Raw genomic sequence first — 72089 nt, 5'->3', positions numbered from 1 at the left:
CTTAGTGCAATAAGGATGGATAGAAAAGAGCACAAGTCCAAATCTCTCCCTCAGCTTATTTCTCAGCCGTGTTTCCCAGCTCCTTACCACCTTTGACTGGTGCTTTCCCACTCCCCCTCCCCGCATCATTTCCATTAACTCCAACACAACTGCCTTCTGACTGGACCTCCTCCCAGTTCTCACAGTAATGTTTCAGCCCTATCTTATTCCACATCATGTGGTTGGTGACATCAAGGTTTGTGGGGGAAAAGCTAGCAAACCACGTATTTGCTCCCATGTCAGCTGTAAGAACATTTGAAATGTAGATTTTGGATTTTCCTGTAAGAAAGTATTAAGATAATGTAAAGAAAATGATCAAAGAAATGATTGACTTCATTGGTTATGTTGTTTTGCTTTTCTGGAGATTTGTTTGACACAGTTCTTTTCTTTTCTGACAAATCATTCTGAGGGGAAACAGAAAATGAAGATTATGCTTTGAATCATAGGATTTTTAAAGAGTTGTACGTTGTATATTTCAGTCCAGGTACCAGAGTAGAAATGCATTTAAGAAAAGCTGGTTGTCTGAACTGCTCCTCAAGACGACAAGAGAAGGTTATACCATGACCAACACCTGCTCTTATTATTACAAAATATCATTCATCTACCCCATTCTTCCCTTTGGGTCCATAAATTCTAGCAGTGTTTCCTTAGAAACCAAGAGGGAAAATAATCAACCTTCCTGTGCCTTTAATTTCTAACCGTGGCTTGTGACTGGTTAGAGCAACTGGCAGCATCCAGCCTGGTCAACACATTTCTGTATGGAACTTTCCAGTGCTCTGCAATACTAGGCCACAGGAAATCCAGGCAAATAATATAGATGGAATTTTATTCTTATTTGGACATCATAATAGAATTTAAACTCCCACAGATGACTAAAATTAAATTCATCCACTTAACTCAGTATAACATAAATAATGGTGTCTTAAAATTCTTTATTTTACTCAATATTTGGATGTTTCTTAGAAGTCACAGAGCATGCTGGTGAAATAATTATTACAGAAATGCTCCTAAATCAAGTGAAAAAAAGAGACAGCGAGAGAGAGAGAGCAAGAGATGTCTAAGGCTCCTATTTGTCAATGCTCTTACTGTAAACTATTTTTGAAAGATATTTTGGAAGATAAATCTCTTGAGGGCAGGCCAGATATTATGCTCTTTCATTGCCTTAGAAGATCTGGGAGACTGAGTAATCAAAATGAGGAAAGAACAAGAAGAGTCTTCAACACTTTAAATATCACAAAGAAGTTACCAGGTAGAAGGGGACAAGTGCAGTGAGTGATTTTCCTGAAAAACTGACAGTGTCTTGACAATGGCAATGAAAGCTTGATGACCCTTAACATTTCATGGAAAAAGGAGTCAGTAAAACAACGTGAAGATGTTAAAGGGAGAATATAAGAAACACAGAAGAAAGATGACAAGGTGACAAGTTAAACATAATCCACAGAATAAGAAACCTCCTCCACATTACACCTACAAACGCCTGCCCTTTTGTTAATATATAAAAGAGAGCCTCTCACTGTAACTCCTTCACTTCCTCAGTGGGGGTAAACAAGATGACTAGGCAGTGTGAGGGTGACTGATGAGAGAGAGTTTGCTGGGCAACAAACTGCATGTGAATCCACCAAACTGTGTTTTACCTTAATCAGTCTTTTATTTGTTACCCCCAAGTCCTAGTATTCAAGTCTTTCAACTGTACCTCATTTCTCCTGTATCACTCCACTCACAAAATCGCAAAGACATTAGTAGATTAAAGTAGACATATTCACTGAATAAGCCATGTGTGTGTTGGGGAAGAATGGTAGGGGGACCACTTTGACCTGAAAACTTCTAATTTAAGCCAACTTTCAAAGAGAGAAGAGAATAATCAGCTACTTGTGATATTTTTTGATTATATATGAGATCTTATTCAAATTTTCAATCTACAGTCACAGGTCTCTGATGACATTTAATGTCTGTGACCTGGCACCAGTGGAGGACCCACCATGCTCTCAAAGAGTCCACCCATTTGCCTTGGTGTTAAATTCCACCATAAAAGGGAGAGCCTTTTACTTTAAGCTTTTCTTTCTATCTAGTAATAAAAAAATAGCATTAGAGTGAATAATACAATGGGATACAAAAAACAATATATAAATAAGTTATTCATATCAATTTTTCTAATGGAAGAATTGCTATAGTTAATGAATGAGGATCAAAGGAAGGAAAATTCTTCAATGAAGAGTTGAAAGAAAGAGATGAAGAGTTTGGCGGGGAGGCAACAATTATCTTCTTAACAAATACCATTTATATAATATTTTTTCCCCATCTGGACATCAGAGGATTGAGTTAATGATTCCCTCAGTTGCTGGCACATTATCATCACTGGTCAAAGCAAGACTCCTCTTTTATTTTTTATTTTTTTCCATTTTATTCCTATTGCCCATTCTCATTCCACCTCCCTACAGGTAGCCATTATAATGTATTAATTCGTACCTTTTGGTTTGTACATGTTCTTGCAAAATGCATATGTTTTTGTCTACATTTAATTTATGTTTTATAATTCTATTTACTTGAAAATTTTCTTTTACTCAGGACCATATATTTAAGATTCATCCATGTACTCTGTGTACATTTAGTCCCTTGCTTCTAACTACCATACAATGTGTACATTTTCCCTATGATACATTTACTTAATGACAAATAACTTCCTCTATGCATTCTCTCAGTGATGTGCACCCAGATTACCTCTAGTTACCTCACTCCAAAGGATGCTGAAGTCAATGTCCATGTATATGACCCTTAAGGAGCTGTGTAAGAATCACTTTGGACCCTATAATTCTACTCCAGGAGTAGAATTGCTGATGATAAGGCTAGAATATATTTAAAACACTCTAGTTTGGGTGTTGGTGGCCACTTTTTCTTATATGTAAAGCTCGTACTGTCATTACCATCTCCATTTAACAGGTGATGGAAAGATCAGACTTTGAGCTGCCTACCGTTACTCAGTGAGTAAAGAGTGAAACTTTCTCTTCTGACTACAAGGTTCTTCTCCATTCTTAGCATCATGTCACATTGTCTCCACAAGCTTGTCCTATCCTGAAACTGGAAAGTGGGTTAGATTTGTTGTATTATATTTACTGTGGGCCATCTAACCATTCCCTCCTTTGTGATTATAGTGTAATCAAATGCAAGGTTAGTGAAGGGGGATATTCAAGTTCCCTGTTGGCTGAAGGCAACTCTAGCTGATCTCATTTAACTGTTTCCTGGTGTACTAGAAATAGAACCTCTGTATTAAAATCAGGCAAAATCAAATGCATACAACTTGCTAATGAAGGTCTTAAGGTGAATTTCTAGGAAAATGATTGACTCCTGAAGATCTGTCAAGAAAAGGGTAACAATGCTTTTAATTGGTACCCCTCATATGTGAAACATATGGAAAGCCTGATGCCATGGGCTTGTGAGGAGGGAGACCAGGTTTAAATCTGCTGGGAAAAGAAAATAGAGTAAAACCATCTTATGATAGAGTCCTCGAAAATATTTTATAAATACTTAACGATAATAATCTGAGTGTTAGAACAATTATATTTTGTAACTGACTTTTAGTCATTTTGTATGTATTGTTTTAATGTTATTCCACACAAAGCTACTACATTCTTCTGATACTGTCACATGGCAACCCCAGTGACCACACTGCAATACCTCTCTTATCAATGCAAGGTTCTCAGTCCCCAAGAGAGCCTGATACAGCCATTCCAGACATTCTTACACGGACATTTCTATCTTTTACAGGGGCTTTGAACTTCATGCTAAATCAAAGAATCCTCTTGGGAGGAAGAATGCATCCTGGAATTCACCATACAGACTTACTTCAGGAGCAATGATTGAATCTCAACTTGGGGAGAGGGAGGAGGAGGCTTCTCTTAGAGTTTCCTGGGATGCAGGAGTGTGTGTGTTTGGGGAGTGGAAGAGGTTTTAAAAACTGTAATTCTTTACCTGAGATTTTGATCCCCTACCCAATGGTTTTTATCCAACCATCCACCATCTAACCCTATGATTTTTAGGAAAATTTCCTCTATGACTTTTTGGACAATAGCAATGTCACCAGTCACTTGAGCAGACGTCTTTTACAGAAACTGTAAAAGCATTAGGAAACTGGGTTTAGGGATAGGCCAGATTAGAATTTCTGAAAAAAATTCTCTTAAGTTCCCTCAATTTCCATGGCATTTTTATCTTTCAAAAAGTAGCACAGTGTATTAGTCCACTGGAAAAGCAGTGAACTAATTTTAGGCCAAAGGCCTGGGTTGTAATTATGCTTTCTGCTGTAAACAACCTCATGTACTTGGGCACATGATGGCTCTTCTGGGCTTTAGTTGGATTAGACAAGTGCCAAGATCTTGTCCAGTTCAAAAGTTGTTAAGCTATTAAACCTAGAGGAAAAAGCAAACTACAATAGGAAGTTAGAATATTATGCCTCAGATTTCCCTCATTTTAAAATTTTTTGGATCAAGTACATAAAATAATGTTAATTTCATCTTGACACTTCTTTCCGTGATTTAATATTCTCCAAAACAAAACTATTGATACATATGGAGGCTCTATGCTAAGAAGTAGGTTAGGCCATAGGAATATGTCTCTGGTCGCTTTTGTTCAATAGCCTAGGAAGAAAAGGGGATTTCCTTGGGGAGGACTCTTTGGAGAACAGTGGTTTTTATACTTTAGCAGCATCACAATCACACAGATTGCTGGGCTCCACCCCCAGTGTTGCTGATTCAGTATCTGGGGCAAGTTCTGAAAATTTTATTTCTAATAAGTTTTCAGGTGATGCTGTTGCTGCTGGTCTGGGGACCACACTTGGGACCACACTGTTATAGAACATCATTTGCCCAGTGTTGAGGCAGTGTTCTGAATCTCTCCATGTCAATCTCATCCCCAGGTTACACTATGTGACGGGCAGATTTCAAGATGATACTGTGACCTTCTGGTTCACATTCCAGAAGACTGTTTTCCAGTAATAATCACCACACACACACATACACACACACACACACACACCAGCAACACGGAAAATGGAGAATAGGGCAAATTCACATACGGTCACTCAATTTCCCCATTCTTCCTCTCTTCATGATCCAAAACTGTAGACAGTCTGGTTTACATAATTGGCCAAAAATTATTTTAAAAGATTGGTGTATTTTGGATGGTGTCTCATCAGTTTACCAAAGAATCCAATAGAAGCAGATCACAAATCACAGTTCACATATGCTCTCCCTTTCTCTCTGGAGTAGCTGATATTTATTGAGTATTTTCTGTTTACCATGAAATGTGTTGTTAACTCTATTTGCATGATCTTATGTAACCCTTGAGACAATCCTATTAGATGGGAGTTATTTTCAATACTATTTTATAGATGGGGAAACCTTTGCCTAGAGAGGCAAAGTAACTTCCCTTGGGTTGTTCAGAAAGAAAAAGTGGTGGAACCAGGATTTGCAGTACCATCCTGCCTCCAAATATATAATCCTGGAAAACCACGAAACACTCTCTTTACTGTTTACATTCTGTAAAGTGGGCCTTCCTCCCAAGGATAATGTCAAAATGAATAAGATAACAGACTTGTTAAGGGCCACAGAGGAAGAATATATTATGCCTACAAGATATTATTTTTGAAATATTTTAGATGTTACTCTTTTTTTCTACAATAAATCAAATGCTACATTCTGTAAATTTATCATCTCTTTTACTTTCTTCGTATGTCTGATCTTTAAAGAATGATTTTTATGTCCTTTTCCTCAAAATAGTCATGCATTCCTTTTCCTTGCTGATATTCAATGAAACTACTCAAAATTATCTTATTTGTAATGTATAACCAACCCTAAAGGCAGATGTTCTGATGTCACCAGAGATTAGTGGAAAGAGCTCACTCAGGATTTGAGTTCCAGCCCCAGCCAAGCTGCTGCTCCCTGTGATTCCGGTGGTCACTGTTTGCTGCATTTACATCGGATGGGGTTGGGCTTCATCAGAGGGACTCAAATTTTTCTCCACCACAGTATAGGATGGATGATTTTCGTTTTCACAAATCCAGATTTGGGTGAAACTCATGAATATTTTGCAAGGATGCAAGACAAATAAGATTGCAGCCTTGGGACCTCCCTGGTGGTGCAATGGTTAAGAATCCGCCTGTCAATGCAGGGGACACGGGTTCGATCCCTGGTCCGGGAAGATCCCACATGCCGCGGAGCAACTAGGCCCATGCGCCGCAACTACTGAGCCCATGCGCTGCAACTACTGAAGCCCAAGTGCCTAGAGCCCGTGCTCTGCAACAAGAGAAGCCACCTCAATGAGAAGCCCACACACCGCAACGAGGAGTAACCCCCGCTCGCTGCAACTAGAGAAAGCCCGCATGCAGCAACTGAGACGGAGACCCAACTGCAGCCAAAATAAATAAATAAATAAATAACTTAAAAAAAAAAAAAAGATTGCAGTCTTTTTTTTTCCTAACTGCAACAACTATAATAATTAACAAAATGTCTGTTTTCTTACTCACCATGTAGCAGATAAGATAGACTGTGGGTTATGAGCAATTCACAGGAAACTTGCTGTTTAACTCCACCTCTTTACTCCCAATCAGGAAAGCATTTCAGAATGCAAGTGAGTAAGCCTGATGACCGTCATAGGAATTATCTGCAATCTAATCTATTTTTTAAAAATAAATACTTTCCAAAGAGCAGCTCTTACACCTGATCACTGCTCTGTGGTTGAGAACCACAGGACTAGATGATTTTCAGATCTCTTCCAACACAAACATCTCATTTATGGTCTTGAAACTTTTGTCCAATAGACCTTCACAGTGGTCTTTCTGGATTGACTGCTTTGAAGATAAGTTACACAGCACAATTACTTCTAAGTTTTGTCCAGTTTGCTAATCTGAAAAGAAAGGGTGTTATAGCAATTCCCTGAAAAAATTTAAGAACATCCCTGAGAAGAGAATAAAATTGCCAAATCCATTGCTGCTCCTGCAGAATCCTGAGAGGCATGGAAAATGTCAGGTTTGCCAGTGTCATCTGGCTTAAGAAGATTATTGTCATCTGAGGCAAACATGGCCTCCGTCCCGATTTGGAGGAAATAACAGAGCCCATAGATTCTTAAGTGCCTGAATCCTTCAAGTGGGAAATCTTTTAGGTCAAAGCTGTCTACTTTCATTTTTACATTCAGCATTTCTCCCTGTATATTTATTTCCCTCTGGGCTTCTTAAAAGCTTACCTAGAACATTTATAGAAAATATTTTTAATCTCCATAAGAACATTGAAATTTTTGCTATAATTTCATTTTTAAAGATTTTAATCACGTAGTATTTACCTTATTTATCCTGGCACAAAGTCTTCAAAAACAGGATATTCTCCTTAAGTCCTATTTTAGCTAATGTGGCAAATCACAGGCAAGCTTTTCTAATTTTTTATATGGCAGTCTTGGAATTTCCACAGCTTATGTTCTGAGCCAACAAAAATATACAGAGGGAATTTTTGAATTCAGTTGATTTACTTCACAACATTACTTCTTACAAATATATTTGCTTATCAGGGCAGTGAATTTTAAGCGTGATTTGGAAATGGAAAGTTTGTTCTGTGACATCAGAAGCAAAAAGGATAAAAATAGTTTGCATCTGACAATATCACATCCCAGGAAAAGGTGATGCCTAAGTTATCCATAAGGATTCCTTGTACAGCCACTGCTACAGGAAGACCAAAAAAGGTCTGCAGTTGAGCTGAACTGAGGTTGTTTCAAAAGTAGGCACTGTGCTAGTGCAGAAAGGGCACTAAACATGGAATCAGAAGACTTCACTTCTAGTCCTAGTTTTCCTATTACCTAGCTGTGTGTTTTTGAGGAGATCAGTTAACCTCTCTGACACTCAGTTTCTTCCTCATTTAATGGAGACAAAAATACTCAACCTGAATACTTAGAATTGTTAAGTGGCTCACTTGAGATAAAACATATTAAAGAATTAACAAAATTATAAAGCACTTTAGGAATGTGAGACATCTTTATAAAATCTTTCTATAATTCAATTAACCTTCGAACATATGATGTTTAAATTGGATGAGATGGCAAGATTAATTGGGGTATTTCAGCTCATCAGGATATGGTGTTTCTTTCATTAGTACTTGTTTATACCCTCAGAAGTCTATCTATTTATTTGGAGCAGGGTTAGCAAATGTTAATGATTCTGCTACAGGATTTTGTTTGTTTCGATTTATTTATTTATTTATTTATTTATTTATTTTTATTGTGGTATACTTGACTTACAATATTAAATTAGTTTTAGGTGTAGAACATAGTGATTCAAAATTTTTATAGATTATACGCCTTGGAAAGTTACTGTAAAATATTGGCTATATTCCCTGTGCTGTACAATATATCCTTGTAGCTTACATATTTTATTTATTTATTTATTTACTTATTACATTTTTATTTTATATTGGAGTATAGTTGATTAACAATGTTGTGTTAGTTTTAGGTGTACAGCAAAGCGCTTTGGTTATACATATACTGTATCTATTCTTTTTCAAATTCTTTTCCCATTTTAGTTATTACAGAGTACTGAGCACAGTTCCCTGTGCTATACAGTAGGTCCTTGTTGGTTACTTATTTTAAATATAGCAGTGTGTGCATGTCAATCCCAAACTCCCAATCTATCCCTTTCCCCCACCCTCCCCCCTGGTAACCATAAGTTTGTTCTTTAAGTCTGCGAGTCTGTTTCTGTTTTGTAAATAAGTTCATTTGTATCATTTCTTTTTAGATTCTGCATATAAGTGATATCATATGATATTTGTCTTTCTCTGTCTGACTTACTTCACTGAGTATGATAATCTCCAGGTCCATCCATGTTGCTATAAATGGCATTATTTCATTCTTTTCAATGGCTGAGTAGTATTCCATTGTATATACGTACCACATCTTCTTTACTCATTCATCTGTTGATGGACATTTAAGTTGCTTCCATGTCCTGGCTATTGTAAACATCGCTGCAATGAACATTGGGGTGCATGTATCCTTTCAAACCATGTTTTTCTCCAGAAATATGCTCAGGAGTGGGATTGCTGGATTATATGGTAGTTCTATTTTTAGGTTTTTAAGGAACCTCCATACTGCTTTCCATAGTGGCTGTACCAATTTTTTGATTCTGCTATAGGATTTAAAGGAAGACTATTGAGTTATTCCTGTAAAGACCTCCTTCTTCCATTCTGCTCTTCTTCCAAAGTTCGGTGAGCTCTTAGAAGGACCAACCCTCCCCTGCTTATCTTAGTCTTACCACTACAAATTGCCTATGAAACCAAATCCAGAAGATGGTGATAATTAGGTCTGATCTCTGACCTTCCTCTAAGAGATCATCAGGATGAATCCCATCTCTCCTTATGTCCTTCTTAAAAAGTCTAAGCTTCTGAACTCATTATCAATAACTCTCTGTACATTCCTTATTCTGTACCAATTCGAGGTCTTCCAAGAGCTTCATTGTGCTCTCTAGAATTTAAGATTAGTTATCTGCAAAATCTCTGATAATCTCTGCCATCATTAAGCCTTTCCTTCTCTTTTTCTGCCAAGAGAAGACTGGCTTGGTTTGATAACACTCTTTCCACTGGAGTCCTAGCAGATGGTAACCCCCACATGCCACTGGGCCTGAGTTTAGATTAAGGATTTTTCTTCTTCTCATTGCCAATTCCCAAACATTACTCCTCTCCACTACTTCCCAAAGCCCATCTTCTTTAACCTCCTGATAACTTCTGGTGACCCTTCTTCATTCATTAATTATTTGGACACCTGGTTCAGTCTCTTCCTCTCCACCACTCCTATCTTTATTTTTAATAAGTTGAATACCTTCATAGAACTGGCCTCTGAATTCTTTGACTTCTTTGCTTATAATAATCATTGCTTCTACAGAACCTAGTCATTCCATCTCATAGTCATTCTCTAAAACTTGTCATCACCCAAAATATTCCTAATCGTAATTTTGATATCAAGATTCCCATTTTCTGACCACTACCTCATTTTTTTTTCAATTCACTTACTGTTCTACAGTCCGAATTTAACAGTTCTTTGATTCTTATTGTTACCATATACCATGTTCCAGATTCACCTTCACCTCCTATGCCCCTATTTTCCTCTACTGTCCTTACCTGGCAAACTCCCAACTTTGGTTAATCCAATATTACACCATACAGAATCTGCACTGCTGAAGCTAAACCTGGCTGCATGGCAAAATCGGTGATTCTTTTAGGTATGTGATTTCTTAAGATATTCATTTCACACCATATTCTATATCGAAGGCCACTAACAACTTTTTTTTTTTTAATAGACAAAAGGGGAAATGGGAGGAGAGATTTCTGAAAGAAACTGACCATTCTCTTATTCAAACACTTTGTACTTCCATCTGGGGTTTGCTTTGTTTCCCTGTCTTTTCTAATTTACCTTCCCTCTGCTAGTTTATTTCTCTTCATATTTCTTTGCTTAGTTCTACTAGAATGTAAACTCCATAAAAGCAAGCAGGGATATTATCTGCTTTGTCACCACTGTATTCCTGAGCACCCAGAACAGTGCTTAGCACATAGGAGGCACTCATAAATATTCATTTTGTCACCAGCCTTAGCTGTGGAGGGGAAATAGACATGTTCATGTCCAGGGGCCCAAATAGAAACATTGGGACATACAGAGTAGATACAAGAGCCCAGAGCCTCACCCAACAGCAGGGAGTCTGTTTAAGGCATAAAAAAGCAATAGCATGTTTTTTTAAAAAGACATGCAATTGGATTTCCATGAGGTTTCTGCAAAGAAATATCTGCCTTTCAAGAGGACCTGTGCTGGTTTGCTTAGAGTCATAACACCTGGACAAGCAGATATTTGGCCAATTTATCTATAGTTCTTTTGCTACTCATTTTTAACCCAGAAATCATAATGACAAAAGGGAAGAACTTTGCAAACCATCTATCCTGCCCCCTTCTGTTTTGCAGATGAAAAAACTTGGACCCTGGAAGTAAAGACTCAAGCCCTAGATTACACTTTTATTTATAGAGGCAAAACCCAGGTGTCCTTACTCCTGACTACTTCTTTTTTCTTCATGGTATCCTACAAATGTCAAAATGTCTTCCTAAACTGTTCAGTGCAATGCTGAGCTACAATTCTTAAGATGGGTCTAGGTTACAAAAAAAACTTATGTGTTGTTTATGAATATTGGAACTTTAATTTAGCACATAAATTTAAACAATTATCATGTTTGAAGGGAGATTTCCAAAGGTATTGTGCTTTGGGGGGAAAATGTCTATGATCTAGTCAAATGGCAGAAAAAATTTTTTTATTCTTTTCTATACAAAATTCTGGTCATTGTAAATCATAAGATCATTCCCAAATTAAATAAGCAATTTATTAATAGAGCTAACACATTTTGGTTTAGAGTGATTTTCTCCCATGGCATTTGCTTTTTTTTTCTTTCTCATGTATTTATTTGTCTTTATCTACCACAAGCTTATGAAATGTCCTCTCCAAGTAGGCCCTCACAATGTAAACAGATGTTTCGTAATCATTTTGGAACAGAAGAGGACCTGAATATTTTCATCTCCTCAGTTCCTTAGTGTTGCTCATGTTGCAAATGAAAAATACAGTGGGAATCATTTGGGGCTGGGAAGTTGGTGGGACTGTCTTATGGGGCTGGTTTCCAAGGAAATCCCACTTAAGGCTGACTGGAGGCAACTCCAAGAATGGATAGGAAGTGTGTTTTGGTGCTCAGGGGCTCTACTAATTTTTCTTCTAAGCTCCAACAAGAGGCAAAGAGAATTCCTCTTTTGGCATTAGAGTCTTAGGTCCCTAAGAGTGAATCTGAGGGGGTAAAGTGTGGGTGAAATGGGTGAAGGGGAATCAAAAGGTACAAACTTCCAATTATGAGTCAAGGGTGAAAACTCTAAAACTCTAATTTTAAACCCTAATTTAAAAAGATACATGCACCCCAGCATTCACAGCAGCACTATTTACAATAGCTAAGACATGGAAGCAAACTAAACGTCCACTGACAGATGAATGGATAAAGAAGATGTGGTACATATATACAATGGAATTCTACTCAGCCATAAAAAAAGACCAAAATAATGCCATTTGCAGAAACATGGATGGACCTAGAGATCACCATACTAAGTGAAGTCAGTCAGACAGAGAAAGACAAATATCATATATCACTTAACATGCGGAATCTAAAATAATGATACAAATGAACTTATTTACAAAACAGAAATAAACTCACAGACATAGAAAACAAACTTATGGTTACCAAACAGGAAGCTGGGGGAGGGATAAATTAGGAATTTGGAATTAACATATACACACTACTATACATAAAACAGATAAACAACAGGACCCAATATATAGCACAGGGAACTATATTCAGTATCTTGTAATAACCTACAATGAAAAAGAATCTGAAAATAATTTTATATATATATATATATATATATATATATATATATATATATATATATATATACATATATTAGGAAACTGTGACTGCCATTGCTAATTGCCTAATTATCATCCATTCTCTTTTCTTATACACAGAATCCTGGTTTATTTGGGGCAACAATGTATTCAGTTAAAATATTCAATCTCCCTTGGGAGTGACACATATACACTACTGATACTATGTATAAAGTAGATAACTAATGAGAACCTACTGTATAGCACAGGAAACTCTACTTAATGAACTGTGGTGACCTAAATGGGAAGGAAATCCAATAAAGAGGGCATATATGTATATGTATAGCCGATTCATTTTGCTGTACATTAGAAACTAACACAACATTGTAAAGCAACGGTACTCCAATAAAAAATAATTTTTAAAAAATAAAGGGGTTGGTTTTGCACTTGCAAATAAGCTAATTTACTTACTTTTGGGGTTAAGTATTATATTTTTGAATCATCATTTCTTGTTTCTGGCTTTGAATTTCTTTCATTTATTTAAAATATATGTATTAAATCTCAAAGAAGCAGCAAAAAAAAAAAAGTAAAAAAGAAAAAGATGAAAAAAAATTTCACTCTTCCACCTTTTCTATGAAATATAAGTGGAAGTCATTCCTTGGGACTTCTTGGAAAACTCTTTAAAACAGGATAATCTCCAATGGCTTTGTTTGTTTGCCCTTTGTTTTCTCTGGTTTTCTTGCCTGAAATACAGATGTAATGTTTGGAGAAGAAGCAGCCGTTCTATGATCATGAGGGTTAGTGACACGCTATAGATGACAAACCCAGAAACTAGACTCAATCTTGTTTCTCAATGTTTTTCTCAAGTAGCTGAAACAGCCTTGAACTGCATACCCTTAGATCTCACATTTGTTAAGTCACTGTGAAAGATTTCTATTACACAGGGCCTAATGCAGTTACAGACAAGATTTCTTTAACCTATCCAGAGCAATTCTCAAAGTGGGGAGGAATTGACATTGTAGAATCTACCAAGGGGTCTTTCACATTCCCTTCTCCATTCTGATATGCCCTCCAGAAAAGGAATTGCTCCTCCTCTCACCTTGGTGAGAATAGCTGCCATTAAAAGCCACTGTTACTACCAGGAATGTCACTTGCCTCAGATGTGTTAGAAAAAGATAGGAACTTTAGCTCCAGGGAAGCCCATAACAAATTCACTACTTGGAAGTCTTAAAGAGTTGGAGTTGCTACCAATGTGGTTGGTATTAAACCGGCTGAAAGAAGTATGCCTGAAACTTCTGAGAGTCCATCCAGAGGAGCATCAGAAGATGCTTAGAATTTTGAAATGGACAATGAGGGGATTGGTGAAGTTAGGCTAGAAAGGATGGATAACACTGCCCACAATAAAAAAATCTTAACTTTGAAGGACACCTTAATGGTCATCCAGCTGGATATCTCATATAAAGCAAAACTTGACGTCTACCACATTTTTAGGAGGTGTCACCCAACCTTGCTTGACAACTTGCAGTGAGTAGGAGTTGGTGAATTCCTAAGGGAACCCATTCCATCATTTAAAAGATTTAATAACTAGAATGTCCTTCTTCACAGTGAAGTTAATAGTGTTGTATCTTAATATTAATACATGCCATTTACACAGCACTTTGCTATTTTTTTATTTTACATTTTTTAACCCATATCCTGAATATGATCATTTCAACATGTAATCGGTATTTTAAAAACTATCCATAAGGTAAATAATATTTGCATTTCTCTTCTTTTTTTTCTTTTTTTGTTAGTTTCTGGTGTACAGAAAGATGATTAAGTTATGTGTGTGTATATATATATATATATATATACACACACATAACTGAATCACTTTTCTATTTCTTTTTCAGATTGTTTTCCATTATAGTTTATTATAAGATATTGAATATAGTTCCCTGTGCTATACAGTAGTACTTTGTTGTTTATCTATTATATATATAGTAGTATGTGTATGTTAATCTCCAGCTCCTAATTTATCCCTCCCTCCCTTTCCCCTTTGGTAACCATAAGTTTGTTTTCCTGTTTTTTGTTTTGTTTAATTAATTTATTTATTTTTTATATAGCAGGTTCTTATTAGTTATCTATTTTATACATATTAGTGTATACATGTCAATCCCAATCGCCCAATTCATCCCCCCCCCCCACTTTCCCCCCTTTGTGTCCATACGTTTGTTCTCTACATCTGTGTCTCTATTTCTGCCTTGCAAACCAGTTCATCTATACCATTTTTCTAGATTCCACATATATGCGTTAATATACGATACGTGTTTTCCTCTTTCTAACTTCACTCTGTATGACAGTCTCTAGGTCCATCCACGTCTCTACATATGACCTAATTTCATTCCTTTTTATGGCTGAGTAATATTCCATTATATATATGTACCACATCTTCTTTATCCATTCGTCTGTTGATGGGCATTTAGGTTGCTTCCATGACCTGGCTATTGTAAATAGTGCTGCAATGAATATTGGGGGCATGTGTCTTTTTGAATTATGGTTTTCTCAGGGTATATGCCCAGTAGTGGGATTGCTGGGTCATATGGTAATTCTATTTTTAGTTTTTTAAGGAACCTCCATACTGTTCTCCATAGTGGCTGTATCAATTTACATTCCTACCAACAGTGCAAGAGTGTTCCCTTTTCTCCACACCCTCTCCAGCATTTGTTGTTTGTAGATTTTCTGATGATGCCCCTTCTAACTAGTGTGAGGTGATACCTCATTGTAGTTTTCATTTGCATTTCTCTAATAATTAGTGATGTTAAGCAGCTTTTCATGTGCCTCTTGGCCATCTGTATGTATGTCTTCTTTGGAAAGATGTCTATTTAGGTCTTCTGCCCATTTTTTGATTGGGTTGTTTGTTTTTTTAATATTGAGCTACGTGACCTGTTTATATATTTTGGAGATTAATCCTTTGTCTGCTGATACATTTGCAAATATTTTCTCCCATTCTGAGGGTTGTCTTTTCATTTTGGTTATAGTTTCCTTTGCTGTGCAAAAGCTTTGAAGTTTCATTAGGTCCCATTTGTTTATTTTTGTTTTTATTTCCATTACTCTAGGAGGTGGGTCAAAAAAGATCTTGCTGTGGTTTATGTCAAAGAGTGTTCTTCCTATGTTTTCCTTGAAGAGTTTTTTATTGTCGGGTATTACATTTAGGTCTTTAATGCATTTTGAGTTTATTTTTGTGTATGGTGTTAGGGAGTGTTCTAATTTCATTCTTTTACATGTAGCTGTCCAGTTTTCCCAGCACCACTTATTGAAGAGGCTGTCTTTCCCCCATTATATATCCTTGCCTCCTTTGTCATGTTTAGTTGACCATAGGTGCATGGGTTTATCTCTGGGGTTTCTATCCTGTTCCATTGATCTATATTCTGTTTCTGTACCAGTACCATATTGTCTTGATTACTGTAGCTTTGTAGTATAATCTGAAGTCAAGGAGTCTGATTCCTCCAGCTCCATTTTTCCCCTCAAGACTGCTTTGGCTATTTGGGGTCTTTTGTGTCTCCATACAAATTTTAAGATTTTTTTGTTCTAGTTCTGTAAAAAGTTCCATTGGTAATTTGATATGGATTGCATTGGATCTGTAGATTGCTTTGGGTAGTATAGTCATTTTCACAATATTGTTTCTTCCAAGCCAAGAACATGGTATATCTCTCCAACTGTTTGGGTCATCTTTGGTTTCTTGTATCAGCGTCTTACAGTTTTCTGAGTACAGGTCTTTCACCTCCTTAGGTAGGTTTATTCCTAGGTATTTTATTCTTTTTGTTGCAATGGTGAATGGGATTGTTTCCTTAATTTCTCTTTCTGATCTTTCATTGTTAGTGTATGGGAATGCAAGAGATTTCTGTGCATTAATTTTGTATCCTGCAACTTTACCAAATTTATTGGTTAGCTCTGGTAGTTTTTTGGTGGCATCTTTAGGATTTTCGATGTATAGTATCATGTCATCTGCAAACAGTGACAGTTTTACTTCTTCTTTTCCAGTTTGTATTCCTGTTATTTTTTTTTTCTTCTCTGATTGCCATGGCTAGGACTTCCAAAACTATGTTGAATAATAGTGGCAAGAGTGGACATCTTTGTCTTGTTCCTGATCTTAGAGGAAATGCTTTCTGTTTTTCACCATTGAGAAAGTTATTTGCTGTGGCTTTGTCATATATGGCGTTAATTTTGTTGAGGTAGTTTCCCTCTATGCCCACTTTCTGAGAGTTTTTATCCTAAATGGGTGTTGAATTTTGTCAAAACATTTTACTGTGTCTATTGAGATGATCATATGGTTTTTATTCCTTAATTTGTTAATATGGTGTGTCACATTGATTGATTTGTGTATATTGAAGAATCCTTGCATCCCTGGGATAAATCCCACTTAATCATGGTGTATTATCCTTTTAATGCGTTGTTGGATTCTGTTTGCTAGTATTTTGTTGAGGATTTTTGTATCTATATTCATCAGTGATATTGGTCTGTAATTTTCTTTTTTATAGTATCTCTGTCTGGTTTTGGTATCAGGGTGATGGTGGCCTCATAGAATGAATTTGGGAGTGTTCCTTCCTCTGCAATTTTTTGGAAGAGTTTGAGAAGGATGGGTGTTAGCTCTTCTCTAAATGTTTGATAGAATTCACCTGTGAAGCCATCTGGTCCTGGGCTTTTGTTTGTTGGAAGATTTTTAATCACAGTTTCACTTTCATTACTTGTGATTGGTCTGTTTATATTTTCTATTTCTTCCTGGTTCAGTGTTGGAAGGTTATACCTTTCTAAGAATTTGTCCATTTCTTCCAGATTGTCCATTTTATTGGCATAGAGTTGCTTGTAGTAGTCTCCTAGGATGCTTTGTATTTCTACAGTGTCTGTTGTAACTTCTCCTTTTTCATTCCTAATTTCATTGATATGAGTCCTCTCCCTCTTTTTCTTGATGAGTCTGGCTAATGGTTTATCAATTTTGTTTATCTTCTCAAAGAACCAGCTTTTAGTTTTATTGATCTTTGCTATTGTTTTCTTTGTTTCTATTTCATTTATTTCTGCTCTGATCTTTATGATTTCTTTCCTTCTGCTAACTTTGGGTTTTGTTTGTTCTTCTTTCTCTAGTTCCTTTAAGTGTAAAGTAGATTGTTTACTTGAGAGTTTTCTTGTTTCTTGAGGTAGGATTGTATTGCTATAAACTTCCCTCTCAGAACGGCTTTTGCTGCATCTAAGGTTTTGGATCATCATGTTTTTGTTGTAATTTTCCTCTAGTTATTTTTTGATTTCCTCAGTGTTTTCCTGGTTATTTAGTAACGTATTGTTTAGCCTCCATGTGTTTGTGTTTTTTACATTTTCCCCCCCTGTAATTGATTTCTAATCTCATAGCATTTTGGTCGGAAAAGATGTTTGATGTGATTTCAATTTTCTTAAATTTAGCGAGGCTTGATTTGTGACCTAAGATGTGATCTATCCTGGAGAATGTTCCGTGTTCACTTGAGAAGAAAGTGTAATCTGCTGTTTTTGGATGGAATGTCCTATATATATCAATTAAATCTATCTGGTCTATTGTGTCATTTAAAGCTTGTGTTTCCTTATTAATTTTCTGTCTGTATGATCTGTCCATTGGTGTAAGTGAGGTGTTAAAGTCCCCCACTATTATTGTATTACTGTTGATTTCCTCTTTTATAGCTGTTAACAATTGCCTTATTTATTGAGGTGCTCCTATGTTGGGTGCATATATATTTATAATTGTTAGATCTTCCTGGATTGATTCCTTTATCATTATGTAGTGTCCTTCCTTGTCTCTTGTAACATTCTTTATTTTAATGTCTATTTTATCTGATATGAGTATTGTTACTTCAGCTGTCTTTTGATTTCCATTTGCATGGAATATCTTTTTCCATCCCCTCGCTTTCAGTCTGTATGTGTCCCTAGGTCTGAAATGGGTCTCTTGTACACAGCATATATATGGGTCTTGTTTTTGTATCCATTCATTGAGCTTGTGTCTTTTGGTTGGAGCATTTAATCCATTCATGTTTAAGATAATTATTGATATGTATGTTCCTATTAGCATTTTCTTAATCGTTTTGGGTTTGTTTTTGTAGGTCCTTTTCTTGTCTTGTGTTTCCCACTTAGAGAAGTTCCATTAGCATTTGTTGTAGAGCTGGTTTGGTGGTGCTGAATTCTCTTAGCTTTTGCTTGTATTTAGCTGTTGATTTCTCTGTTGAATCTGAATGAGATCCTTGCTGGGTAGAGTAATCTTGGTTGTAGGTTCTTCCCTTTCATCACTTTAAATATATAGTGCCATCCCTTCTGGCTTGTAGAATTTCTGCTGAGAAATCAGCTCTTAACCTTATGGGAGTTCCCTTGTATGTTATTTGTCGTTTTTCCCTTGTTGCTTTCAATAATTTTTCTTTTTCTTTAATATTTGTCAGTTTGATTACTATGTGTCTTGGCGTGTTTCTCCTTGGGTTTATCCTGCCCGGGACTCTCTGCACTTACTGGACTTGGGTGGCTCTTTCCTTTCCCATGTTAGGGAAGTTTTTGACTATAATCTCTTCAAATATTTTCTCAGGTCCTTTCTCTCTCTCTCCTCCTGGGACTCCTCTAATGCGAATGCTATTGTGTTTAATGTTGTCTCAGAGGTCTCTTAGGCTGTCTTCATTTCTTTTCATTCTCTTTTCTTTACTTTGTTCCAAGTCTGTGAATTCCACCATCCTGTCTTCCAGGTAACTTATCTTTTCTTCTGCCTCAGTTATTCTGTTATTGATTCCTTCTAGTGTATTTTTTCATTTCAGTTATTGTATTGTTCATCTCTGTTTGTTTGTTCTTTAATTCTTCTAGGTGTTTGTTCTTTAATTCTTCTAGGTCTTTTTAAAACTTTTCTTGCGTCTTCTTGATCTTTGCCTCCATTCTTTTTCTGAGGTCCTGGATCATCTTCACTATCATTATTGTGAATTCTTTTTCTGAAAGGTTGCCTATCTCCACTTCATTTGGTTGTTTTTCTGGGGTTTTATCTTGTTTCTTCATCTGGTACATAGTCCTCTGCCTTTTCATTTTGTCTATCTTTCTGTGAATGTGGTTTTCATTCCCCAGGCTGCAGAATTGTAGTTCTTTTTGCTTCTGCTGTCTGCCCTCTGGTGGATGAGGCTATCTAAGAGGCTTGTGCAAGCTTCCTGATGGGAGGGACTGGTGGTGGGTAGAGCTGGGTGTTGCTCTGGTGGGCAGAGCTCAGTAAATCTTTAATCTGATTGTCTGCTGATGGGTGGGGCTGTGTTCCCTCCCTGTTGGTTGTTTGGCCTGATGCAACTCAGCACTGGAGCCTACCTGGCTCCTTGGTGGGGCTAATGGCGGACTCTGGGAGGCCTCATGCCAAGGAATACTTCCCCGAACTTCTGCTGCCAGTGTTTTTGTCCCCTTGGTGAGCCACAGCCACCCTCCACCTCTGCAGGAGACCTTCCAACACTAGCTGGTAGGTCTGGTTCAGTCTCATATAGGGTCACTGCTCCTTCTCCTGGGTCCTGATGCACACACTACTTTGTGTGTGCCCTCCAAGAGTGGAGATTCTGTTTCCCCCAGTCCTGTAGAATTCTTGCAATCAACTCCCTCTAGCCTTCAAAGTCTGATTCTCTAGGAATTCCTCCTCCTTTTGTTGCCAGACCCCCAGGTTGGGAAGCCTTACGTGGGGCTCAGAACCTTCACTCCAGTGGGTGGACTCTGTGGTATGTGTTCTCCAGCTTGTGAGTCACCTGCCCAGCAGTTATGGGATTTGATTTTATTGTGATTGAGCCCCTCCTACCATCTCATTGTGGCTTCTCCTTTGTCTTTGGATGTGGGGTATGCTTTTTGGTGAGTTCCAGTGTCTTCCTGTCGATGATTGTTCAGCAGTTAGTTGTGGTTCCAGTTCTCTTGCAAGAGGAAGTGAGCGCACGTCCTTCTACTCCACCATCTTGAACCAATGAGCACTTTGTTATTTTTATTTAAAGAGATTTCAGATGATCACTTTTGATTTGATAGTCATAAAAATCATGTGAATCACTTGAAATGATACTATTATCCCTATTTGAGCATGTGTAAACAAGTGTAGAGAGGTTACCTATACTTGCGCAAAGTTGTGCAATTCCTAGGTGGAATAGTGGATTTGAATTCAGGACTAATGGGATCTGAGTCAAGCTCTCTTTCGAATTGTTATTTATTCATTCAGTATTGATTTACTGAACCCCTATTATCTACTGGTCACTATGTTAAGTGCTGAGGCTCTAGTGGTGAACAGGACACACATACTCCTGGCCTTCCTACAGCTAAAAATCTAGTAACTACCTACCAATAAGCCCTACATTTAGCCTCTGATATAACACAGAGCAGCAGGTATATTCCTTCCTTCACACATCAGTCATTATTTATCAAATGACTTCATAGGTGTCTCTTATCCAAACTAAACATCCTATTCTTTCAACAGCTCCTACCAGGCCAGGGATTTTAAAGCCATCTACCAGGCTTATCACTTTCTTCTGGACACCCTCTATTTTGTCAGTCTCTCTCATTAAGGACTAGAACCTTGAATCAGACACCTCTGCTCCCAATATGGTCTTGGAGACTATGGCCTCAGGTGATGAGAAGGTTGAATGCTATGAGTGCACCTTGAGCTTATCAACATCTATGTTGGTTTCTCATGACAATGTTGCCTTGTGTTCACTTTGTGATTCACTAAAACCATTAGAGCGTCTTCCTATGGACTACCATCAAGTCAAAACTCTTCCATATTTTACTCAAGACTTTGATGTTTTATATTTCAATGCTGGACTTTAATGCATTCCCATTAAATTTCACTTCATTATCTGGATCATTATTACATCTTTTGAGATCATCCTTATCTTGATTCTGTCATCTCTAAGGTTAACTGTCTTTCTCAATCTTGCATTATGAATAAATTAGGTAATCATCTCTCCTATGTTACTGATAAAAATGTTGAACTGAACAATTTCAAAGAAAAAACACAGTAACACTCTATCCAGATAGGTTAGTCCCAATCTGTTAACCTTATACTTGAAATTCTATTCACTCGTTCATTCCACAAATTTTAAGAATATTTTATTCTGGGCTAGATGCTATGATGGAAAATGAAAACCCCTGAGTTTGTAAGTTAGGAATGATTGACATGTTAACAGGTAAATGCAGCATGACAAGTGCTTCACTGCTAGTATGCTCTAGTGAAGAGGTCACAGAAGAGAATGCAGTCAACTCAACCTGGGAGGAGCTGGTAGGACCTCAAATGGCATCCAACTCAAGTATGTCATGAGGGACTTCTGCCGAAACCACTATGAACTAATTCAATAGATTAGATATTTCTCCAATGTTCCAAGCTTGGAATCATATCCAAGCTTGAAACTGAAGTTATTTGCTATGACTTGTTCTCAGTGATCCCAATTTGGATCCTATGGTTCACTTGTGTTTTTACACCCCAGAGAAGTACAATAAAACTCCATAATTCCCTTTTGATTTCTTCTGAGTTAAGCAGTCAACATATATGGTTCTGATAATCTTCTTCCATGACATGAACATTGTAAAAGGCCTCTAGATTACTTGTTCATCAGCTAATTTTGCCTGAAGTCCCTTTTCTGATCCTTAGCTATTTGGCAGATGAAGTCACACTTATATACCATCACAGCCAGTAGCTTCTTCGACTTTTTTTCTCTCCTTATCCTTGAGTGGGAGCCTCATCAGCATCCAAGAGGAGGTCCAGAACCTCTCCAGCTGTGTAGGAACAGTTATCAGTTCCAAACCTCAGTTATGGCCTTCCTCAGTCACATAGCACAGGGCTGTTTATTGTACACATCCCTGGGAGTCCGTGAGCTTTGGTTTGTTTTTTTTTTTTTTTTTTGTAGAATCCAACATTTTTCTCCTGCAGTATTTACATATTATTGTTAGCATTTTGGAAGTTTCTCTTCCAAATTTTAATTTATAAAATATTTATGATTGCACTTTTTTGGTACCCACCAAGTGTAAAACCATTAGATATTGGGAAGGCAGAGGTAGATATAATGCTGAACAAGAACTGGTCTGGGACCATGATACGAACTGATGATCCAGTGCGGGAGGAAGACCTGCACAAGTCTAATACAAGGAAGTGGCTATTCCGGTTTCTTTTTGATGGGCAAGCATTTTGCAAAGACTTAAGTATGTGTGTGCAAGGCAAAAACAGTCATTTAAAAATACCTTTTAAAGAGTAATTTCACTGGCGAGGAAAAAGAGCATAAAATTGTGGTCATCACCTCCCATAAAAGATAAATTATTTTTCATGTTTTAACTGTGTTTGTGGTTAAGTCTCACAGTCTAAGAGATTTACCACTTCAGATGAATTCCATACATTTACATTTAAGTCTGCAAAAGACTTCCCAATTATCCAGCAACTGAACCAAAGAATTGGTAACTTTTCTAAAACAGAAGAGGAAAATTCTTTCTCTTGTTCTGGTAGTGTCCCTTTATTCTCTACTCAAGAAAATCATTTCAGAAGCTGGATGTTTGTTGTCAAAAAAAACTATGTTGTGAATAAAAAGTATAAAACTAAGAAACTATGCTGTCTCTCTTTTAAAAAAATAACTCATCAAAAGAAAGGATCTTTTCCTTTTTTTTGCAAGAGGAAATTTAGTCCCTGTTTTAGAATTGCAAATATATCTTCCTAATGGAGAAAAATCAGTTCACATGACAGTGCTTGTTTAGCCACTTCAAAAACTAGAGTGTAATTTACTATTTTTCTCTCTCTCTTTTCCCCATTGGAGTCAGAAAGCCTTATTCTGCCACAAGCATTACTTTATATATTTCATGCAAAGATATCCTTTTGGAATGAAAAATCAGGAAAAGTTTTAATTTTATAGCCTTGGAAGTGTTTTCTTTTTCTAGGGCAGAGATAGTAGTTTCAGTACTGAGAGCAACGGAAGGGGTTAATACTGGACTTGGCTGGGTGTCAGTTAAACTTTTTTTCTGGCTCTGCTCCGGGTTTCCCCTTGAAGGGATTTCCCTCCGCCTCTGTGTCTCTGCAACAAGACTCTTTATAAAGAGCAGACTTTCTATTTCATTCCTCACTGAACCTCACTGGCTTTAGGAGCTCAAGACTTCCCAGGCACTTTCAGTGGGGACAGAAAGAAGGGTTTTGGAACCATTATTTTCTCATAACAACAGCAACTTAAAATGCCTAGGAAGATGGTTGTGATCTTTGGAGCCTCAAATATACTTTGGATGGTGTTTGCAGTTTGTAAGTTCTTCTCCTTGATTTGTTCCAAATGCTAGCATTCCATTTTAGCCCTGATTTTGGCTTCAGTCAGTTTTGTTATGGTCGTAAAGAAAGGCACTAGGATTTTTAAAGAGTGGGAAAACTTAATTTAACCTAACTTTTAATGTGCTATTGAGTATTGTTAGACACCATTATATTGTCATAGTTAGAGCCGCAAAGTTGATGTTTTTTGGATACCTTTTTCCAATGTCAATTGAGTAATTGGATTCTATCTCTAGGAAGGTCTGTCTCTTTGGTTTCCTGCACTTGATAATGAGAGCAAACTTAGCTAGTGACAAAACAACTCTGATAAATGGGCATCAAGGTCAGAGTGAGAGTTCTCCTAAGCAAAGATGATTTCAACACCTTCTTTTGAAAGTGACTCCAATGTTGCCTTGCATTAGTTGGAAGCAGTTTAGGAAAGAGATCAGCCAGATTGTATTTTGGGTGTTATACTAGAACAGAGAAGAAGGACTAGAATACTCAACAAACCAGTGTTTGTTTTTTCCTTTTTGCCTTCACAGCTCAAGCTTTTAAAATCGACATCTTCCCTGAATCCAAAATTATTGCTCAGATTGGTGACTCCATCTCACTGACTTGTAGCACAACAGGCTGCGAGTCACCATCGTTCTCCTGGAGAACTCAGATAGACAGTCCACTGAATGGGAAGGTGAGAAATGAGGGGACCAAATCCACGCTGACCATGGATCCTGTTAGTCTGGGGAATGAACACTATTACCTGTGCACAGTGATTTGTGAGTCTCAGAAACTGGAAAAAGGAATCCCAGTGGAGATCTACTGTGAGTACTTAAAAGAATATTTGATTTTCTCTCCATTTTGCTTTAAAATAAGTTTTTAAAAGAAAAGAAAGAAAAAAGTATATTCATGTCCAGATTCTTGGCTAGAGGACCTAGTGTACTGAGAAAGCTAGAGACAGCTGAACCTAGCACTAGACCAGAGGCCTAGATCCTAGCTTCTATTTCCAACTCTGCCACAAACATGGTGACCATGGGTTAGACTCAACTTCTCTGGGCTTCTGTTTTCTTAACCATAAAGTGAAGATCTCTAAGGTTCTGTTTATTTTATTTAAAAAAATTTCTATTCAATTATATGCTTATATGTTTACTTGTCCATGTGTCTAAATGATTTATGAATTCCATACTTCAGGGGTTTCCCATTTATTTATTCTTATGCAGTTTGGTGCTTAAAATTAATTTAAAGATTAAGAAGGTGATCTATAATTTAGTAATGGGCTTCTGTACAAAATTTTCCCCTTTAGCTAGAAGAAAAATATCTGCAAACATTTCACTCATTTGACTTTGGCAGAGATAAATTTAAGATGTTTTGTTTTTGTTTTTGTTTGGTGCCATTAAGTCTTAATGCCCAATCGCTCAACCTCAAAGATATTTGTATAATGAACTAGATTTGCCTTGTGAATGTGAATGAATACCCCTCGTTTACCAGCCTACCAAAATGTATCCCAATCCATTCTCAATCCAGCAAAGAAAGTTAGCAAAAGGAGTGAAACAATAACCTGAAATAAATCACTTGCATTCTGGTTACTGCTCTTTCCAAAATACTGGAATCCTTGATAGTCATCTCTTCAGGAAGACCTCATTTCATTATCTTTTCTACTTACATTGCTTCTCTTCTGCTGTAGTGGAGCCAACTTTGTCCAGTAACCTTAACTGATTCTTCAAGAAGCCAGTATGTTGCTAGTGCTTCCCAAGAAACCATGCCTGGCCGGCTGCTTTCAATTATGCTGGTTGTACATGCAGAGTTTATGTCTGTGCAGCCTCCTGAGCTCCTTGAAAGGCCCCCTTATGTAAATAGAGGGGAAAGTAGTGAGTTCTTGTATTACCTGACAGCAAACTATGTGGATTATAAGTGCATTTCTTTCAGAATATGAGGGACAGGACTATTGGTGGAAAAATGAAAAATACTGTTTCTTCACATAGCAAAACATTTCCAGTTCCTTTGCCTTTCCTCTCAAGTACCAAATAGTTGAAGATTTAAAAAGAGAAATGAAGGCCCTTCTGGCTTTAATTATCTTGGCTGAAGTTTTCTGTTTTTTTTTCAAGAATGTCTGTCTTTCATTATGTTTAACAGTCCTGTCTCCATTCCACATTTGATTGTAATATTCTTTAGAGTTGGAAACTTTGTATTCTTATTTCACAGTCTTGAATCGAGCCAATGTGTTACCATCCTGGCGGTTTGCAATGAAAAGTAGCCTTGCAAGGAAAGCAATAGCTGACTGAACTAGTGTGTCCCTTGACACTAAAAAGTTCAAGTGGAGTATTAGTTAGACTTTGAGTTAGGCATTTTGGGAGGCAAATATGCCTTCCAGAATTTAAAGACTGCACAGGTGTACCTTTCTGGTGGATGAATGCCTGTCAGAGGCACCATTTTTCAGAAGCCAATTATTTAGAGTTGTTCTTTTCATTTCTTAGCATATCTTGCCCAATAACTATTCTTTGCAATGACATTCTAAGCCTCAGGTTCCTTATCCATAAAATGAAATATATCTGCCCTCACTAAAATAAGAGAATGTGATATAACATAAAAAAAATCTTCAATAGCAGTATAGAATAATAAAAATCCTGAGTTTAAATCCCAGGTTTACCATTACTAGCTGTGTGACCTTAGGAAAGTTATGCACATGTGCTAAGTTTATGTTTTCATATCTGTGAATTGTGGTATCTATTTCTTAGGGTTGTTGTGAGGATAAAATAAAGTCATTGGTGTTAAATGAATAGCACAGTGATGGGCACACATAAGTATTCAATAAACATGAATTTCTTCTCCCTCCTTTTACTCTGATAACATGCAACACTTAGTACATGCAGCGTCAGAACTGAACTCTCTAACAGGAGATTCCAGTTCTTGAACCTACCCCAAACCATGAAAGGCTATTTAAACAATTAATTCTGCTGTATTAAGACTGTATTCGCAAACATATTAGATTTAGTTTACATTGATTTAAATCAGTAAGGGACCTTATACAACATGAACAAAAAGTCCATTTGCATGTATTTGTTTGAATGTTGCAGCTTTCCCTAAGGACCCAGAGATTCATTTGAGTGGCCCCCTGGAGGTTGGGAAGCCAGTCACAGTCACGTGTTTGGTCCCTGATGTTTACCCATTTGAAAGGCTGGAGATAGAATTACTGAAGGGCAACCGTTCCGTGAAGACACAGAACTTTCTGGAGGTTTCAGAAATGAAGTCCCAGGAAACGAAGAGTTTGGAAGTAACCTTCACTCCTATTGATGAGGATATTGGGAAAGCTCTTGTTTGTCAAGCTACATTACACATTAATGAAATTGATTCTCAACCCCAAGTAAGGGAGACTACAAAAAAACTGCAAGTCTACAGTAAGTACTTGTGTAAAGTCTATGGGAATTTAGTCTTGGATCTATACAGCAGTAAACTTAGCAGCTAAAGTCAAGAAGAAACGTGTTTGTAGTTTTTACACCATTTTGATTCATTGAGAGCATAATTTTTGTCAATAGCATGATTTAATAAAAAGCGCACCAAATTTGTGTTGAGAAGAGTTGAGCTTAAGTTCTGGCTCCACTAACTGTGTGAATTTGGGCCACTTAATTTCGCAGTCTATCAAAGAGGACTACTAATACCACCTGACTGGGTAGTAGGAAATAGGCTCAAGTGATAAAATGTTTTTTTAATCATGTTTCATAAACTCTTATACCATGCCTTGAAATATCAAGATATAGAGATTTTACAAGGTGGGCACTTATTCTGTGTGTGAGTGAATATATGTATGCTCACCTGGACACATATGTGTGGGGCGAGAGAGAGGAGATGAGGTTTGATTGTCTCCATGCTCCCTGAGACGGCTGGGGGAGCTGAGACAGTCTTGAAATCCCAAAATTGGTAGGAGTGGACTCACTGTGCTTTGTTCTAGACTAAAATGCTCTGGTCTGCTTTGACACCATACTTAAAAGAAGTATTGCCTTCTATAACATGTTTAGCTGAAAGAGAATGAGATGGAAAGGTTTTATCAATGTTTTGAGAAGAATAGTCAAAATAGATATTTTTCCTAGAGAATATAAAACTTGGAAACGAGAGCTATAACTAAGTATTTGAAAGACAGTCATGTAGAAGTGGGATTTGATATATTCTTTAGCAGTAGAGGACTGAACTATGACCAGTGTATAAAAGTTAGTTACAAAGAGGAAGAGTTCAGCTCAATAAAGGGAAAATGTTCTAATAATTAGAGCTGTCCAAAATCAAATGGACTGTATTTACTATAAGGCAGTGGATTTCCTTGCACCATAAGTGTTGAAGCTGACTTGAATGAACCTTTGGCAAGGAAGCTGAGCCGGAACTTCTACCTTACCTGGGAGATTGAACCACATTATTCTAAGGGTTTTCTAAATTTCTGACTATCTATGGCCATCTGAAAACACCAAACATCAAAAAAAGTAACTCCATCAAATTAGTCAGAAACTGGATTGACTAATTTTTATGACTCAGCAATTCTTTTTTTAAATTAATTAATTAATTTTTAAATTTTTGGCTGTGTTGGGTCTCCGTTTCTGTGCGAGGGCTTTCTCTAGTTGCGGCGAGCGGGGGCCACTCTTCATCGCGGTGCGCGGACCTCTCACTATCACGGCCTCTCTTGTTGCGGAGCACAGGCTCCAGACATGCAGGCTCAGTAGTTGTGGCTCACGGCCCTAGTTGCTCCGCGGCATGTGGGATCTTCCCAGACCAGGGCTCGAACCCATGTCCCCTGCATTGGCAGGCAGATTCTCAACCACTGCGCCACCAGGGAAGCCCAACTCAACAATTCTTTACACTAGTTTGGCAGAGAAAGTTTGTCAAATTTGTGAAAGCATGTAAATAAAGTGTATGAGAGAAATACAGTAGCCCTATTGGATCAAGATGATGCTTAGCAATGACTACTATTGTGCCCTGCCTTCTCAGTCTCACCCAAGGACACAGTTATATCTGTGAGTCCCTCCACAAGCCTGCAAGAAGGTGACTCCGTGACGATGACATGTACCAGTGAAGGTCTACCAGCTCCACAGATTTTCTGGAGCAAGAAATTAGACAATGGGAATCTACAGCTCCTTTCTGAGAATGCAACTCTCACTTTAATTGCTATGAGGATGGAAGATTCTGGAATTTATGTGTGTGAAGGAGTTAATCTGGTTGGGAAAGACAGAAAAGAGGTGAAATTAATTGTTCAAGGTAAGCAGAATGTGAAAAAAAGGACTGGTAAAGCGGCCATCATTCGGATTTAAGCAATAGTGAAATAGCTTCAATGCCAAAATTACTTTGTTAACTTTTATTGATGATCCATCTGATCGTCATGTGCTTTAATACAATTATATATTCATCTTACTCATGCTTCTTGGAAATCTTTCCTGCCAGAACTTCCATGGCCCTGCTTTTCTGGTTCCTTTCCATTTCTCATCATTCTTTCACTGCCTCATCCCTTGGCTTTCTCTCTTCCTTCTGCCCCTTGAATATTAGTATTCTCAGATTCCCACATCTGGTCCTCCTCCCTTCTAACTCTGGACTCCCAAGATTTGAACTATGTATTATATGCTGTTTACTCTGAAATTCATGTTCCTATTCCATATCACCAAAACCTGTCAGTTCTACCTCAGTATGATCCCTAGAATCTGACCTCTTTTCTTCAACCCTCTTGTCATTGCCTTAGTTTATCATCTCTCACTTGGACTCTTGAAAGATGTTCTTATCAATAAATAACATCCGCTGACCACCAGCTATATTCCAGGTACTTTACATATGTTTCCTCTAATCTTCAAGAAATAACTAATGAGTACGTATTTTATATCCATTTTACAGATGAGAGAATAGTGCCTCCCAGAGATTAATAATGACCCTTATTGCTTGTACATCTAATATTTGCCAGGAATTCTCTTTCCACTTTATAAATGTTATGTCTTTTTTCTTTACCACAACCTTATGAGGCGAATAAAAACACAGGCACAGAATAATTGACAATTTGCCTAGAGTCACATAGCTCATTAGTGGCATTTAACAGAGACCCATTTAAACCCCAAACTCCATGGTTTTTCAACTATAGCTAATTGTCTTTAAATGGTCACCCTGCTATCATTCTGTCCCCCAACATAATCCTATGCACTGCTACCAGAGTTATCTACCTTAAACAAGAAAGGTGCACATTTTATATGACTTCAACCAAACCCTAATTGCATATAAATTAAAATTCACATTTCTTAAAATAGTCACATAAAACTCTTCACAATCTAGTCAGAAACAACTAGCAGGGACGGCACTGGCAGCCAAAGAGCTTTTCTGGATATCTGAGACTTAGGAGTTTGCCCTGGCATCTCAGTTTTCAGCCCCTGAGTCAATAGTAAAGTATTTTTATATTGTATCAAACAAATTTAAGAGGTGGCCTGCATGCCACTTTAATGCTTAGATTTTGACTTCACTTTCAGTGTGATTCTGTGTGACTTTCAATGGTACAGCTTTATTCTGTTGATACAGAAGCTCTAAGTGCTGGTCTGTTACGGGTATTGCTTCTAATCAGAGGACATATTTGTATAGCTTTTTTTCAGTACTTTTCTTAGATTTTGTTTTATCTCCACATGAGGATGATTGGATTTAGTTGTTCAAGCAATTGAAAAGCTGGGATCTTGAATCAGACCCACCTGGCTTCAAGTCCTAATTTTGCCACTTGTAAGCTGGGTGAGGTTATTTATCATTTTTCCTCCAGAAGAAAGAGGAGGAGGAAGAAGAGGAGGAGAGGGAGACAATTAATAGTACCAGTTCATGAAGTTGTGAGGATTAAATAAGATAATATATGTAAAGTGGTTTACACAATGCTTGACACACTGGAACCTCTTATATTTTTGAGCTGTTGTTCCACCGTTACAGGGATTTGATAAACTACATTTGAGTGGAGAATGAATTTTTTTGGTTGAAAAGATGCCAATCTCTGTCTTGACAATTTTTTATCCTTATTCATTCTGTTGAATGAATGAATCAACAGCGTCTTGTGCATTTGTTCTTAAAAGATGTGGTTTCATTTCTGAAGGTCCCAAGGTGGAAAGGAGTAATTTATTCCTGGCATAGATGTTAGCTGAAAAGCGGCCAGGAAAAAAAAAGACCATATATTGAGCTGTGGTGAAAGAAGAAAAGAATCTTATCGTCTTTTCGTCTTGTTCTTTTATCCCCCAGAGAAAATGTTTACTGTACAGATCTCTCCTGGATCCCAGATTGCTGCTCAGATTGGCGACTCAGTTGTGTTGACCTGTGATGTCATGGGTTGCGAGTCCCCATCTTTCTCTTGGAGAACCCAGATAGACAGCCCTCTGAACGGGAAGGTGAGGAGCGAGGGGTCCAAGTCCACGTTGACCCTGAGCCCTGTGAGATTTGAGAACGAACATTTTTATCTGTGCACCGTGACATGTGGGCATAAGAAACTGGAAAAGGGAATCCATGTGGAGCTCTACTGTAAGTGGTTTTCAGAATTGTTTACTGTTTTGTTGTTGTTGTTCCCAGTTCCACTGGAAGAAACAGAATGCGAATCTGTGATACATGACAAGATCCTTGTGTTTAGAAGGGGAATTTAGCATTGTGAATGGTTCCTAAATCTCTGAACCAGAATTTTTGATGTAATTTAATTGGCCTAAATCTTAAGTAGATATTACATATGAACCCAGCATCCGCAATGCTTAGGTTGTGTCTTGTCGATACTCTCTCATCATGGACTTGAACACACTGCATGCTCCCTGCTTCCCATGCCCCTCTGGGTGTATGTGGGGTGTACAGAGGTGGTTGTGTGCAAGGAGTGGAGTCAGTATCCACTCAGGTAACAGGGTGGGATGACTGCTGCTCAATTATTTGAATTGGGGGTGAGGCCCAAGCATACTGTTTTGAAGGCACATTTGAAAGCCGATTGGCATGATGGGAGAAATGAGGCAATGGGGAGCAAGAGAAAGCCAGGGAGTTAGATTGGTCACTGGGGATGGTCAGTGGCAGATAAAAAGTAGAACCAGGAGACTGCACTAGATTTGAATATTGATTTACACCCCATACGTACACTACAGTTTTTCTTGCTGTTCTTGTCACCTTAACAAAAATCCTTTACAGCCTCAAATCTCTATGAATTGACATTGCTGGGGTTCCTCGGTTTATAATGAACGAGGGAGAAAATATGCAAAGTGATCCTAAAGTTACACTTTTGAGAAGGTTATTCTGCCTTGTTTTGATTCAGTGGAATTCAAGAGAACAATTGTAGAGATTTTCCTCCAGAAATCCTGCGCAAACTTGTGTTACCCCTCAGGAGTTTGTTCAGCATGAGTTAGAGTATGTCCTTAAAGGGATTTGAATCTCTCAGAGGAAGGGTAAATTTATTGCGTTATCATATTACCAAGAGTCCAGGACCTGCTGATGTAGGCACATTCCCAGCAGTGAAGCCTTCCCATCGTACAGAAACATTAGAGAATGTATCACTTTAACAACATTTTGCTTAAGGAGAAAAAAAGTTTAGCATGGCTCTTGCTCTTGATAACCACTCTGATCTCACTTCTATTGATTTGCATAAGATGTGTTATAAATGTTATTCAGAATCTAAATCTCATAGTTTTTTCTTAACTACAAGTATGATCCAAGGAACATTTAAGACTTTCTGCCTAAACTTGGCCGTTGCAAATGAAAATGTCTAAACTGAGAAGTGCCCTTGGGTCTTATTTGAGATGAGAGGCTGAGTGGCTCTGTGAAACCAAGCCTGGGCTCTGAGCTCAAGGAAACAGAGATTCTGATCTCAGCTCAGTAAGTTACTGGATATGATGCCAAATGGCAGACTCTTAGCCTCTATGTTTCCCTAGCTGTAAAATATATTCTATATAAGTTTGTCTAGCTGTAAAATAAGGTAATACCCATTAGATTATGCCGTTTTGAAGACTGAGATAATGAATGTTAAGGGACTAGCACATAGTAAATATCCAATACATCCTGGAAAATATTTAAGATGTTTAAAATATATAGTTACTAAATAGGATGGTGGAAGCTGCCATGTCCATTGAAAAGACCAGTCCATAGCTGTCAGCAAGATTGCATCACTAGAGAAGAATAAGAAGTATATTTATTACCTGATGATTTGATGTGTTAGGTATTTTTTGTTTCCAGCGTTATTTATATTTAATGTCATAAATATTTATACTTAATGTTGTTATTTATATATTAGTGATCATCCTATCCCAGGTGAATTAAAATCTGCATTTTGAGACTTTTGCATTTAATAGAGACTAGTTCTGTTTTTCCTTGACTGTCACATATAAACATCATTTTTGCTTGACATTTGCAGCCTTCCTTAGAGATCCAGAAATTGAGATGAGTGGTCTGTTAGTGAGTGGAAACCCAGTCACTGTAAGCTGTAAGGTTCCTGATGTGTATCCTTTTGACCGGCTGGAAATTGAATTACTTAAAGGGGAGAGTATTATGAAGAATAAAATCTTTTTGGAAGATGTAAGTAAGAAATCCCTAGAGACCAAGAGTTTGGAAATGACCTTCATCCCCACCACTGAAGATACTGGAAAAGTTCTTGTTTGTCTGGCTAAGTTACCTATTGATGAAATGGAATTTGAACCCAAACAAAGGCAGAGTACACAGATGCTATATGTTAATGGTAAGTACATGCATGATGTACCCACAATTTAATATGAATTTTTTTAAATCATGGTTGCCAGGCAAGAATTAACATGAGGTTGATAGTTAAAACCATTGTGGAAAAAAATAATTGAAAAGGAACAACAAAATAATGATTATTATAACAAACCACCCCCAGTGCTTAAAACAACTGTTTATTGGCTTATGATTCTAAGCTGGCAATTTGGGAAGAGGTCAGATGGGCAGTTTGTTCAATGTGGTACTAGATGAACTCATTCATGCCTTGTCAGTCAGTTGGCAGGTCAGTGGGGGATGGTCCTAGGTGGCCTCACTCACATGTCTGGGCCTTCTCTGGTGTTTCTTGGCCTTTCTTTCTCCATGTGGTGTCTCTCAAGGAAGGTAGCCTAGGTTTAGTCACCAGAGTGCAGTACTTCAAGAGGGTGATCATGAAAGGGGCCTCTTGGGGCCTGGGCTTGGAAGTCCTACTGTGTTACTTCTTCCAGGATATATTGGTCAAGGTTAGTGACAAGGACAGCCTAGATTCAAGAGGTAGAAAAATAGAGTCCACCTTTTCACAGGTGATTCACATAGTTCATGGTCATGTTTAATGTACCATAAATGTCAATATATACTATCATTGATCATCCATTCTTTGATAGTAAGAGAGTTTCTATAGAATTTATTTCCATTGGAAAATATCCAGGATATGTCCATATTCTACTCTCTATCGTTCTGTATCTGCTAAAGTAAATGGGGACAGAAACCTCTTTTGGAAAGTTATCAAGATTTATAAATTGTTCTAATCCGTGAATCCATAGCCCAGTTTCGCAACATTATCAAAACTCTTTGGAACTCGGCGTATAAAGAGTCAAGCTAACAAGTGTCCCTACTTTTTCAGTTGCTCCCGGGGATACAACCATCTTGGTCAGCCCCTCCTCCATCCTGGAGGAAGGTAGATCTGTGAATATGACATGCTCTAGCGATGGCCTTCCAGCTCCGAAAATCCTGTGGAGCAGGCTGCTAAGTAATGGGGATCTACAGCCTCTTTCTGAGAACACCACTCTTACCTTAACGTCTACAAAAATGGAAGATTCTGGTATTTATGTCTGTGAAGGCATTAACCAGGTTGGAATAAGCAGAAAAGAAGTCGAATTAATTATCCAAGGTGAGCTAAGTGATTCAATGAGTTATGATTGCTTGTCTTATTTTGGTTGTGTTACTGGTTTTGAACAAAGTCCTTTTTGAAACAAACAAAATTTTTACTAAAACAGAATGCATTGAGCGTTTTGAAGAGCTCATGGTGTTTCCTCTGCATGGAAAGCTCCTGGAATAGCACTTCCGCATGAGCCATTCCAAGTCACTTATCCTAAAATTCTTTCAACTGCAGGTGGAATCCAGGAACTGTGCCAAGAGTTCCAGTTACACTTACAAGGCGTTGATTATGGCATTGAAATAAGGATAGGAAGATGTATATATGTATTTTGAAATTACTTAGGACTAAAGCTACCTTATCTAGCTGGATTAAACTCTGAGTGGTAATCTCACAAGATGCCTGCTAGTATGTGCTTAGAAGCCTAAGAAGGCACTTAAACATTTTATAAACTCTGAGATTGAGTAGCAGTGACCATGCCCTCTGGTTTATCAGTTTAATGGCATAGAATCACTAGGGTGGATGAAGTTAGCAGATCCAGACCCATTCTTGCCAGGATGGAGAGGCAAGACTGAGAACAAAACAATCCCTAGTTGACAGGATGAAGCTGTAGGCAGTTTTGGGCAAAATCATGAAGTGATTTGGATTTCCCTCATACCTTCCCTTTGGGGGTTCAAGGTTCTCTTCTTCACTAGAGCTGTCAGTTCCTCTCTTACCCCTTGGTATTGTTTCCACTAAGACATTAGTGACTTTCTTGTTACATCATTACAATAATAATTTGTATTTTAAAGGAAGAACCTTGGCAGGGCAATGCACTACCTTAAAGAAAGCCCTTAGGATGTAGCTCTGGTTGGGGAAAGAGTATCAAATCAAGTCACAAAACAGATGAACTTAATGGGAATCTCACTTATAAAATGGTGATGTGGTACCTCCCTCCACGGGTTGCGTATTAACAGAGATGTTGTACGTCAAGTACTTAGCCCAGGATAATTGGTGTTGTTAAGGATTGTAAGCACAGCTTAATTTCTTGATCTGGGATTGTCCAGCTCAGAACTCAGAAGCCTGTAAAGGCCTTTATACTTAAAGAAATATTTGCACAGCAGTGTGACCAAAAAAAAAGTTCTTTTTCACATTTAAAATCTACAGCTGTTTTTAAAACACTTATTCGTTGGCTAGGCTGGGTAAAAAATTATATTAAGGGACATGAAAGAAGCATAAGAGTTGTCTTCTTTTATTAAAAATGTGATCATTTACAACAATCCAGTAAATGCTTGACTTCTTTAATTATCCCTCTAAATATTTACTGCAAACAGTAAGCACAAATACCATCTTGACAGCTATTGTTACTGTCATTAAATTAATATGGGATTGGTTTATATTTCATTCAGTCAGAGGTATCTTTAAATTCTTTCCACAGTTGCTCCAAAAGATATACGACTTACAGCTTTTCCTTCTGAGAGTGTCAAGGAAGGAGACACTGTCATTATCTCCTGTACATGTGGAAATGTTCCCCAAACTTTGATAATCCTGAAGAAAAAAGCAGAGTCAGGCTACATAGTGCTGAAGTCTACAGATGGTGCATATACCATCCACAGGGCCCAGCTGGAGGATGCGGGAGTATACGAATGTGAATCTAAAAATGAAGTTGGCTTGCAATTAAGAAGCCTAACACTTGATGTTAAAGGTTTGTTTTTTGGGTTTTTTTAATTATTTTTTATAATCGGTCAGAGGCTTGGTGAATTGTAACGAATTTCAAGGATTAGGTGAATGAGTGGGCAAAATGGAACTGAATTCCATGATGATTATGGTTATTTCTTAGTGTTTCCTAAAATAATCACGCACAGCTGCTCTGTCCTATGGAGTTCAGCCAGGAAGTTGACATTAATCAATCATTGGTCAGTGTAGAATTCCCGTTTGCTTTTTTAAACGTTGACAATTCATCATTGGTCTCTGAGGTCCTGCATTTCCAAAGTGTTTAAATGTATTTTCAAAACCTTTCCCTGGGGGTTATAAGGAAACTAGAGAAGTAGAATTGGCACGTGGAAAAAGAAAGGTTCTATCCAGACCCTTTTCCTTCCTACCAGAAGAGAGTGCCACTCTCTGAACACGCAGTAACTACATATTTTCTGGATTGACTCTCTTCAGGATAATAATTGAGTATGGTGATCTTAATGCTGGACAACATAAAGGAAACTCTAGACTACAGAACTGTCTCCTTAGAAAATCCAAGCTCCTTGTCCATTTTACCCTATTCTGATGGAGAGAGGGAGGGAGGGGGCAGTGGCCCCAGCAGAGAAACTTCAGAAACCTCTTAACCTCCTAACTCCTCCTGTGAACACACAGTAGGATCTGTTGATCTTATCAGTGGAAGCAGAATAAGTCAGCCTTTACTACTCTGTCTCCCACTCCTTGAGTGCTAATGAGCTCCCACTGTGTGTTGGAAGCCAAAATTGAAGTGAACATTCTTGAAATCAAATGCCAATTCTTAAGAGCCTCTGGCACTGGGCTCTCAGAGTTAGCAACTACTCATCAGTGTAAAGAAAATTTAAATGTGGGTCAGAAAATGCGTAAAAATTTTACTCATCTGACCAAATCTCTCAAGATTACAAGACCTTACCGTATGTTTTCTTGTCTTCATGGTACCTCCTCAGAACACAACAATATCAATACATCCATGTAGAAATGTTAAAGAAGGGGAAAATATCACGATTACATGTAAAACTTTTAGTCATCCACCTGCAGTGATTATCCTGAAAAGAGTTGATCTGGCCAATGAAGTTACTATGTGTTCAAAGAATGGAACATTTACCTTGTATCATGTTACTCAACGTGACACAAGGGTGTACGTAATCAGTGCTTCCAATGAGGTTGGGGATGTTTCTGGATGGATTGAGAGCTTGGTTATGAGTAGGTTGAAATTCATTTATTCCTATTTAATCCTCAATGCCTCCAGAACACCTTTAATTAAGCCTAGTCCCAGGAACTTGGACTCCTAACATTTTTATATTTCTTTTTGTAGTTAACGATTCTCTTTTAAAGACATACCAAAGCTTCTTCTCTAGTTTTTATCTCTCATACATTGCTCTCTTTTCTAATTACTTTATTAAGTTAGTAACTTACATATTTGCCATTTTCACTCATTATTTAAATGAACCAATTAAAGCACATTAGGCACTCAACTAGAACCCCCAAACTAAATATGGTTTAAAATGACTACAAATGAATGGAAACAAAAATTTGACATTTTTCCTGGGAATTTTCAACTAGTCATCTTTTGTAGTTAGCTGAGTTTTAAAATTAATTTTGGTTTGTTTTTTTTTTTTTTACAAATACATCTGCTTGAATGTATTCCAGTGATAGAAATGGTTGGGAGTCTTTAGGATTTTCAGTGTTGATACAGCTAATAGAAAATTGTATTTGAAGGTTGCCCTGGTAACCAACTCAGCAGCGAATTTGTATTTTACTGCAGATATCTGAGGGGAAAACCAAAGGCAAAAGATAGTATTTATTAAATTGAAAAGAAAACAATAGGAGCAGAGATACCATTGCTCAGCAGGTTATCAATATTGATGCCTAACCATAATTATGATAATGGAAATTCTATTAAAATATTACCCTTGTACTCTGACTAGCTCTACTCTAGCGAGGGAAAGTAGAAAAATAAGGCAATTTTCATTATGTTTATGGTGAAGTGTTTTTGACCTCAATATTAAAAAAAAATGGACTTCCCGTCATCTGACTCCAGTGATTCTTTTAAAATTTTATTTATTTATTTATTTATGGCTGCGATGGGTCTTCGTTTCTGCACGAGGGCTTTCTCCAGTTGCGGCAAGAGGGGACCACTCTTCATCGCGGTGCGCGGGCCTCTCACTATCGCCGCCTCTCTTGTTGCGGAGCACGGGCTTCAGACGCGCAGGCTCAGTAGTTGTGGCTCACGGGCCTAGTTGCTTCGCGGCATGTGGGATCTTCCCAGACCAGGGCTCGAACACATGTCCCCTGCATTGGCAGGCAGATTGTCAACCACTGCGCCATCAGGGAAGCCCCACTCCATTGATTCTTTTCTTCTTGGTTGATCTCCAGTGATCAGAAACTCCTAGAAGTAAAGCAATGATTATCAAGGTCAAATCACTCATTTCTTCCAGGACTGAGACAATATATACGTAACTTGAAGAAACAATATTTGTGAGGTCATACAGTGCTGTGCAAACATAAATATAAATAGAGATGAAACTTCAGTAAATACCATGCTATCTTCTATAGATGTTCTTATAAGGTTAAGATATTAAATAGTATTGTAGCTGTCAGATGATTTTTGTAAGTAGAAACAGTACTAATTTTAAAGTTTTTGTATACTATTACCTTATGTACCCAATTTACAACAAAATGACAAAATGACAGGATGTAGAAAGAAAAAAATATATTACTATTCAAAAGATATTTATTGGGTGCAAGCTACTCCAAGCAAGGAGCCAGGTACTGGCTATTCAGTGGTGGATCAAAAAGAAACTAGATACATGTGCTTACGTAATTCACAGTCTGAAGGAGGAAGCCAAAATTAATAGATAATCAAACAAACAAATGTTTAACTATAAGCTGTGATTAGAGCTATGGAGGGAAAGTGTAGTGGGTTATAAAACTATATTAGGAAAAAACGTATATTAGGGTTTCTTATTTAGGCTGGAGGAGATGCAGGTCAGAGAATGTCTCTCTGAGTAAGTCACATTTAAGCTAAAACATAATGCTATCCAAAAAACTTCATATTATCAAGAAATGATATAAATGCTGAAGAGGAATAATGTATATTAAGATGCCCTACTTCAGAAATACAAAATATAAAGTTTTCTATATATCTCTAAAAAAGCCATCGATAAGAATTCTTTCCCTTACTATCTTATATGTGGTGTTTGACTATAATGGTTACACTCTAGGTGTTACAAGGCTTTTCTTGGAGAACTGTTTAGTTATTTTAATTCATAATGATCAGAGTCCTAGTTCTTTAGTATATGTTTCTATTTCCCAAAGCAAACCCTCTTCTCCTATTCTTGCTCTTCTAAATGAGCCCTAAAAAGTTGCGCCCTTCCTTCCATTCTGCTACTGAACCTGAATCTATTTGAATCCAAGTTTGTGGAAATCAACAACTGTCATCTTTAGACTCATCATGACCATAGCAACTGCTAAATGATTATTTGAATAATTCAAAGAAATATGCTGCATTTTGGGTCCTGTTGGTTCTTATCACTACTTTGATTCACTTCTCTTTAGAGAACGAGTTGTACTGTTAAAATAAAACATGTAACTATTATTATTAAACAATTTCTTTTTATACTAGACATTAATTACATCCATTTTGTTATTTTCCAGGAAGAGAAAGTAACAAGCACTATTTTTCTCCTGAACTTCTCGTGCTCTATTGTGCATCCTCCTTAATAATACCTGCCATTGGAATGATTATTTACTTTGCTAGAAAAGCCAACATGAAAGGGTCATACAGTCTTGTAGAAGCACAGAAATCAAAAGTGTAGCTAATGTTTGAAATGTTCAATCAGAGACACTATTTATCAGTTCAAATCCTCAGTACTGCTCATCATTCCACAAGGAAAACAACAAGCTAGGAGTCCAGACTTCCTTGAATGTAGTGAACTCTTGGAAAGAAATGGCTGCCTATGCCCTTTGTTGTGAACAAGAAGCCAAAGGAAAATTTCTGCCTAAAAAATAGGCACTACCTTTGAGATGTGACGACTGGAGTAGTTTCTTGATGTGTATATGCAATAACATGATTTGTATATATGTAAAATAAAACTATGCCATAACAAGATTGCTTGGAATATCAGCACACTATAGTCACATTTCTATAATTATTAAAATGTTGCTTGAATTGACTGTTATAACTTAATGCATCTTAACATTGATTGGCAGCTGAACTATGTCATCTTTTTAATATTTTATTTCCTTTAACAAAATTTTATTCCTATAAAGTTCATAGACAACAGTTCCATGTTTTGTAAAGACGTTAGGGTTTTATATTGTTATAGGCAAACGATAAACCAAGAGGGCACTGGGTTGACTTTCAGGTACTAAACACTTCAACCTATGGTATAATGGTTGATTGGATTTCTCTGGATGGTACTGATATGGTACGGAGACGTTTTATGATGTTGTTTGTTCATCAGACTCTTGTGTAACTTTCCCAATGTGGTCTAAAGATGCAACTTCTTTTGATTTTCTTTTGTAAATGTTTAGGTTTTTTTGTATAGTAAAGTGATAATTTCTGGAATTGAAAGAGTTGTGTGTTTATTTATTATAAATTGCCTCCTTTATTCATGTTGCAGCTCTTTGTGAAATGTCAAGTTCCAAGACCAAAGAGTTCAAACCCATAGAAATAATAAGCAGATACTTGAAGTATGGTCCTCAGATTACTTTTATCAGAATCATCATGGGAACTTGACAAACATTCACATTTCTTGGGGCCATCCTAACCTATTGAACTGAAATATCTGGTTTTGTGACCTTGGAATCTGCAATTAAAAATTTGTTTTTATATAGTATACACAGAAAGAGTGAATGCAGATGAACATGCACATATTAAAGGGCAGCAAGTGAACACCTGTATGTACCACTAAGGCCAAGAGATAGAGCATTACTATTCTTCAGAGCCTCTTAGATGCTTCTCACTGATTGCAGCTCTCTTACTGAGGCATAAGCGACATCTTGAATTATACATTAACCATTCCCTTTCTTTGGAGATTTTATACCTATATAGGAAACCCTACGTAGAACATTATTTTGTTTGCCAGCTTTTGAATTTTACATAAAAATAATCAAACGGTATATTTGTCTATGACTTTATTCACACAAAATTATGTTTTTGAATAATTCATCCATATTGTATTTAGCTTTGTATATTCATTATGAGATTTTGCTACAGCTTATTTATACATTCTACTGTTGATGGATATTTGGGCTGTTTCCATTTTTACAATACTGATCAAAGCATCTATAAACACTGTTTTACATGTTCCTGACTAACATGTGTAAGAGTTAACAGGGTGCAATAATTCCTATAAAGTGTATACATTCTAATGAAATTGCTGGGTTGTAGGAAATGTACACTTTCAGGTTTATAAGGAAAGCCAAACTATTTTCTGAAGTGATTGAAATAATTTATACTCCCACCAGCAGTGAATAAGAGTTCACATTACTAAATGGTTTACCAAAATTTGGCATTGTCTGACTTAAAAATTTGCCTTTCTTATGGGTATAAAATGATTTCCCATAATGGTTTAAATTTGCATTTGCCTGATTACTAGTGAGGTTGAACATCTTTTCATACATTTAACAACTCTTTGTGTTTAGGATCATTTGAGCTGGAGATACATATGTGTATACATATATATTCTGGATACCTGTCCTTTGTTGGTTTCCCCTACATATTCTTCTGGGAATTTTACAGTTTTAAGTCTTAATCTACTTTGAGTTGATTTTTGTGTATGGTGTAAGATAATCCCATCTGTTTTTTACTCTATATTTCCTTTTTTTTCTGCCTTCTTTTGGATTGATTGTTATATTTTTAATAATTACACTTTACCCTTTTTACTGGCTTATTAGTTATTACTCTATTTTTTTTGTTTTTAGTAATTGCTTTAGGATTTATAGTGCATCTTTAACTATTACACCACTTCACATATGAGAACTTTATAATAGTATATTTTCTTATCTCCCCCTTCCAGCTTTCGTGCTAAGATATTTTTATTTTACAGGTGTAATAAACCCTACAATATGTTGCTGTTGTTTTTTACTTTAAAAAGTCAATTATCTTTTAAAGATATTTGAAAATTACAAAAAATTTTTATGTTTAACCACATATTTACCGCTTCTAGTACTCATCATTCTTTTCTGTAGATTCAGATTTTCCTCTGCCATCATTTTCCTTCTGTTTAGAAACTTCCTTTAACATTTCTCATAGTACACACGTGTTTGCTGGTAATGAATTCTTTGCTGAGAAAGTCTCTGTGTTTTTTTTTCTTTTTGAGTTTTCATTTTGAAAGATAGTTTAAAAAAATGAATAGATAATTTAATTAACAAATTTATACATTCAAATGGTTATGCTATTTTATAAACATACAATAATTATGTTCCATTAAATTACAATGTGCTCAGAGACAGGTATCATCCTGTTGCCTCACATGAGTTTTCAGGACAGTAGTTTCCTCCAATGTGGAAGTTAATCAGATAAATTGTCAGAGAACTTTATTGGTATAGAATTCTAGGTTGACAGGGTTTTGTTTTTGTTTTTGCTTTTGTTCTTTAGAAATGTTTCACCTTCTTCTAAATCTGCTCACCTTTGTTCTTTTAATGTAACATCTTTTTTATCTCTTGTTGTTTCTAGGATATTTTTAACACTGGCTTTAAGAAATTTGATTATGATGTGCCTTCATATAGTTTTCTTTATGATTTGTGTGTGTGTGTGTGTGTTTGTGGTTTGTTAAGATTCTTAGATCTGTGACTTTATAGTTTTTATTAAATTTGGAAAAATTTCAACCATTATTTCTTCAAAAAATTTTTTTTCTGTACCACCCACCTCTTCCCTTTTGTAAACTCCAATACAGATACAAAAGGGTGCTTGACATTGCCCCATAGCTCACTGATGCTCTGCTTATTTGTTCTAGTCTTTTTTCTATTTGTGTTTCATTTTGAATAGTTTCAATTGCTATGTTTTCAAGTTTACTAATCTTTTCTTCTACATTGTTTAATCTGTTATTACTCAATGTGTGTTTTTTAAAAAAATCCCAGTAGTTGTTTTCATGGCTAGTGGTTCTACTTGGGCCTTTATTCACCATGCTCAAGTTTCCTTCACCTTCTTGAAAGTGTTAGATATCATTATAATAACTTCTAATGTTCTTGTTGTTAATTCTATCATATGTGTCATTTCTGGGTCTGTTTCTATTGTTTGACCCATCTCCTTAATATGAGTCATACATTCCTGCTTTTTTGTGACCTTTAATTTTTTATTAGACGTAAGACATTGTGAATTTTACCTTGCTTGGTGCTGGATATTTTCATATTCTTATAAATATTCCTGAGCTTTTCTTCTAGGTCATAGCTAAGTTACTTGGAGAAATGTTGACCCTTTTGAGGTTTTTATTTTTTAAGTGTTGTTTTGTGAGACTGGAGCCACCTTTAATCCAGGGCTAATTTTCTTTTATTACTGAATCAATACTCTCTTGAGTATTCTACCTGATATCCCATGATTTATGAGTTTTTCCCACTCTTGTTGAAGGGAGCACAAACTATGCTTTGTCCTGTGGAAACCCAAGAATTGTTCCCCTTGCTCTTATTGGGTGGTTCTTTCCCCAGATGTGGGTAGTTTTCTTTCAAAGGAAACTGTCATAGCCCAGCTTGAGGAAGACTTGGAGATTTTCTGAAGATTTCCAGAGCTCTCTCTGTGTAGCTCTCTCCTCTCTGGAACTCTGTCCTGCACACTTTACCAACCCTAGCCTCTCTCAACTTCTAAACCATTCTCAGTTTCAGGAAGTCACCAGGCTCTGCCTGGGTTCCCTCTCTCTTCAAGTTATAGCCTGGAAACTCTCTCCAGGAAGTAAATCTGGGCAATCAGAAGACTTACCTCATTTATTTCCACTCTCCCCGATATCACTGTCCTTTGCAACCTCCTATCTAATGACTGAAAAACATTGTTTCATATATTTTCTCTGGCTTTGTCACTGTTTCAGTTGTAATGGTAAATCCAACCCCTTACCTTGGCTAGAAGTAGAAGTCTGAACTCACTTTTAATCAAAGACTACTGCTAGAAACACTCTCTAGAAACTATTTCTCTATTTGTTGTAGGAATGTTTTTATATTTTACACTTCTCTGCTCCACATTATAAGGATCCATATAAGAGATTAATTTTAGAATACAATGCAGGAAACAACATTTACCTGAAGAAACTAGTTTTCTTCTAAATCATGATTAAGGAGATTAATATAAAAGACCTGTTTTCTTAATTCTTTGATCAACCAGGAGATTCTTAGTCAAATTTATATATAAACTATAGCATATGTGTGGTATTTTATGGACCATTTTGTTTGTTTGAGTGCTATTTTCCCCTTGGTTACATCTGTACCAGTTTGCATTTTCTTCTGGCTCTTGTGCCTTTTCCTTACATTCATATTTTATTATTTTATTAAACACTTTCCATAAGTTACCTCAAATATTTAATGGAATGGCCAGAATACAAGGAAGTAAACCAAAAATTAAAATAGTTTGTGTATACGTGGTACCTTGAAAGCATAAGCATGAACAAAGTAGTCTAGATGAATTCTTTATATTAACTCTCTCTGTTGGAGAACAAGACCCACAGAGCTGGTGAACAGGATAAGAGTGGTTGGAAAAGAAGACAAGAAATCTTTGGAGCTTAAGTGCTGTCCACTGAGGAGGGTTCTAGATCAAATGTCATTGTGTAGACCAGCGATTTGGGGTACTAGGAAGAAATGGATGCCTCAGGTTGTGGTTTGGAGAGTGGTAAATATACTGAAAAAGAGAAATAGGAGATGAAAGCCTTGGGTTTTTCACAATGTTGCTAAGAAAGAACTTTGATCTTTTGTGTTTTAAGACACATGTTGTGCTACTTGTGTGTCTGATGATCTAATCAGAGCCTGTGGGTATGTAAATGTGTCTATCTTAACATATAAGCTTCCAAGAGGGCCAGTGACATTCTATCACTTTGAGTCTCTTTAAATAGGTCCATTGATGGGAGGGATATAATGTTTCACTAAAATGATTTTTCTGAGTAAAAATAATGTAGATAATCTTATAGTGAGTATGAAGACATGCCCTAAATCATGAAGGTGGTATATAAAGAACTGAAGTTTGGAAAAGCTGAACTTGGGGGTTTTTCTCTTTAGTGTTGTGTATGGACCACTAGTGTATACAGCACACTTCTCTGTTGGATTGTTAAATTTTTGGTCAATACATAATATTCATTTATTTTTATTTACTGTTATTATTATTTACTGTTATGGTGATAACTTTCAACCTCTCTTTGCTGAGTGGGTTCTGAGACAAGAGCGTTATAACTTGCTTAGAATAAGAGCTAAGAGCAATAGAACAATATCAAGGCATTATTCACATTAGGTTGAACTATATGAGGTTGTCAGTCAAAACCTGTCCAATATCAGCAATTCACATGGTTTAACTTGTGTATCAGTGTTAGGTTTATATGTTGTGTAACACACCACCCCGAAATTCTGTGGCTTAAAACGACAACCATTTTATTATGTTTAATGATTCTTGGGCTGACTAGGGTCGGCTGCATGGGTTTGTGTTCTTCTTCTTCATGGGTTTGGGTCAGTTGTCTAGGGGTTTGAGTAGCCTGGAATGTTCAATGTGATCCACCCACATGGCCAATAATTACTGCTGGCTGTCAACTGGGAGCTCACCTGTGGCTGTCAAAGACAACCTTGGCTCTTTGCTTTGTAGTATGGGTTCCTCACAACATGTCCTGGGTTTGGAAGTCCAAGGCTATTATTTCCACTGCATTCTCTTTGTCAAAGCCAATTCACAAGGCCAGCCCAGATTCTGAGGGTTGGGGGTAGGAGGTAGCTCCACGTCTTGATGTGTGTGGGAATTTATAGAGTGAAGGGGAAATATTGGGGACCATCTTTGGAGATCAGTTACCATCAAAAAACATTTCTCTGATGAATGTAAGAAAGACCAGTCAGGTGAGTTTTACTCAAATAAGGACACAAAGTGATGTGAGCAGTATAACAGTGGATGCTATTAATTCCTTAGTGTGTGCCAATAAAAATTACAATGTTCAAGATAATCCTGTGACATGAAAATGTTCAAAAATTTTGATGCGTAATCTAAAAGGAGTAATAAGATGTGTGCCCAAATAGTCATAATACAAGTAAAGATTGATGCATAGGTAAAGATAAAACTGAGAGGAGAAAAACACTGACTCTGGCCAGGAGAGATAGAAGGACTCAGGCATGGCTCCATGAAGGAGGTGCTATTCAAGCTGCATCTTGAAACAATGGATAAGATGTAGACAAGTCACTATAAGGAAGGGCAGAGACTTTCAAAGTAAAGGGGAAAGAGTGAGCATGGGTATGGAGGGAGCAAAGACCTTTGACTTCTATGTAAAGAAGAGGCAACCAGCCCATTTGGCAGAAACATGGGAAAACGTAAACAAGTACAGTAAGAACTGAAGTTGGAAAAGTGAGTTGTAGCAAATTGTGGGAGGCCTTAAAAGCTGACTTGGAAGTTTGGGCTTTGTTCAGGAGTAAGAGCCATTGAAAGGAACCAACAGGATCAGGGCAGTGCTCTAGGATGTTGACACCTCATGTTCATCTGGTATTTTCTATCTATACCTTTGTCCCCTGACTATTCCCAGAGACTCCCCTCCCAGCTTTCTGCCTTTAGTGGTAACTTCCTTTCCATTATTTAGTGCCAGGGCTGCCACAGTAGTGAGAAATGGGAGAACCATTTTTCTTATGTTATATGTGGATAAAACAGAATATTATTTAGCTACTAAAATAACATTTTCAAAAAATATTTATTGGCATGGGGAAATGCCTATGTTCCAGTAAAGAAATAATAAAATAATAGATTAATAAAAACAGAATAAGAATTGTATGTAAAATGTGAAAACATCATAAAAATCTGAATATTGTGTGTCTATATGCATATACACATAGAGAGAGGAAAGGAGATCACACTGTTACATTGACAGTGGTATTACGGGTATTTTTATTTTACTTATACCAAATAAAATATTTGGTATGAATATTTTTCCAAATTAGAATGACTAAATTTTTTTAGTCATTCTAATGACTAAATTAGAATGACTAATTCTAATTAGTTTTCCAAATTAGAAAGTATTAGACTTATAGTCAAAAAAGTTATCTTATAGTGTGTTAACCACTGCAAGTAAGTCTTTAAACGGCAGCCAAGTAAAAATAGCATCCCACCTGAACTTGAGACTTGGAATTCTCAAAGACCTATAAATATTTAGGGCTCTGCGATCCAGACATAGAGTGAGACAGCTGCTTTGGCTCTCTGAGTATTTGAGTGTTTGCTCTGAAGAGAATAAAAAGGAGAGGAAAGTACTTGAACAACCTTTCACCACTAAACCACCTCTGGAATTTCTAAATAAGGCCTTGGAGGGAGGGAAGGTGACATAAAGAGCCTGCACACCATCACTCCACACTCTCACAGGGCTTGGGGAAGGACTCAGCCAGAATTGCTTGGCCACATTGAAGTGAAATATTGAGGTTTAAAACTCAATATTTCACCAGCTATCCAGCCGACCTCAGGTGCCTCATACAAATTTTGTTACTTTATGCCCCAAGAATCATTTGCTCACTCTTTTCCCGTCTTGCATAATTTTCTACTGTGGGAATCTGATAATACTTAAGCAGATAAAGAAAGATGTAAGGAAATCCTGGGAAAGGAGAAAAACTGCCACTTTATTATTTTAAATTACTGTGTTTGAGCAACTGAATTTACTAATTCATTTTATTTCTTCAGAAATTTTCAACCAGGTAGCTCTGCAATTTTGTTTACATCTTTGATATAAAAAAAAGTATTCTACTTTACATCTCTTCCAGTTTCACCCTTGCTAAGCAAAGTCTGCTTTTTGGCCCTTCTTTCTGCCATGCAAAGGGGACATGGGCTCCTCTAGGATTTATCTGAGTAGCACTAGTCTTAATTTTTCAAACTGTCTGAACAAAGTAAAGAAACTTTAGGAGTCTTTTAAAAAGAGTTTTTATAGCTTTATCAGGAAGAGAAAAGAGAAACATGACTAATAGTAATAACAGAGAAATTCTAGGGGACTGGATCTTTCTTTTTCCTATTTCCTTTTGAAGAAGTATATCCTCAGGATCTTAGGATAATGATAGCATAAACCAACTTGTTTCTTTTTCGTCAACAAATGAGGTCAACATTAATGACATGCATAGGGGAATAAGGACCTTGAAAGTTTTCTTTCAGCTGTGGTCCCATTGCTTCCAGGGTTAGGGTGACTCTGTTTTTCAGGCTGATCAAAGCTGGGGAACAAATCCATGTGTGATGTGTCTGGCACATTTTTAAGGAGACCTTGTAAAAAGAACTGATAAGTAATTTTATCAAGAATTTACTGCATGCTTATCCTGGATTAAGTGCTTTGCATGAATTATTTAATACTCGCATTAATCCAGCTACGTAACGTTATCTGACCAATAGAAAAACTAAACTAGAATACTTAAGTAATTTTCCTAAGTTCAGTAATCGATGGAGCTATGGTTGACCACAGTTTGTCTGATTCCAGAATCGGCACTGTTATTCTCTATACTGTTACTTTTAGTTCATACACATGAAATAGACTTCTATAGGCTTAGTCATCTTTGAAGGACAGATGGCAAGTAATCTTAAAAAAGAAATATATCTTAGGTCTTCAGTTTGTTATGGGAAGGAAGAAGGGCTGATAATATTGTTCAGATAAGTTTTTGTGGTATGTTTTCTGAAGAGCATAAGAACCCCAGATTCCTTATGCTAAATATCCAAGATTGTTCACTGGACACTTATCTCCTTTCTGTTGAATTTAAAAGAAACATATAGGTTACTATGTTTAAGCGGCCATCTGCCATCATGAGCAAACTCTTGAGGAAATCGCTTTGGACTTAAAGTATAGCACATGTTTGATCATTATGTGTATTTATACTTTTTGAATTTGGAAACTTTGAAAGAAAGAGGTTAAAAGTCAGAAAGAAGGAAAATGGGGAAAAAATGGAATAATTTTAAAAGGCAAAATGAGTGCTTTATAGTGTTCTGTACTAGTGCGAGTAAGAAAGAATTAGAGCTGTCCCAAAAGACCCAGCCTGACACCAAACTGGGGCTATCACACCAAACAAACAAAAAGGCAATAAGATACAGAGAGTAAAGAAAATCTAATTAATGTGTGTTTAGCTGAAACTGATCATTTTGGAAAAGAGAAGGTTAGCCCAAATTTTTGTGTGATAGGCCCAATAATGAACCTCCCCCCCCCAAAAAAGTGTTCATGCCCTAATCCCTGGAAACTATGAATATGGTACTCTATATGGTAAAAAGGCATTTTGCAGATAGAATTAAATCTTGAGGTGGGGAGATTATCCTGGATTTCTGAAGTGAGTCCAATGTAATCAGAAAGGTCCTTATAAGAGGGAGACAGGAGGGACAGAGTCACTATATTAAAATTTTAAAATTAATTCCATCTTAGTTTCTTTCCTAAATTCTTAAAATGGATATTAAATTCTTTTCTCCCCTTTGATTTTTTAATGTTTCTTTTCTTTAATAATGAAGTCATTTAAGAATATATATATGTTTTTCTCTGACTACAGTGTTTTCTAGGTTCTATAGGTTTTGGTAGAATGTCTCTTTTTTACTCCTCTCTAAATAAGTTGGTTATCTTTTCACTTTTGATTTCTGTTTGATCCAAAAATTATCTAGAAGAATCAGTCTTAATTTCCAAGAAATTCCAAATTTTTGTTCATGCCACCATTATTATTAAATATTGTCTTAGAAGTTCTAGATAATGCAAAACAAGAACATAAAATAACTAGTCTCAAAAAGATGAGATCAAGTTATCTGCTTTTGCTGATGGTATGAACACCCAATAAATCTGAGTAACAACCACAACAATAACAAGCAGTAATGGTAAAATAGGTGGATACAAGATAAATATTCAAATATCAATAACTTTATTTTAATAATAAGGGCCTAGAAATAGAAATGAGAAAAAATTTTCTCAATATTGACAAACACTACAAAATAATTAGGAATAAATTTGTCAATATAGTTTATAAAGAAAACTATAAAGTCTTATTGAAAGACATAAAGTATTGAAAAGTATATAATAAGCTCAAAGACAATTTATTTGGAAGTAGCTATGCTCACCACTATACCACCAACACTGCCCGACAAACAATTTGTTTGGAAAGAGTTTTTGCAATGCTAAGTTTGAGCAGAGAATAAATAACAATAATACACAAAAAGTTTATAAACTGATAAAAAGAGACAAGCACCCAAACAGGAAAATGGGCAAAGAGTATGAAAATTCACATGAAGAACAAATTCACAGAAGTGAAAATCGAAAAGATCAAAAAACATATGAAAATATGTGCAAACTTAATAGTAAAGATATTGCTAAATGTGTAATAATGGACTCATCAAAGATTAAAATCCAACACAAAATACTTATTGCCAAAAGAGATGTGAGAAAAGCAATGCTCCCGTACATGGCTGGGAGAAATGCAGATAAAGTCTTTGGGAAAAGGAATCTAGCAACAACTATTTTTTTTAATACAAATAACTTCGCTCTTGGGACTCTCTATTATAGATATAAAAGCATCCATTCACAAGAAGGCATATATGTTGGAATATTTGTTGCAGGAGTATTCACGGTGGAAAAAAGCTAAGAAAAATTAATGTGTCCTCATTCATCCATTCAGAAAGTATGTCTTTACTGGACTGTTAGGTGCTTTGCTCTTCACTAGACACTATGAAGTATAATAAAGGGCTCCCACCTTCAGAAAACTCTGGTTGTAGCGGAGGAGCCAAGACATACAGACACAGTTACATAATAGAACAGGATATTTCAGACCCTAAGCAAAGGCTAGGAGAGCCAGCAGGGTAGGGGTTCGGGGGTGGGGGGGGCGTGGTGGAGGAGAGAAAAGGGAGGGTGTGTTCTGGGGATGGGGAATGATTCCATTAGAGAGGAGAATCACATCCCAATTACAAAGAAAAGGAAATCCGCTAATTCTTGACTAATCCTGATGAATGGAAGTAGATTGCCAAACAGCATAGAAAGGGGAGCTTGACATGAACCCTGTTAAGATTCTAAAGCTTTTAAAAATAAAAATGGAGCAGTAATAATCAGAACTTGAAAGGGGAAAGAAAGTTAAGCCAAACTAAATTAGTTTTTATTTTTCATGAAGCCTCTAAATAAGAGGAATGCAATAGATGTGATGAAATCAAAATTTTGGCAAGAGTTTGATAAAGTTTTTTTAATTGTTTGGAGAGGATGTGGAACAGTTAGAATAACTGGTTAAATGGCTACACAATGTGTACTAGGTGTACTATTGATCAGTACCTAGAGGAAGTCTCATATGTGGAGGAATCTCATCTGTGATAAGCACACGGATGTGTTTCAATCAGTTGTGTGTGAAGAGGAATTAGTTACTAACGCTAAGAAGTAAATCAACATGGATTCAAAGTTTTCCATCTGATAATATCTCCCTCACTGGCATTCAGATGGTTTCAGTGAATGGGAGATGAGTGGGAGTTACAATTAGCAGAAGAGAATTGTGCAGAACTCTCCAACACTCATAACATATCTGGACGTACCCACGGCAATATGTTGTATATCTGTACATTGCTGCAGAGAAATTAGTAAAAACTGTTGCCCTTGTGGGAAGAAGCATGGCACTCTGACCCCAGCTCCATGTTCGGATCTGAGATGAGGCTGAAGCTGAAGCAGGAAGTAACTAGTACACTGATTCCAGAACAAGGATTTAAAAAGATCCCAATCATCATCATGGGGAAAGTTATGTAAAAGTTAATAGTAAATAACATAAAGCCCTATTCTAGCCCAAACTGGTCAGAACATAATTGGGACATTAAAAAAAAAAATTATTTCCACCATTTATTGTAAAAGGGGCAGTAATAAAAATGAAGCTAATTTCGAGGAAATCAGTCAAGCTGCAGACAATGACTAAAGAAACTGGGATATTTAGATTAGAAACAGGAGACTTAGGGATATGAAATCTGCCATCAAATATTTGAAGCACTGTTCAAAGGAATGAGCAAAATAAGAGAAAGAACATAGGGTTTTTAACTCAGTGGTTGTACTGTTATAGACTTTAGGATTCCTTTTAAACCTGACATTCTAGGAAATCTACAGCATGATTTTATAATAAACCAGGAAGGCTAGGTTCAGAATGCCCAGGGTCCACCCCTCTGATATCAAAGCCAAAGAATAGAATAGAGCCCAAGTTGTTGGGGTCAGTGCCAACAAGTCTTCCTGTAGTGGTAATTCTAAGAAGGGCATCCAGAGGACAAGAAAAAGGGTTAGTTAACAAACAGGAAAGTTGGACAAATGTCATGGTGATAAGAATACAGAACTCAAAGGAAATGATGGCAGAGGCAACTAGAGAAGCCAAAAAATCAGGATGCCATAATCAGAGGGACTGAAATGGATGAGGAAAGTAAAGTAATGGAGCTGGTGGTTAAGGTGAGATGACAGAAGACAAAGCAAGAGTCAGGTTAGGACAAAGATTACTTTAGGTCAAATCTTGTGACTAACATGCTAAGGATGATCTGTGAATGGCACAGAGTAAACACTCAGTAAATATGAGGTATTTTTATTTGCAATTTTGCCCTGATCAGCTGAATTGGAATCAAGTATTTAAAATGACCAGGACATGCTAAATCAGGACCAGATCGTGGTGGGCCTTGAACATCAACCCTAAGTATATGGATGTTATCCTGCAGGCAAAAGGAAACACAAAGTTATTTGAACTGAGATGTGCTTTAGGAACCTTACTCACTCAGCCCTGTGAAGAGTAGACGTGTATTATGAGAGAGGAGGGAGAGCCATTAGGTAAGAATTCTTGAAAAAATATAAAGGAAGTAATGATGGCCTAAACTGGGGGGCAGTGGGTCGGGAGTGGGGGATATAAGACAGCCTAGAGGAGAGATCTAAGGTCCCATTGCCTAATTAAATTACAGAGCTGGCTGTGTATAGAGTCAACATGATCAACAAAAAGATATCATAATGTAGCTACCCTAATCCAGGATATGACAGAGCAGGTTGAGAATAATCAAACCCATTAAACACTATTCACTCCAGCTGATCTCAAACCAAGGCAACCTCTTTAATTACTATGAACTTTCAAGCACTTGAGATGCCAAAGTGATTTCAGGGGAGTCCAGAGAATGATGCTTGATAACAGTGATTGGAGGAGTAAATGAGAGGTAAGGAAGTGGAGATGGCTAGTATGCTTTAACCTTTTAGAAAGTTTGTTTATGAAAATGTCTTTTAAAGAGCTCAGAACCAACACCACCAAGTGTGTTTTCATTTCTCTTGGGTTAAAAAACTAAGAGTGCAATTGCTGGGTCATAGGATTGGTGTACATTTAACTTTATAAGAAACTGTCAAACTGTTTTTAAAGTGGTCATACCATTTCATACAGCCACCACCAAAGTAGGAGAGCTCCTCTTGCTCCACATCCTTGTCAACACTTAGTATTGTTGGTCTTTTAAATTTTAACCATTCTGGTAGATAGGGAGTGGCATATCATGGTGGTTTTTATTTGTAGTTCCTTGAAGACTAGTGATGTCAAAAGAGGCTTTTATATGTCTCGTGACCGCGTTCATATATAATCTCCTTTATGAACTGTTTTTTTTTTTTCAAATCTTCTGTCCATTTTAAAAACCATGTTGTTTGGTATTGATGATGGTGGTGATGATGATGATGATGTAGTATGGGAGTTCTTTATATGACCTAGATACAAGTCCTTTGTCATATATACATATTGCAAATATTTTCTCCTAGTCTGTGGCTAACATTTTTGTTTTATTATCAGTGTTTCATTGAGAACAGAAGTTCTTAATATTTACAAACTACACTATATACCTTTTACATTATGGTTAGTGCTTTTGGAGTTCTAGGAAATCTCTAGGTACCGGAAAATCATGATATTTTCCTAATTTTTTTCCTAGAAGCTTTATAGTTTTAGTTTTTTAGTTTAGTCCCATCATCCATTTCAAATTAATATTTATGTATCACATGATGTGGCAGTTGAGATTCATTTTTTTTTTCTACACAAATATCCTGTGTTACTGCATCATTTGTTGAAAGACTCCTTTTTCCATTGAATTATCTTGATGCTTTGTAAAAAATCATTTAACTTTAAAAAATGTTTATGTTTAGTCTCTTTATACAGTCCTATTGGTCTATTTCTCTCTACTTCTGTCAATACCTTACTACTTTGATTATTGTAGCTTTTTAATAAGTTGATACGTTTTGGAGTCAGTTTGTGTAACAGCTGCAATTTTATTCAACTTTTTAAAGATTATATTCTAGGCCCTTTAAATTCTTGCATAAATTTTAGATTTAGCATATGTCTTTACAAAAACCAAAAAAGATTGCTTAGAATTTAAATGGGATTGCCTTGGATCTATATATCAATTTGGGGGGGGACTAACATTTAACAATATTGAGTCTTCCAATTCATGTATCCATAGACAGAAAAATGTTTAGCAAATCAAATCTAGTAACATGTAGAAACAAATCTATTTATCTGTTTCTCCATTTAGTTCTGTCAATTTTTGCTTCATGTATTTTGAGACTGTTATTAGGAACATAAGCATTTAGGATCATTACATCTTTTGATGAATTGAACATTTTATCATCAAATAACTTCATCCCTGATGATTTTTCCTGTCTTGAAGACTCCTTTCTTTGATGTTAATAGCCGACTGGTATGACTATATCACACTTAATGTTTTTATTGCATATTTTTCTACCCTTTTATTTTCAAACTGTGTCTTTATATTTAAAGTATATCCTTTCTAAACTGTATAACTGGGTCATGCTTCTTTACGTAGTCTTCAATCTCTGCTTTTTAATTATATTAGTTCATTACAATTGATGTAATTATTGATATGGTTGCGTTTAAATCTATCATCTCACTCTTTGTTTTCTATTTGTCTGCTTTGTTTTGTGAGTTTTTTTTCCCCTATCTTCCCTTCAGTTGAGTATTGTTTAGAATTTCATTCTATCTCTTCTATTTATGTTTTTAACTACCTCTTTATATTATTATATTTAGTGCTTTCTCTAGGGATTATAATATGCACACTTAACTTGTTACAATCTATCTAGAATTAATATTATACTATTAGATATACAATGTAAGACCCTTACAACAGCACAGTTTAACTTATATCCCTTGCTCTGGCTTGTGCTATTATTATCATACATTTTATACTCTATGTTTAAAACCCAAAATGCATTGTTATTGTTTTTGCTTTTAGTCAATTTACTTTTAAAGAAATTAAGAAGAGAAAGATAGACCTTTATATTTACCCACATATTTACAATATCTTGTTCTTTCCCTTCCTTCCTTTCAATCAAGATTTCCATTTTTATATTGTTTCCTTTCAGAATGAAAAGCTTTGACATTTCTTGCAAGGCAGAGGTGCTGACAACATTTTTAATCTGTTTTCGATTATTTAAAATGTCTTTATTTGCTTTCTTTTTTATACAATTTAAAATTTTTTATTGTGATAAAATGTATATAACATAAAACTTGACATTTTAACCATCTTAAGTGTACAGTTCAATGATATTAATTGCATTCCTAATGTGCAACTATCAATGCCATCTATTTCCAAAACTTTTCCATCACCCCAAAAAACTCTGTAGCCAATGATTATGCAATAACTTCTACTCTTCTAGCCCCAGGTAACCTCTAATCTACTTTCTATCCCTACGAGTTTGCCTATTATAGATAGTTTTCAAGGTTCATCCATGTTGAGGTATATATCAGAATTTCATTCCTTTTTACAGCTGAACAATATCCCACTGTATGTATATAATTACACTTTGTTTATCCATTCATCTGCTGATAGACACTTGGGTTGTTTCCACCTTTTGGTTATTATGAATAATGCTACAATTAGTTTTGGTGTACAATTATCTGTCTGAGTCCCTGTTTTCAATTCTTTGAGGTAAGAATGGAATTGCTGGATAACAGCCTATGTTTAGCTTTCTGAGGAAAGGTTAAGCTAGTTTTCAAAGCAGCTGCACCATTTTGCATTCCCACTAGCAATGTACGAGGGGTTCAGTGTCTCTACATTCTCATCATGTGTTATTTCCCTTTAAAAAAAAATTATAACTGTCTTAGTAGGTGTGATGTGCTATCTCACCATGGTTTTCATTTGCATTTCCCTAATGACTAATGATGTTGAACATCTTTTCATGTGTTTATTAGCCACTTGTATATCTTTTTTGGCTATGTCTTTTCAGGTTCTTTGCTCATTTAAAAATTGCGTTGTCTTTTTTGGTTGCATTGTAGGAAGTTTTGTATATTCTGGATATTAAACCCCATCATATGATGTGAAAGTATTTTCTCCCACTATATAGGTTGTCTTTTCACTTTCTTGACCGTGACCTTTGATACACAAAAGTTTTTTTTACTTTAAGTGCAATTTATCTATTTTGTTGTTGTTGTAAATAAGAAAAAAATTTCATGAAGGTTTGCTTCTATATTTTCTTCTAAGAGTTTTATAGTTTTACTTCTTATACTTAGTCATTGATACATTTTCAGTTAATTTTTGTGTGTGGTGTGAGGCAGGGGTTCAAATACACTCTTTTACATATGGTAATTCAGTTGTCTCAGCACCATTTGGGTTTTTTTTTTTGTTTTTCTGGGTTTTTTTTAACATCTTTTTTGGAGTATAATTGCTTTACAATGGTGTGTTACTTTCTGCTTTATAACAAAGTGAATCAGCTATGCATATACATATATCCCCATATCTCCTCCCTCTTGCATCTCTCTCCCATTCTCCCTATCCCACCCCTCTAGGTGGTCACAAAGCACTGAGCTGATCTCCCTGTGCTATGTGGCTGCTTCCCACTAGCTATCTATTTTACACTTGGTAGTGTATATATGTCAATGTTACTTTCTCACTTCGTCCCAGCTTCCCCTTCCCCTTCCCGTGTCCTCAAGTCCATTCTCTACATCTGAGTCTTTATTCCTGTCCTGCCACTAGGTTCATCAGAACCATTTTTTTTTTAGATTCCACATATATGTGTTGGCATATGGTATTTGTTTTTCTCTTTCTGACTTACTTCACTCTGTATGACAGACTGTAGGTCCATCCACCTCACTACAAATAACTCAATTTCCTTTCTTTTTATGGCTGTGTAATATTCCATTATATATATGTGCCACATCTTCTTTATCCATTCATCTGTCGATGGACACTTAGGTTGCTTCCATGTCCTGGCTATTGTAAATAGAGCTGCCATGAACATCGTGGTACATGATTCTTTTTGAATTATGGTTTTCTCAGGGTATAGGCCCAGTAGTGGGATTGCTGGGTCGTATGGTAGTTCTATTTTTAGTTTTTTAAGGAACCTCCATACTGTTCTCCATTGTGGCTGTATCAATTTACATTCCCACCAACAGTGCAAGAGGGTTCCCTTTTCTCCACACCCTCTCCACCATTTATTGTTTGTGGATTTTTTTGATGATGGCCCTTCTGACTGTTGTGAGGTGTTACCTCATTGTACTTTTGATTTGCATTTCTCTAATGATTAGTGATGTTGAGCATTCTTTCATGTGTTTGTTGGCAATCTGTATATCTTCTTTGGAGAAATGTCTATTTAGGTCTTCTGCCCATTTTTGGATGGGGTTGTTTCTTTTTTTGATATTGAGCTGAATGAGCTGCTTGTAAATTTTGCAGATTAATCCTTTGTCAGTTGCTTCATTTGCAAATATTTTCTCCCATTCTGAGGGTTGTCTTTCCGTCTTGTTTATGGTTTCCTTTGCTGTGCAAAAGCTTTTAAGTTTCATTAGGTCCCATTTGTTTATTTTTCTTTTTATTTTCATTTCTCTAGGAGGTGGGTCAAAAAGGATCTTGCTGTGATTTATGTCATAGATTGTTCTGCCTATGTTTTCCTCTAAGAGTTTTATAGTGTCTGGCCTTACATGTAGGTCTTTAATCCATTTTGAGTTTACTTTTTTGTATGGTGTTAGGGAGTGTTCTAATTTCATTCATTTACATGTAGCTGTCTAGTTTTCCCAGCATGACTTATTGAAGAGGGTGTCTTTTCTCTATTGTATATCCTTGCCTCCTTTGTCACAGATTAGTTGACCATAGGTGCATGGGTTTATCCCTGGGCTTTCTATCCTGTTCCATTGATCTATATGTCTGTTTCTGGGCCAGCACCATGTTGCCTTGATTACTGTAGCTTTGTAGTCTGAAGTCAGGGAGTCTGATTCCTCCAGCTCCGTTTTTTTTCCCTCAAGACTGCTTTGGCTATTTGGGTTCTTTTGTGTCTCCATACAAATTTTAAGATTTTTTGTTCTAGTTCTGTAAAAACTGCCATTAGTAATTTGATATGGATTGCACTGAATCTGTAGATTGCTTTGGGTAGTATAGTCATCTTCACAATATTGATTCCTCCAATCCGAGAACATGGTATATTTCTCCATCTGTTTGTATCATCATTCATTTCTTTCATCAGTGTCTTATAGTTTTCTCATACAGGTCTTTTGTCTCCCTAGGTAGGTTTAATCCTAGGTATTTTATTCTTTATGTTGCAGTAGTAAATGGGAGTGTTTCCTTAATTTCTCTTTCAGATTTTTCATTATTAGTGTATAGGAATGCAAGAGATTTCTGTGCATTAATTTTGTATCCTGCAACTTTACCAGATTCATTGATTAGCTCTAGTAGTTTTCTGGTGGCATCTTTAGGATTCTCTATGTATAGTATCATGTCATCTGCAAGCAGTGACAGCTTTACTTCTTTTCTGATTTGGATTCCTTTTATTTCTTTTTCTTCTCTGATTGCTGTGGCTAAAACTTCCAAAACTATGTTGAACAATAGTGGTGAGAGTGGGCAACTTTTTCTTGTTACTGATCTTAGTGGAAATGGTTTCAGTTTTTCACCATTGAGAACGATGTTGGCTGTAGGTTTGTCATATATGGCCTATATTATGTTGAGGAAAGTTCCCTCTATGCCTACTTTCTGGAGGGTTTTTATCATAAATCGGTGTTGAATTTTGTCAAAAGCTCTTTCTGCATCTATTGAGATGATCATATGGTTTTTCTCCTTCAATTTGTTAATATGGTGTATTACATTGACTGATTTGCGTATACTGAAGAATCCTTGCATTCCTGAGATAAACCCCACTTGATCATGGTGTATGATCCTTTTAATGTGCTGTTGGATCTGTTTGCTAGTATTTTGTTGAGGATTTCTGCATCTATGTTCATCAGTGATATTGGCCTGTAGTTTTCGTTCTTTGTGACATCTTTGCCTGGTTTGGTATCAGGGTGATGGTAGCCTCATAGACTGAGTTGGGGAGTGTTCCTCCCTCTGCTATATTTTGGAAGAGTTTGAGAAGGATGAGTGTTAGGTCTTCTGTAAAAGTTTGGTAGAATTCGCCTGTGAAGCCATCTGATCCTGGACTTTTGTTTGTTGGAAGATTTTTAATCGCAGTTTCGATTTCATTACTTGTGATTGGTCTGTTTATATTTTCTATTTCTTCCTGGTTCAGTCTTGGAAGATTATACCTTTATAAGAATTTGTCCATATCTTCCAGGTTGTCCATTTTATTGGCATATAGTTGTTTGTAGTAATTTCTCATGATCCTTTGTATTTCTGCAGTGTCAGTTGTTACTTCTCCTTTTTCATTTCTAATTCTATTGATTTGAGTCTTCTCCCTTTTTTTCTTGATGAGTCTGGCTAATGGTTTATCAACTTTGTTTATCTTCTCAAAGAACCAGCTTTTAGTTTTATTGATCTTTGCTATTGTTTCCTTCATTTCTTTTTCATTTATTTCTGACCTGCTCTTTATGATTCCTTTCTTTCTACTAACTTTGGGATTTTTTTGTTCTTCTTTCTCTAATTGCTTTAGGTGTAAGCTTAGGTTGTTTATGTGAGATGTTTCTTGTTTCTTGAGGTAGGATTGTATTGCCATAAACTTCTCTCTTAGAACTGCTTTTGCTGCATCCCATAGGTTTTGGGTCGTCATGTTTTCATTGTCATTTATTTCTAGGTATATTTTGATTTCCTCTTTGATTTCTTCAGTGGTCTCTTGGTTATTAAGTAGTGTATTGTTTAGCCTCCATGTGTTTGTATTTTTTACAGATTTTTTTCTGTAATTGATATCTAGTCTTATAGCATTGTGGTTGGAAAAGATACTTGATACCATTTCAATTTTCTTAAATTTACTGAGGCTTGACTTGTGACCTAAGTTATGATCTATCCTGGAGAATATTCCATGAGCACTTGAGAAGAAAGATTCTGTTGTGTTTGGATGGAATGTCCTATAAATATCAATTAAGTCCATCTGTTTAATGTATCATTTAAAGCTTGTGTTTCCTTATTTATTTTCATTTTGGATGCTCTGTCCATTGGTGAAGATGGGTTGTTAAAGTCCCCTACTATGATTATGTTACTGTCGATTTCCCATTTTATGGCTGTGAGCATTTGCCTTATGTATTCAGGTGCTCCTGTGTTGGGTGCATAAATATTTACAATTGTTATATCATCTTCTTGGATTGATCCCTTGATCATTATGTAGTGTCCTTCTTTGTCTCTTGTAATAGTCTTTATTTTAAAGTCTATTTTGTCTGATATGAGTATTGCTACTCCAGCTTTCTTCCAATTTCCTTTTGCATGGAATATCTTTTTCCATCCTCTCACTTTCAGTCTGTATGTGTCCCTTAGTCTGAAGTGGGTCTCTTGTAGACAGCATATATATGGGTCTTGTTTTTGTATCCATTCAGCCAGTTTATGTCTTTTGGTTGGAGCACTTAATCCATTTACATTTAAGGTAGTTATCGATATGTGTGTTCCTATTACCATGTTCTTAATTGTTTTGGGTTTGTTGTTGTAGGTCTTTTCCTTCGCTTGTGTTTCCTGCCTAGCAAAGTTCCTTTAGCATTTGTTGTAAAGTTGGTTTTGTGGTGCTGAATTCTCTCAGCTTTTGATTGTCTGTAAAGATTTTAATTTTCTGTCGAATCTCAATGAGATCCTTGTTGGGTAGAGTAATCTGGGTTGTAGATTTTTCCCTTACATCACTTAAAATATGTCCTGCCACTCTCTTCTGGCTTGCAGAGTTTCTGCTGAAAGATCAGCTGTTAACCTTCTGGGGATTCCCTTGTATGTTATTTGTTGTTTTTCCCTTGTTGCTTTTAATATTTTTTCTTTGTATTTAATTTTGATAGTTTGATTAACATATGTCTTGGCATGTTTCTCTTTGGCTTTATCCTGTATGGGACTCTCTGTGCTTTCTGGACTTGATTAACTATTTCCTTTCCCATACTAGGGAAGTTTTCAACTGTAATCTCTTCAAATATTTTCTCAGTCCCTTTCTTTTTCTCTTCTTCTTCTCGGACCCATATAATTCGAATGTTGGTGCATTTAATGTTGTCCCAGAGGTCTCTGAGACTGTCCTCAATTCTTTTCATTCTTTTTTCTTTATTCTGCTCTGCAGTAGTTATTTCCACTATTTTATCTTCCAGGTCACTTATCCATTCTTCTGCCTCAGTTATTCTGCTATTGATCTCTTGTGGAGAATTTTAAATTTCATTTATTGTGTTGTTCATCATTGTTTGTTTGCTCTTTAGTTCTTCTAGGTCCTTGTTAAACGTTTCTTGTATTTTCTCCCTTCTATTTCCAAGATTTTGGATCATGTTTACTATCATTACTCTGAATTCTTTTTCAGGTAGACTGCCTACTTCCTCCTCATTTGTTTGGTCTGGTGGGTTTTAACCTTGCTCCTTCATCTGCTGTGTATTTCTCTGTCCTCTCATTTTGCTTAACTTACTGTGTTTGTGGTCTCCTTTTCTCAGGTGCAGGTTCGTAGTTCCCATTGTTTTTGGTGTCTGCCCCAAGTGGCTAAGGTTGGTTCAGTGGGTTGTGTAGGCTTCCTGGTGGAGGGGACTGGTGCCTGTGTTCTGGTGGATGAGGCTGGATCTTGTCTTTCTGGTGGGCAGGACTGCATCTGTTGGTGTGTTTTGGTGTGTCTGTGACCTTATTATGATTTTAGGCAGCCTCTCTGCTAATGGGTGGGGTTGTGTTCCTGTCTTGCTAGTTGTTTGGCATAGGGTGTCCAGCACTGTAGCTTCCTGGTCATTGAGTGGAGCTGGGTCTTAGCATTGAGATGGAGATCTCTGGGAGAGCTTTTGCTGTTTGATATTACATGGAGCAGGGAGGTCTCTGGTGGACCACTGTCCTGAACTCACCTCTCCCACCTCAAAGGCACAGGCCTGACACCTGGCCAGAGCACCAAGACCCTGTCAGCCACATGGCTCAGAAGAAAAGGGAAAAAAAAAAGAAAGAAAGAAAAAAATAAAATCAAATAAAATAGTTGTTAAAATAAAAAATAAAATATAATTATTAATAATAAAAAAATAGAAAAGTAATAAAAAAAGAAAAAAACAAAAATACCCAGACAGACAGAACCCTAGGACAAATGGTAAAAGCAGAGCTATACAGACAAAATCACACAAAGAAGCATACACATACACACTCAAAAAAAGAGAAAAAGGAAAAAAAATTATATAACGCTGCTCCCAAAGTCCACCTCCTCAATTTGGGATGATTCGTTGTCTATACAGCTATTCCACAGATGCAGGGTACATCAAGTTGATTGTGGAGCTTTAATCCGCTGCTCCTGAGGCTGCTAGGAGAAATTTCCCTTTCTCTTCTTTGTTCGCACAGCTCCTGGGGTTCAGCTTTGGATTTGGCCCCTCCTCTGTTTGTAGGTTGCCTGAGGGCATCTGTTCTTTGCTCAGACAGGACAGGGTTAAAGTAGCAGCTGACTGTGGGGCTCTGGCTCACTCAGGCCGGGGGGTACAGAATGCGGGGCGAGTCTGAGGTGGCAGAGGCCAGTATGACGTTGCAGCAGCCTGAGGCGCACCGTGCGTTCTCCCGGGGAATCTGTCCCTGAATCACGAGACCCTGGCAGTGGCGGGCTGCATCGGCTCCCGGGAGGGGCGGTGTGGAGAGTGACCTGTGCTTGCACACGGGCTTCTTGGTGGCGGCAGCAGCAGCCTTAGCCTTTCATGCCCGTCTCTGGTGTTCATGCTGATAGCCGCGGCTTGTGCCTGTCTCTGGAGCTCGTTTAGGCAGTGTTCTGAATCCCCTCTCCTTGCACACCCCTAAACAATGGTCTCTTCCCTCTTCGGCAGCTCTAGACCTTTTCCCGGTCTCCCTCCCAGCCAGCTGTGGTGCACTAGCCCCTTCAGGCTGTGTTCACGCCACCAACCCCAGTCCTCTCCCTGGGATCTGACCGAAGCCCGAGCCTCAGCTCCCAGTCCCACCCGTCCTGGCGGGTGAGCAGCCAAGCCTCTCGGGCTGGTGAGTGCTGGTTGGCGCTGATCTTCCATGCGGGAATCTCTCCGCTTTGCCCTCAGCACCCCTGTGGCTGTGCTCTCCTCCGTGGCTCCGAAGCTCCCCCCCTCCGCCACCCGCAGTCTCCGCCCGCGAAGGGGCTCCTAGTGCGTGGAAATCTTTCCTCCTTCACAGCTCCCTCCCACTGGTGCAGGTGCCGTCCCTATTCTTTTATCTCTGTTTTTTCTTTTTTCTTTTGCCCTACCCAGGTACCTGGGGAGTTTCTTCCCTTTTGGGAAGTCTGAGGTCTTCTGCCAGCATTCAGTAGGTGTTCTGTAGGAGTTGTTCCACATGTAGATGTATTTCTGAGGTATTTGTGGGGAGGAAGGTGATCTCCACGTCTTACTCTTCCGTCATCTTGAAGGTCTCCCTCCCAACACCATTTGTTGAAGAGACTATTGTTTCTCTATTGAACAGACCTGGCACCCTTGTCAAAAACCAATTGACCATAAATGTATTGGTGTATTTATGGACTCTCAATTCTATTCTATTTGTCTATAAGTGTATCCTTATGCCAGTATCATTCTGTTACAATTACTGTAGCTTTGTAGTAAGTTTTGAAATTGGAAAATGTGAAGCATCTGACTTTATTCTTTTTTTCAAGATTATTTTGGCTCTTCAGGGCCCCTTGCAATTCTATATGAATTTGGCAATCAACTTTTACATTTCTGTAAAAGAAACCTGTTGGAATTTTGATAGGAATTATGTTGAATCTATTGTTTTCATTTTTGTTATTTGGAATAACTTCCTGAATATAGAATTCTTAATTGACAATTTATTTTTTTTCCTTTAGCATTTTAAAGATGTTATTCAATTGACTTCTATCCTTCAAGGTCTGCATCAATTTTCTTACTGTTATTTATTTATATTTAATATGCATTTATTCTCCTGGCTACTTTTAAGTTTGTTTTTGTTTTTAAGTTTTAGTTTTCAGCAATTCGGCTTTGACATGCTTAGATGCAGTTTTCTTTGTTTTTATTCTGCTTGAGGTTTGCAGACATTATTGGATATGTGGGTTACTCTGAGAAAATCTGGAAAATGTTCAGCTTATATTTCTTCATGTTTTGTCTACCCCACATCCTCTCTCCAGTCCTTCTGTATTTCCTATTACACATATATTTTACTACTTGTTACTTCCAACAAGTCCTTTAGTACCTGTTCTCTTTTTGTTTCAATTTTGTTTTCTCGGTGTGCATCAGCTTACATGACTTCTATTGTCCTTTATTCAAATTCACTGATCTTTCTTCTATTGTATTCAATCTATTATTAATACTTTCCAAAATTTCTGATTTTAGGTGTATTTCTTATCTTTAGGATTTCCATTATGCTCTTTATGCAGTTTCTAAGTCCCTCCTGAAATTCCCCATTTCTTCATCCACTATGTCCATCTTTTCCTGTAGACTCTAATATATTTATTATAGTTATTTTAAACAGTTTTTCTTCTAATTTCAACATCTGGTTCATTTCTATTGAGTTTTATCTTTCTTGATTTTTTTGGTATGTCTATTAATTTTGCTTGTTTATTGGACACTGTGAATAATACAGTGTAAACATTCTGGATTCTATTATCTTCCTCTAAAGAGTGTTTTGTTTGTTCTAACAGGCAGTTAATTGTTTGAACTCATAGAATATTTATTGTACACTTTTTTGGAGAGAATCTATTTCAGTTTTGCCTTTAGTTTTCAGTGAATCCCTTTGTCTGGAAGTGTAGTCTTATTCCTAAGACATGGCCCTTCTGGGGTTTCAATAGAGAGCTCAAAATGGTTACCAAGATCTTGTAATTTGGTGGAATTTGACCACCAAATGTTGCTTAGAAGGGCAACAATTAAAATATCTCTTCAGCTGTCTCAGCCTTCTTGCTATTATTAGAGTATTGCCTATGTTTGTACAGTCAGAATTTAGCCAATGTTTTGAGTTGACTTTATAAGTAGATTTTGAGGCTCCCCTCTCTATGACTCCCTTATTTCTGGCATTTCCCCTCAATTCTTTTATTTTTCTTTTCATTTTCTTTTTTCAGCTTTATTGAAGTATGACTGTCAAATAAAAATTGTATATATTTAAGGTATACAATGTGATGTCTTAATGTACATATGCATTGTAAAATGATTACCACAATCAAGCTCATTAACATATTCATCACCTCATATAGTTACCTTTTCTGTGTGTGTGTGAGTGTGTGTGTGGTGAGAATACTTAAGATCTATTCTCTTAACAGATTTCAAGCATACAATATATTAACCATAGACACCATAATTTACATTAGGTCTCCAGAACTTATTTATATTATGTTTGTTCCCTTTGACCAACATCTCCCCACTTCCCCCACTTCTATGCCCTGATAACCACCTTCTATTGTTACTTTGACTATTTTAGACTCCATATATAAGTAAGACCATGAAATATTTGTCTTTCTGTGTGTGGCTTATTTCACCTAGCATAATGTCCTTCAGGCTCATCTGTGTTGTCACAAATGGCAAGATTTCCTTCTTTTTAAAGGCTGAATAATATTCTGCTGTATGCATATACCAAAGTTACTCTATCTATTCATCCATTGACAGACAATTAAGTTGTTTCCATATCTTTTATGGAAAGATAATAGATATGTTTCCATATCTATTATGAATAATGTTGCAATGAACATGGGAGTGCATATATCTCTTTAGTCTTTTTATTTTCTTTGGATATATACTCAGAATTGGGATTTCTGAGTCATATGGTAGTTCTATTTTTAATTTTTTGAAGGACCTCTATACAATTGCTATATGATTGTAGCAATTTACTTTCCCACCAACAATGCATAAGGGTTCCCTTTTCTTCACATCCTTGCTAGCACTTGTTATCTTTTGACTGTTTGCTAATAGCCATCCTGACAGGTGTGGAGTGATAACCTCATTTGATTTATGCTTCCCTGATCACCTTTTATGTATTTTTTGGCCATTTGTATGTCTTCTATTGAAAAATATCTATTCAAGTCCTTTGTTCATTTTTAATTGGGTTATTTATTTTGCTCTTGAGTTGTATGAGTTCTCTGTATAACTTAGATATTAACTCCTTATCAGATATATGTTTTGCAAATATTTTCTGCCATTTCTGTCTTTTCATTTTGTTCTTTTTGTGCACAGAAACTTTTCAGTTTAATGTAGTTCTACTTATTTATTCTTGTTTTTTTTACCTGTGCTTTGGTGTAATATCAAAAAAGTTATAGCCAAGACTAATGACATGGAATTTTCCCCCTGTGTTTCCTTCTTGGAATTTTATGGTTTCTAGTCTTATGTTTAAGTCTTTAATCCAATTTTGAGTTGATTTTTTGTATATGGTCTAAGAAAAGGATTCAGTTTCATTCTTTTGCATGTGGAGCTCCAGTCTTCCCAGCACCATTTGTTGAAGAGACTATTATTTCCCCATTGTGTATTCTTGGCACCTTTGTCAAAGATTAGTTGGCCCTATAGGCATGCAACTATTTCTGGGCTTTCTACTCTGTGCTATTGGTCTATGTGTCTGTTTTCTCTCAGTGTCATACTGTTTTGATTACTTTACCTTTGTAATATAGTTGGAAATCAGAGAGTGTGATGTCTCCAGCTTTATTCTTCTTGCTCAAGATTGCTTTAGTTATTCTGGGTCTTTTGTGGTTCTGTAGTTTCTCTTCAACTCTATTTGCTCTGGCAGTCCCAATTTCCTGCTATAACTCTTTAGGCCAATAAAATTGCAACTTTCTGCTTGAGTTCTATCACCCTACATTTTATGGACTAGGGAATGACCCCAGGAAGAAAGCCATACAGGTATATATATATCACTCAATTTGGTTCCCTTCTTTTAAGGGTCAAATCCTCAACTTCTGACTGTTTTTGGTTACTTGACAATACCTTCATTATGTTGTTTCTTATAATTTGTCCAGAGTGTATAAGTGTTATTTGCAAAAATGTTTATCTTATACAAGCTACTCTGCCATTAACAGAACCAAAACTCCATCCAAAGAGTTTTTGTTTTTTACATTAATGGAGGCTCTTCTTAAATAGATGTGGGTCACTGATGAGTATATCAAACCAGGACTTTTTTGGGACATCTGCCTCTAATTGTTAAGAATTAAGGCTCTGGAGTAAACCAGGCCTAATTTGGAATCTTGACTCTCCCTCTTGCTAATGTTAGACAAATTACTTAGTATTTCTCAGCTTACTTTTCTTATTATAAAATGAAAATGATAACATTACCTATTCAAAGAGTGGTTCAGAAAATCAGTAAATCATTTAGCCAATGTATCAATGTGTTATTTATAATCCCCCTCCTTCTTTTCATCAACAGTCCAAGTGCTCAAGTAGTTTCTCAAATTTTCAGACTTCTGCCCCACAAACGATGGAAAAAAACCCCACCTCTTTTCTCTGAATATTAAATTTTTGACAGATTTTTCATTATTTGAAAATTTTAAACTTTAGCATTGTTTGTTATTAGACATAGAGAATCTTTACTCTCTACTGAGATATTCCAATCATCAGCATGCACACATGCTTTAGTATCTTTCAATATTAAAAAGGAATGTATACATATATGTATATATTTTAAAATCCTCCCTGCCAGCACTTCCCCATACAATAATGTCTCCATTTCTCTGCTTTCTTCACAGCAAAATTCCCTGAAAGAGTAGTCCATTTCTGCTATCTCTACTTCCTCGCCTCCTATTGTCTTTTAACTCACTCCACTGAGGCCTTGGTATCCACCTCCCACATAGCGCTCTCCTTGCGGTCAACAGTGACCTCCAAGCTGCCAAATACAAAGGTCAATTCTTGTCCTACTTGGCTTTTTGGCACCTCCCTTCTTTTAGAAACATTCTCTCCCCTTAAAATTCCAGATACCACACTATTAGTTTTCCTCCTGCCTCACTGGACACTCCCTCTCCATGTCTTTGATGGCTCCTCATTATCTATCCAACTTCTAATTATTGAAGTGGTCCAGTACTACTCCATCCTTAGCTTCTCTTGATACCCTTACTTCCTAAGTAATCTCAATTACTATGGCTTTAAATCCCATCTATAGTCTAATGACCCTCTAATTTAGAACTATTATATCTATTGTCCAAACCTCTTTCCTGAGCTCCAGACTCTAGTAAACAACTACCTAGTTGCTATGTTCACTTGGATATTTAACAACCACCTCAAATTTGACATATCCAAAACATAGTAATTTCCTGACTGACTCCCAATCTTCCTCCTCCCTGATACCCCTAAACCTGCTTCTCCCTTAGCTCACAACTTAGTGAAATTCCATCATCAACCTTGGAAATCATCATTGACCTTTCTCCATATCGCGTATGATAAATCTGGTCCATTAGCACATTCTGTTGGCTTTTTTCTCCATATCTTCAATCTGATCATTCATTACCACCTTCATCTCTATCACTCTAGTCCAAGCCACTGTCATCTCCCACCTGAACTACTGCAATAATACCTTCTTAGATAGTTGCCCTATTTCCGCATTTATTTCCCTGAAAAATCTATTTCCCTCACAGCAGTCAAAACTCAGAGTAAACTGGTTCACATCACACTCTCTCTTAAAGCCTTCCAATTGCTTCCAGTGCATTTGGAATAAAATCCTAATTATGCTGTTAAGGCTCCAAATGATCTGGATCCTCATTGGCTTCCTCATCTCTAACTCTCCTGATCCCTCTGCTTCAGTCATTCACACTCTCCTTAAACTGTGTCAAACTTGTTTCCGCCTTGGCTCTTCGTACATCCTCTTCCCTCTACCTGGAACACTCTTCTTTTGGATCATGCCATAGTTTGTTTTCTCACTTCCTTCTAAACTCTGTCTAAATTGGATCTCTTCTGAGTGGCCTTTCCAGCACTCTCTATATAAAGTAGGTCTTCACACAACCATATATTGTTACTCTAACCCTTGCTCATTCTTCTTCATAGAACTTACCACTCCCTGAAATGATATATTTATTGTTTACTTATGTGCTCCCTCACTAGAACATCAGCTCCTTGAGAATAGGAATGTTGCCTTACTGGTGTATCTCTGGGACCTAGAATAAGTGCTCAATAAATATGTGTTGATTGTGTGACTATATTATATATAATTTCCCCATCTTTGGTCTAATTATCTACTGACCAATTATGATGAGAAAACAATACAAAAGAGTTTTCAACTATCTCTACTTTTGCCATATAAGGTTTTGTTGCATTTTTCATTCTCAGTTGCTCAACAGTATTGGGAAACATCTTGGAGCACCAACCCATTTACCCTACGGAATAACTGTGTGAATTCTCTTTTGCTTTCTGTAGAGAATGCTAATGTCAAGTAGAATTTCCACAAACTTCTTATTTGGCCCTTTGCCCTTCAGATGAAAGGACATAGGGATTTTTTGCTTCCTCAGTTCACGTTGAACTTCTTGTTTTTAGAAATGCTGAATGCATCCTGAAGTCTGCCCACTGAGCATTACTAGGTTAAATGCCTAACTAGTGGATTTATTACAGGACTTCTGGATTTTATTAAATAGGGCTTATTCAGTCCATTCAGTTTGAAAAGTCCCCATAGGAATCTGTAATTAATTTATCTAAATCTGAATCATTATATGGTCCCTTCTTAAGGGATATAGTTAACTTAATTTACATAGTTTCAAATTTAATTTATAATTTTAAAATTTTCTGAGGTTGTGAATTACTTTTTGCTTATGTATTTGTTAATATACACCTCAGTGTTAATTATTAACATTATAAAAGTAAGCACTAGATTTTGTAATAATAGTGTGCTATTGTTCTAAATATAATGGTCTAACTCACTATAGCTTTTAGGGTAATAATATCCTTTTCTAAGTAAACTATGAAGTAGTATGGATGGATACTTTTTTTTTCAATGTGGTTAATTGGACTTACAAAGTATCACTCCAAGGCTTTTCAAAGGGCCTACAGGTGAAATTTATGTTGTTTACTCAAGAGTATGTAAGATTTCACATCATAGTGCCTGTGTTGAAAACATTCTGGCTTTAGAGTCAGAAAGCCCTTAGATCAGCTCCTACTTTCACCATTTTCTCTCTGTCATTGATATTTTGCCTATGTCTAACATATTAACTTTGTTCACAGTTTTTAAATACAAGGGGTTATTTTTCTGGTGATAAGAGTATTATGTGGCCATTGTGGAAATTTTTGGAAAAAAATAACAAAGGATGAAGAATGTATTAAATCTTCAACCCTTAAACAACTAGAATTAGCCACTGCTTATTCAATTGTCAATCCATACATTTTTATGTTGATGTTAAAATAATTTTATAACCTGAATTTTCACTAAGCATTGTATCATATGCCTTTACCTATGTTAGTAAAGAGAAGATCTGCAAACATTTTTAAAGGTTACATAATATTCTATGGCATGTATGCACTGTAATATACCTGTATTGTACCTTAATGTTTGATGTTTAGGTTGTTTATAAATTTTAGATATTCTAATTAATATCAAAATAAAATTTTATGCATAAATTTTAATCAGTAGTCCTTATCATTTATATAGAAGAGATTAATACACTAGAAGTACTAAGGGAAGGTATCTTGATACATATTGCCAAATTGTTTTTCAGAGTAGCCCTACTAAGTTATAATTCTACCAAGATTAGATGAGAGGGCTCTTCTCATCGTACTGTTACCAGGTTTCTCATTAAAAAAAATTTTTTGTAAATGTTCTGAACAGCAGTGATGTCTCATTGTTACTTTATTTTGATTTATATATTTGTAGAGATACACATATTATTACTCTATTATTTAGTTTTCTTTATAAATGGTATTGTTCTTTTGCCCATCTGGCTATTACAAACTTTTTAAAGATGGATTTTATAAGAGCTCTTTTTATCAAGGGTATGAACCCTTTTACATTTTTTCTACAAATGTATTTCCTGGCAATCTTTAGAATGTGTATAGTATTACTCTCTTTTATAAAATAGAACACTATATATCAGTGGGTGTATTTGTTACTGGAAGAATAAAATCAGTCTTTACTTCTCTCAAATGGAAAATTCTTAATTAAGAATCTAACTGAGATATTATAAACCAGATTAACTTTAAACTGGTTAGCTAAGGGTACAGGCATTAAAGGGGACATTGCTCTTCAGTGAATTCCTTTCTTATCCCACACAGGTACAAAGGAGCCCAATTTGAAAGAGTTTGAGAATGAGGGGGTTTCAGACTGAAAAAAAGCAATTAACTCCATCCTGAAAAATAATGTGAAATAGGAACTCCAAAGTGAAATGTATACATCACAAATTTTGACTCAGTTATGACTATATTTCTATTTCTCCTGAATGGTTCACACAGTACAGTCTCTGAGAATTAGTATTTTACTTTGAATATGTGTGTGCATGTGTGTTTGGCTGAATATTTACTATACATTCATCAGAATAAACAGATGTCTGAGTCACATAGGCCAGAAAAACCTTGAAGGGGCTAAATTTGGAG

The 72089-nt window shown here is 36.6% G+C and overlaps 1 protein-coding gene across 1 annotated transcript; it reads left to right on the top strand.

Moving 5' to 3' along the window:
• The first annotated feature begins 20013 nt into the window (after positions 1-20013).
• VCAM1 (vascular cell adhesion molecule 1) lies at positions 20014-62704 on the top strand. The gene is made up of 9 exons (XM_082384288.1): positions 20014-23707; positions 24250-24525; positions 26776-27096; positions 28670-28936; positions 30923-31198; positions 33054-33374; positions 34254-34520; positions 35923-36189; positions 39867-62704. The coding sequence occupies exons 1-9, from the start codon at positions 23644-23646 to the stop codon at positions 40025-40027; spliced, it is 2220 nt and encodes a 739-aa protein (XP_082240414.1). The 5' UTR covers positions 20014-23643; the 3' UTR covers positions 40028-62704.
• The last annotated feature ends 9385 nt before the right edge of the window (positions 62705-72089 follow it).

This window comes from Balaenoptera borealis (assembly GCF_965194805.1).
Source record: "Balaenoptera borealis genome assembly, chromosome: 1".
NCBI classification, from domain to species: domain Eukaryota; kingdom Metazoa; phylum Chordata; class Mammalia; order Artiodactyla; family Balaenopteridae; genus Balaenoptera; species Balaenoptera borealis.
The sequence above is the reverse complement of the archived record's forward strand: the minus strand, read 5'-3'. Positions and strand labels throughout refer to the sequence as shown.

Coding starts and splice junctions, on each gene's coding strand:
- VCAM1 (XM_082384288.1), top strand. CDS start 23,644: ATGCCTAGGAAGATGGTTGTGATCTTTGGAGCCTCAAATATACTTTGG. Junction 31,199..33,053: donor AATCCATGTGGAGCTCTACT/GTAAGTGGTTTT, acceptor TGACATTTGCAG/CCTTCCTTAGAGATCCAGAA. Junction 36,190..39,866: donor CCTAACACTTGATGTTAAAG/GTTTGTTTTTTG, acceptor GTTATTTTCCAG/GAAGAGAAAGTAACAAGCAC.